The sequence below is a fragment of the Eretmochelys imbricata genome, chromosome 28, assembly GCF_965152235.1.
Source record: "Eretmochelys imbricata isolate rEreImb1 chromosome 28, rEreImb1.hap1, whole genome shotgun sequence".
Lineage (NCBI taxonomy): Eukaryota > Metazoa > Chordata > Testudines > Cheloniidae > Eretmochelys > Eretmochelys imbricata.
Genome location: NC_135599.1, coordinates 6050891 through 6103752, shown reverse-complemented (window position 1 = coordinate 6103752; position 52862 = coordinate 6050891). Strand labels below are relative to the sequence as shown.

General features: G+C 50.1%; 1 protein-coding gene and 3 non-coding genes across 4 annotated transcripts; 2 read left to right on the top strand and 2 right to left on the bottom strand.

Moving 5' to 3' along the window:
- Positions 1 to 6180: 6180 nt before the first annotated feature.
- TRNAT-CGU (transfer RNA threonine (anticodon CGU)) lies at positions 6181 to 6254 on the bottom strand. The gene has a single exon. It is a non-coding gene; the product is annotated as a tRNA-Thr (tRNA).
- Positions 6255 to 11518: 5264 nt separating this feature from the next.
- Positions 11519 to 11592, top strand: TRNAT-UGU (transfer RNA threonine (anticodon UGU)). Its single transcript has one exon. It is a non-coding gene; the product is annotated as a tRNA-Thr (tRNA).
- Positions 11593 to 18993: 7401 nt separating this feature from the next.
- TRNAM-CAU (transfer RNA methionine (anticodon CAU)) lies at positions 18994 to 19065 on the bottom strand. The gene has a single exon. It is a non-coding gene; the product is annotated as a tRNA-Met (tRNA).
- Positions 19066 to 19880: 815 nt separating this feature from the next.
- On the top strand, positions 19881 to 40107 carry LOC144258257 (uncharacterized). Its single transcript, XM_077806682.1, has 8 exons — positions 19881 to 20207; positions 21680 to 21901; positions 22519 to 22541; positions 23855 to 23967; positions 24268 to 24300; positions 30418 to 30506; positions 31407 to 31533; positions 38339 to 40107. The coding sequence occupies exons 2-8, from the start codon at positions 21707 to 21709 to the stop codon at positions 39970 to 39972; spliced, it is 2214 nt and encodes a 737-aa protein (XP_077662808.1). The 5' UTR covers positions 19881 to 20207; positions 21680 to 21706; the 3' UTR covers positions 39973 to 40107.
- Positions 40108 to 52862: the final 12755 nt, after the last annotated feature.

Genomic DNA, 52862 nt, shown 5'->3' with positions numbered 1-52862 from the left:
CCAACTCCTTATGAGAGTAACAGTGACACTCAGCAAGGACTGGCATAGAGGTGCATTAATCTTGAGGTACTAAAGTTTTCCTTCTATCCATTCCCAGCCTGTGATTAAGAAACAGAGGTCGGGGCTCCCAGGTGCTGCACAGACCATGACTGAGATTGGGACCCCCTCTTGTGCTAGGTGCTGTACAAACCCTGGCCAACACTGGGACACATCTTGAGTTCCCCTCAATTTCCCTGAGCTTCTGCTGCCTAACTTCTTCTGAGTCAGCCTGAATTCCCTCTCAGCCTGGGACCAATCTCCCCAGTTCAAAGCCTTTGTCTTCTGGATGATCTTCCACATGCTGGGATGGGGGAGGTGAGAGGCCATGTGGTGGTGTCATCAACCCTTATTTATATTTTCTCTCCAGATGCTGGAAAGACCCTTGCTGGGATGTGGGGGTTAGGTAGCTCCCACTGTGTACCGTGCCCTCGCTGAGAAGTCTCTGGGAGAGTGGATTCTTCTTGATGGGCCACCCACACATGTCTCGTTGGTCCTGATGTCGGCTGCTGCTTTGTTGATACTGAAAAGCCAGCTGCGGGCCTTTCCCACTCACCCCATATTTCAGTAACGAACAGATAGCAGAACTTTGTAACTTCACATACAATGATAGTACATACAACCCAACAGGAGAGTAATGTTCAATGGACCAAGACTTTTTAAGCAATACCTAACAAGTCAGGCTTTGTACAAAGCATTTCATAATCATAGCGCAGCTGTGAATATGGGGGTCCAGGGTGCTACTTTGAGGTCCAGAGTGTCACACACTTCCAAAGCCTTTTTCTGCTAGCAGGGGCCTCTCTGTGCACAGAGCTCCTAATAGCTGCATGCCTGCAGACAGTGGAGAGCTCTGTTTTGGCAGCTCTTTCTCAGTGATCATGGGCAGTGGTTCTTGCAAGGCCTCTAGAGAGTGATCTTTCAGAAGAGCTGACTGAAAAGCCTTTCTTGGAACCAGGAGCTCCTGGCTTGGCCTGCCAGTTTTTCCTTGCTGAGCTGACTGTATCTGCCGGGCTCCCTTTTTGGTATCTCTTTCTTCTGAACAGAAAAGACCTTCCTGGGAAATACTTGAAATGCGTGTTCAAGGCAAAGAGAGCCTTCCTTGTGGCTAAGTCTTGGAATGCAGCAAATGACAAGTCTGGAGCTGATAAAAAGCTTACTTCAGAGTAACAGCCGTGTTAGTCTGTATTCGCAAAAAGAAAAGGAGTGCCACAAGTACTCCTTTTCTTTTTAAAAAGCTTACTGTTACTCAGAGTCGAGCTGAGGTTGCTGCGACCACGATGCAGCATACTAACCACTATACAATCATAGAATCATAGAAGATCAGGGTTGGAAGGGCCCTCAGGAGGTCATCTAGTCCAACCCCCTGCTCAAAGCAGGGCCAATCCCCAACTAAATCATCCCAGCCAGGGCTTTGTCAAGCCTGACCTTAAAAATATCTAAGGAAGGAGATTCCACCACCTCCCTCGGCAACGCATTCCAGTGTTTCACCACCCTCCTAGTGAAAAAGTTTTTCCTAATATCCAACCGAAACCTCCCCCACTGCAACTTGAGACCATTACTCCTTGTTCTGTCATCTGCCACCACTGAGAACAGTCTAGATCCATGGCTGATAGCATGAAAAGAATCATAGAATCATAGAAGATCAGGGTTGGAAGGGACCTCAGGAGGGTCCTCAGTCCCACCCCCTGCTCAAAGGAAGAGTTCTCTCACCTCAGCTGTGCCTTTCTGTGTGCAGAGAGCCAGACAGCTTGATGTCGGCAGGTCTTGCAAGAAACGATTTTGAATTTGGACATGTTGTCTAGGAGCATCAAGAGGAGCAGTTGCCAAGGACTTTCAGAGGCCAGTGCCATGGCTAAGCTGGCTAATGCACCTGTCTAGTAAACAGATCCTGGGTTCAACTCTCAGTGGTGCCTTTAGTGTATGTCTTTTGTCTTCTCTGCTCATCGTTTCCAATCTTTTTCTAGGAAATAGAAGAGACCTGTGTCATCAATCCAAGTTATTGCTTCTTAAGGAGAAGGCTTCTTTGCAGAGGAGCATTGGAAAGAATCAAATCACCCACCTGGAGTTGATGAAACTGCTATTGCGTTGGCAAGCAGGTTGCCTCAGCATTAATTGCTGTGGTATGAGAGCCTGTGTCTTTTTTCTTTTTTTCTTTGTTGTTAATTAAAATATTGGATCCAGTAGAAAACACCACTATACAAAGCAAAATGAAACCACAGACAGAAATGCCATTGAAAAAACAAAAGAAGGAAGAATGCAATTGCTAACAATACACACTTTCTGGGCCAAACCTGTGTATTGTAGAAGATCAGGGTTGGAAGGGACCTCAGGAGATATCTAGTCCAACCCCCTGCTCAAAGCAAGGCCAATCCCCAATTTTTGCCCCAGATCCCTAAATGGCCCCTTCAAGGATGGAACTCACAACCCTTGGTTTAAGCAGACTAATGCTCAAACCACTGAGCTATCCCTCCCCCCCCGAGTCCTCATTAAAGGCCGCGGGCAGCCATTCAACAGCCACATAAATCTGGGTAGCCACTACTGCGGGGAGCTGCCTTCATCACTGAAGATGCTCCTGAGAGCAGCTCTGCCAAAGATGATCCGATGTTAAGGCGTTGATTAGGTGCTGTGTGCCCTGTGACACCCGCCCACTATACGGCAGCCCCTGCTGAGGCCACCCTTGCTGCACCTGCAGCTGGTTCTGCTGGTGCCCTGCGGCTTGCCCTCATTCGTCCAGGAACAAACCTAAGGCTAGCTGTAAATAATGCTGTCCAACCAAGTCTGGCAGAAGCCATCATGTAGCCAGAAGTCCCCATGCCTGCTGGGTAAAAAAACAAGCCACCAGAAAGTGATCCATACTCTCAAGTCTCCAGGAAATTTTTGGAGAGTGTTGGGGACAACTTCCTGGTGCAACGACTGGAGGAACCAACCAGGGGATGTTCTCCTCTTGACCTGCTGCTTACAAACAGGGAAGAATTGGTAGGGGAAGTAGAAGTGGATGGCAACCTGGGCAGCAGTGACCATGAGATGGTTGAGTTCAGGAGCCTCAAAAAAGGAAGAAAGAAGAGTAGCAAAATATGGAAACTGGACTTCAGAAAATCAGACTTTGACCCCCTTAAGGAACTGATGGGCAGGATCCCCTGGGAGGCTAATATGAGGAGGAAAGGAGTACAGGAAAGCTGTCTGTACTTTAAAGAATCCTTATTGAGGGTGCAGGAACAAACCATCCCGATGTGCAGAAAGAATAGCAAATATGGCAGGCGACCAGCTTGGCTTAACAGTGAATTCTTCGGGGAGCTTAAACACAAAAAGGAAGCTTACAAGAAGTGAAAACTTGGACAGATGACTAGGGAGGAATATAAAAATATTGCTCGAGCATGCAGAGGTGTAATCAGGAAGGCCAAAACACAACTGGAGTTGCAGCTAGCAAGGGATGTGAAGGGTAACAAGAAGGATTTCTACAGGTATGTTAGCAACAAGAAAAAGGTCAGGGAAAGTGTGGGACCCTTCCTGAATGGGGGAGGCAACCTAGTGACAGAGGATGTGGAAAAAGCTGAAGGACTCAATGCTTTTTTTGCCTCTGTCTTCACAGACACGGTCAGCTCCCAGACAGGTGCACTGGGCAACACAGTATGGGGAGGAGGTGAGCAGCTCTCAGTGGAGAAAGCACAGGTTAAGGACTATTTAGAAAAGCTGGACATGCATAAGCCCATGGGTCCAGATCTAAGGCATCCGAGGGTGCTGAGGGAGTTGGCGGATGTGATTGCAGAGCCATTGGCCATTATCTTGGAAAACTCGTGGTGATCGGGGTAGGTCCCGGATGACCGGAAAAAGGAAAATATAGTGCCCTTCATTAAAAAGGGCAAGAAGGAGAACCCGGGGAACTACAGAACAGTCAGCCTCACCTCAGTCCCTGGAAAAATCATGGAGCAGGTCCTTAAGGAAACCATTTGAAGCACTTGGAAGAGAGGAAGGTGATCAGGAACAGTCAACCACTTACTCCTGTGCACCAGCTTGCCTTCTTTTTCTCATGAGCCTGGCTAGCTCAGTTGGTGGAGCCTCAGGCTTTTAAACTGAGGTCCAGGGTTCAAGGCCCTGGTCAGGTGACGAACTATACGCCTAGATATCTGTCTCTTTGACGTTACTTTTCCTCTTCAGGATTTTGCCTTTCCTAAGAAGGGCCTTTTTGTTGTGTGATTGAAGGGGCAACTTCCTGACATCCCCTCTGTCCTCGCAGGCTGGAGGAATAAAGGCCTGTGGACATATAGCATGTTCCTCCTTTGCACACACATACAAACACAAAATATCTCTAAGGAATTAGAATCACCTGCTGCCTTCCCCTGTCCTGCTGAAACCCTAAACGAGGATGCTCTTCATCCCAAACCCACGTCCCCTCTATTCCCAGTGCCCCTCAATCCCAACCCACGGTTTCCCTCCTTCCCTCCAGCAGCATTTGCTTCAGACCCCCTCAGGAAGCTTTTCTTGCAAGGTTTCGTGTGTGTGTCTGCATGTGGCTTTTACAGTATGTTGGAAATGTTTATATTAAATATGTAAGTAGGGTCGGAATGAGCGCTCCCCTGACATCTAATGATGAGCTGTGGAAGAGGACTTCTGAAGCTGATCTTGTTTGCATGCACAGAGACAACCTGCCTAGGTGCTCAGCATGATGGGATTGCTTGCCGAAATGATCACTTTGGGCTGGTGTTGGATTCCCAGTCTCCTTGTTATTGGGGCAGGAGTGATAAAGCGTTGTTGTCCTTGTTGTGTGAATCGAGGGCAGCAGAACTGTACTTGGCAGGCCCCAATTGAGGGACTCACCCTCAACTGAATAGCACTTGCTAGGCAGGGGACATGGGTTCCAAAGCCAGGCAGATTGAGGAATAGAGTTGAGAGGCATGGGTAATCAATCACAATCAAATACTAAAATTTAGGTGTTTGACCAACTTTGGGACCGGGTGGCTGTGGAGGGATGAGTGAGTCCCTAGACAACCTAGTGAGTATGGTGCCTTCTTATTTTCCTCCTTTTTCCACCCAGGATGGGGGGTGAACTCTACAGATGCACCGCTGGGTGTGTACTGACTAAGGACAACAACTGTGAGTGGGATGCAGGGAGGGGATGGCTCATGTTAAAGGACTTTTGGTTGCTGGACTTAAGAACCTGAGGGAGAGGGGCACTGCCCAGCTTATTTGGGGGTGGGTCTTTTGCTGCTGGTTTATGTTTGTGTTGTGGCTGCTGATGTGACTTCTACTGACCCTAGGCTCACATTGCAATGTAGACATACCCTGAGAGCGCATCGATCCTGTGATAAAAGCCCTGCAGCCCGGCTGTCCTGGATCGTCTGACATGGACTTCTGGGGCTCACATTTTGGGACTAAAAATTGCAGTGTAGACATTTGGGCTCAGAGACCCTCACCCCTTGTGGGATATCAGAGGCTGGGCACAAGCTGAAGTGTCTACACTGTAATTTCATAACCCTGCACCACAAGCCCCACAAACCTGAATCAGCTGAGCCAGGGTTTGAGAAGAGTGACTTGGGTATGTTAGCGGCGGTGTAGACACAATGCTTGGCTGTGTCCACACTGCAATGAAACACCCAGGGCGGTCCCGTGCCAGCTCAGGCTCCCGGAGCTTGGGTTGGGGGGTGGTAAGTTTCCAGTGTGGACATCTCGGCTCAGGCTCAGTACCGGGCTCTGGGACCCCACAAGCTTGGGAGGGAGTTTCGCAAGCGAAAAAGGTAAAAGGGCAGTGGAGTATTACCCTGGACTCACTGGCAGTTCTCCATTGGTCTGTCTGCTTTGGGGCAGGGACAATAACACGTCCTGCTGCATTCCTTATTTCAAAGGCTGGCTTATGATTTTCATTCTCGACTCGTGCGCACACAGATTCTGGCAGCCACAATTAGACATTTGGTGTGAGAGCTCAAACCTGTCCCTGTCCCAGAGGGAGGCGGGTCATCTGCAAGGGGGCTGAAACACAGACCTACCAGCTCTTAACACCCAAACTTTCAATAACTCTCTTATCAGTGCCTGTGAGTGTAATTTAAACCATAGGAAAAAGCCATTCTCGGCTAGACCAAAGACCCATCTAGCTCTGGTTCTTGTCTTCTGACAGCAGCCAGTACCAGGTGCCCCAAAAGCCACTCAACAAGGCACCACAGGGAGTCGAACCCAGGATCTCCTGTTTACGAAACAGGTGCTTTAGCCAGCTAAGCCATGGTGCCTGCCCGTCCCTGACTCCCTGCCAGACCCACCTGGGCCTGACAAGCTTTGCTTGTGTTTGACTTCCGCAAAGCAGGGGAGCAGGTGAAGTTTTCCTTGCAAGCTGGGGGTGTGTGAATCCTTGGCCAGGTCCGCATGACAAAGTTCTTTCAGCATCATTCTGTTGCTCAGGCGTGTGAAAAGCACACGACGCTCCCTCGGTCGGCAGCTTTTGGCTGGTGCATACACTGCGATGCCACGTCTGGTGAGAGAACGGCCCTGTTTTGGCGACAGAATAAAACCACCTCGACGAGAGGCCTAGAGCTTTTTGCAGTGCACTTAAAGCAACAACGGGTCAGTGTAGACGCTGCCGGTCATTAGATCACCATTACTGACCTCCGCCGGTATCCCACAATGCCCGCCCTGAACCCGCCTGCCCTGCCTTCCTGCTGCAGAGGCTGGGCCCCCCTCCCGTTTCGTCGCTCCGGGAAGCTCTGACGGCTGAGCCGGCAGCTCTGCTCCGGCAGCCAGGAGCAAATCGCTGCCGTGGGACGCTGCCCCCTCCCGCACTGCGACCACGGAGCAGGGCCGACGGAAGCTTCCTCACAGGGGCCGGGGGGGCCACCCGCATCCAAACTGCGGCACCCCCATGATGCCCCTTTCCCCAAGGACCCGCACTCATGCCACCCCTTCTCCCTCAGGCCCCAACCTTACACCGCTCCTTCCCCCCGAGTCCCCGCCCCAGGCCGTGCCCCTGAGGCCACATCCACAGAACGCCTCTTCCCCCCAAGGCTGCACCTTGTCCCCCCCCGTCGTTCGTCCTTACGGCTGGTAAACCGTGGTGGGGCCGTGGCCCTCTACCCCCCCGTTCCCGTGCCCCCACACAGAGCCAGGCAGGCGGCAGCAGGTGTGTGTGAGTGTGTGTCTGTGACAGAGACGGCTGGGCTGGGCTGAGCCAGCGAGGGAAGCAGGGGCCGAGGTCGGGGTTGTCCCCCTCCCCCTGCCTCCGTAGTGGGGTGTCCCCCTCCCCCTGCCTCAGGACTGCCGGCTTCCAGCGGCCGTCCGCACGTAGAGGCAGCGTGCCGACACACTCCCCGAAGACACACCCGGTCTCTGCTCACCCTGCGGCTGGAAAGCAGCTGGCAATCGAGTCGGATGCCCGTGGGACAGTGGGCGAGAGCAACCTGCCTCGCGCCATGCGGCACCGGCCCACGAGCCACCGCCAGCCCTTCCCAAAGCTCCCCGCGGCCAGTCGCCCAGTGCGAAGGCGACCCACAGTGCACGGCTCTCTGGGGCGAGGCAAGAGCTGCTAGCCTGGATGCGCTCCGCTGGCACAGGGAGGATTTAATTAACAGACTGCAACTCGAGCCACGTAACTCAGTAGCGGAGACGTAGCCTGAGAGCGAGACAAGACCGAGCTCCGTTGGCCCGAAGGGCGCTCGGGCACTGAAACAGAAGAGCCACAAGTTCCTCTGCCGTTGACAGGGTTTGAACCTGGGCAGGGAGACCCCCAAGGGATTTCTAGCCCATCACCATAACCGCCTGGCCACCGCTTCCTGGCTGATGCAGGTTTCTCACGACTCTCTAGTGCTGTTCTCACTGAGTGATCGTTTGGGGTGGGGGGAGAGAAAACCTTTTGAAGTGATAAACACCCATTTTTTCATGGTCTGTGTGTATAAAAACATCTTCTGTATTTTCCACAGTATGCATCCGATGAAGTGAGCTGTAGCTCACGAAAGCTCATGCTCAAATAAATTGGTTAGTCTCTAAGGTGCCACCAGTCCTCCTTTTCTTTTTGCGTTTCCAATTGCTTCCTCAGACCAGCGTCCACAACACACTCACTGCTGTGCGGTTGTGTAAGTGTGTCCAGGGCAGAACAGCGAGAATTTCTGCCCGTTTCCCTTCTGGCTGGAGCATGAGGAGAGTGTGTTTGTGGTTAATGACGTTGCTGTAGATTGTTGTCCATTTCCTGCCTCGATAATTCAGACAGTCCCTTTCCCCGTCATATCCCCGGTCCATCAGTGATGGCAATAGCAGGGGGCAGGTTTTCTGTGGGGCACAGAGCTTTGCCAGGGAGTTGGTGGCTCCTTTCTTTCCTCACCCTGGAGGAAACTCAGCTTTTTATTCCATCCTTGATGTTTCATGGAATAACAACAGCGGCATGAAGAAAGAAGTGGGCAGGGCGGGTCTCAGGGGAGAGCCAGGGAGGTGCGGGCGGTGGGCAGGGCGGGTCTCAGATGAGGGCCAGGGAGGTGTGGGCGGTGGGCAGGGCGGGTCTCAGGGGAGGGTCAGGGAGGTGTGGGCGGTGGGCAGGGCGGGTCTCAGGGGAGGGTCAGGGAGGTGCGGGAGGTGGGCAGGGCGGGTCTCAGGGGAAGGTCAGGGAGGTGCGGGTGGTGGGCAGGGCGGGTCTCAGATGAGGGCCAGGGAGGTGCGGGCGGTAGGCAGGGCGGGTCTCAGATGAGGGCCAGGGAGGTGTGGGCGGTGGGCAGGGCGGGTCTCAGGGGAGAACCAGGGAGGTGCGGGCGGTGGGCAGGGCGGGTCTCAGGGGAGGGTCAGGGAGGTGCGGGTGGTGGGCAGGGCGGGTCTCAGGGGAGGACCAGGGAGGTGCGGGCGGTGGGCAGGGTGGGTCTCAGGGGAAGGTCAGGGAGGTGCGGGCGGTGGGCAGGGCGGGTCTCAGGGGACGGTCAGGGAGGTGTGGGCGGTGGGCAGGGCGGGTCTCAGGGGAGAGCCAGGGAGGTGGAGGCGGTGTGCAGGGCGGGTCTCAGGGGAGGACCAGGGAGGTGCGGGCGGTGGGCAGGGCGGGTCTCAGGGGAGGGAGCAGAGAGGTGTGGGAGGTGGGCAGGGCGGGTCTCGGGGAGGGTCAGGGAGGTGCGGGAGGTGGGCAGGGCGGGTCTCAGGGGAGGGCCAGGGAGGTGCGGGCGGTGGGCAGGGCGGGTCTCAGGGGAGGGTCAGGGAGGTGCGGGCGGTGGGCAGGGCGGGTCTCAGGGGAGGGCCAGGGAGGTGCGGGCGGTGGGCAGGGCGGGTCTCAGGGGAGGGTCAGGGAGGTGCGGGCGGTGGGCAGGGCGGGTCTCAGGGGAGGGTCAGGGAGGTGCGGGCGGTGGGCAGGGCGGGTCTCAGGGAAGGGTCAGGGAGGTGCGGGAAGTGGGCAGGGCGGGTCTCAGGGGAGGGCCAGGGAGGTGCGGGAGGTGGGCAGGGCGGGTCTCAGGGGAGGACCAGGGAGGTGCGGGCGGTGGGCAGGGCGGGTCTCAGGGGAGGACCAGGGAGGTGCGGGAGGTGGGCAGGGCGGGTCTCAGGGGAGGGTCAGGGAGGTGCGGGCGGTGGGTAGGGAGGTCTCAGTGGATGGTCAGGGAGGTGTGGGCGGTGGGTAGGGCGGGTCTCAGGGGAGGGTCAGGGAGGTGCGGGCGGTGGGCAGGGCGGGTCTCAGGGGAGGGTCAGGGAGGTGCGGGCGGTGGGCAGGGCGGGTCTCAGGGGAGGGTCAGGGAGGTGCGGGCGGTGGGCAGGGCGGGTCTCAGGGGAGGGTCAGGGAGGTGCGGGCGGTGGGCAGGGCGGGTCTCAGGGGAGGGCCAGGGAGGTGCGGGCGGTGGGCAGGGCGGGTCTCAGGGGAGGGCCAGGGAGGTGCGGGCGGTGGGCAGGGCGGGTCTCAGGGAAGGGTCAGGGAGGTGCGGGAAGTGGGCAGGGCGGGTCTCAGGGGAGGGCCAGGGAGGTGCGGGAGGTGGGCAGGGCGGGTCTCAGGGGAGGGCCAGGGAGGTGCGGGAGGTGGGCAGGGCGGGTCTCAGGGGAGGGTCAGGGAGGTGCGGGCGGTGGGTAGGGCAGGTCTCAGTGGACGGTCAGGGAGGTGTGGGCGGTGGGTAGGGCAGGTCTCAGGGGAGGGTCAGGGAGGTGCGGGCGGTGGGCAGGGCAGGTCGCGGGGGGGGACAGAGAAGTGTGAACAGTGGGCAGACCTTGGGGTAGGGGGCGGAGAGGAATGAGCGGCAGGCGAGGAGGCCTCAGGGGAGGAGAAGAGCGAGGGAAAGGTGGACCAGCCGGCCTCAGCGAAAGAAGCAGAGCGGGGGTGGGAAGTGGCCAAATGGGAGTGAGGGCGGAGCAGAGGTGGGGCCTCAGAGGGAGGAGAGTGAGCCATGCGGGGTGCCGTGCGGGGGGGCAGCCCCACGGTCCCGGCACCAATGGCCCCCCGCTTCTAGGGAGCTTCCACTGCTCACGCCCAGCCTCCCCAAAGGCAAGAGTCACGGGCCACCTCTTCTCTGGGTCTTCACTAGCCAAGCAGCACCCAAGCCGTGTTGATGGGAGAAGCCCTCCTGCCCCTGGGTTAGGTTGATATAACTGCATTGCTCGGGAGGGGGAGGGAGGGGTAAATTTTTACACTCCTGACCCGGCGTCCCCGGGCGATGCTCTGGACCTGCTCCCCGCGAAGCCAGGCAGGACTCTGGGGCAGTCTCCTCTCGGGGAGCAGCCTGTCTGCAGGACACACAGCTCCCCCGGCTCCACCTTCCTGGGTCTGACCTCGGAGCATCCAGCCTCCTCTGCCTCTCCGTGCGCTTCCCACAGCGAGTCCGCCCAGGCGGGTCCTGGGGGGGGCAGAGGGTCCTGCCCCCCAACTCCGCAGTCAGACGGGACTCTCAGCCAGCCAGTAACACAGAAGGTTTATTAGACGACAGGAACATGGTCTAACACAGAGCTTGTAGGTGCAGAGAACAGGACCCCTCAGCTGGGTCCATTTTGGGGGCAGTGAGCCAGACAACCCCGTCTGCCCTTCACTCCATGTCTCCAACCATCCCCAAACTGAAACTCCCTCCAGCCCCTCCTCCCCTGGGCTTTGTCCCTTTCCCCGGCCAGGAGATCACCGGATTCCTTTGTTCTCCAACCCTTTAGCTCTCACCTTGCAGGGGGGAAGGGCCCAGGCCATCAGTGGCCAGGAAACAGGGTGTTGGCCATTCTCTGTGTCCAGACTCCTGCACACACCTGCCCTCTAGGGCTCTGTAATGATCATACACCCTCACCCCACCCCCTAGAGACTTAAGGACTGCCTAGGGGAAACTGAGGCACCCCCACACTATTCAGAGGAAACATTAAGAACAGTCCCACTTCGTCACAACTCCTAAGTATTGTACCTACACTGACTTAATTTTGTAGCGTAGACCTGTCTAAAGAATCACACACACACCTTGGGAGCAAAACTTCACCTGCTCCATTGTTTTACAGAATCCAAACACAAGCAACGCTTGTCCGGCCGTGGTGGGGATGGGCAGGGAGTCAGGTGTGGGCAGACACCATACGTTAGCCAGAGACGGGCACCATGGCTTAGCTGGCTAAAGCACCTGTCTTGTAAACAGGAGATCCTGGGTTCAATTCCCAGTGGTGCCTTGTTGAGTGGCTTTTGGGGAACCTGGTATTGGCTGCTGTCAGAAGACAAGATACAGAGATAGGTGGACCTTTGGTCTAGCCCAGTGATGCTGGTTTTGCTGTTTAAATTACACGCACAGGCACTGATGATAGAGTGACTGAAAGTTTGGGTGTGAAGGGCTGATAGGTCAGTGGTGCAGTCCCCTCACAGATGACCCCCTCCCTCTGGGACAGGGGCAGGTCCGAGCTCTCACACCAAGTGGCTCATTGGGGCTGCCAGAATCTGTGGGCGGCTCATTCAGTTTACGCCGAGGGTTGAGTCCTGCTTTGTGCACCGTGTCCGAGAATGAAAATCCTAAACCTCCCTTTGAAATAACGAATGCAGCAGGACGTGTTTTTTGTCACTGCCCCGAAGCAGACAGACAAATGGAGAAATGTCATTGGGTCCAGGGGAATACTTCACTGCGGTTTTACCATTTCCACTTGCTAAACTCCCTCGCAACCTTCTGGGCTCCTAGAGCAGGGTCCTGAGCCTGAGCCGAGACATGTACCCTGCTACTTTACAGCCCAAGCCGCTGTCCTGGATTAATGTGATATCTGCACCCCAGTTTTGAGCCCCACAGCTTGAGCTCCAGGAGCCCACGTCAGCTGACCCAGGCCAGCCCTGCTGCCATCTTTATCCCGGGAGAGAGGGACTCTACGGGGACATCTCCATTGCAATGTCAGCCCAGGGGTGGCAGGCTGTGCTCAAAGCAGCACCCTGGAAGCCCCATAGTCACCACTCTCATAGAATTAAGGTACGATTTGTACAGAGTCGGCCTGGTGAGCTATCATTGTAAAAGTCGTGATCTGTTGAAGGCTAATACCTGGGTGGATGGTGTGTGCTAGGCTTGTCTGGGAAGTGGAGGAGTTTTGCTCTGGGTGCGTTTTTAATACGAAGTGTAAGGAGGGTCTGAATGACCTCCCCCCTCACATCTAGTGATGAGCTGGGGGAAAGACTTCAGGAACAGACCGTGTTTACATAGACAGGCCTCCTCTGCCTAGGTATGAATCATAGAATCATAGAATCAGAGAATATCAGGGTTGGAAGGGACCCCTGGAGGTCATCTAGTCCAACCCCCTGCTTGAAGCAGGACCAATTCCCAGTTAAATCATCCCAGCCAGGGCTTTGTCAAGCCTGACCTTAAAAACCTCTAAGGAAGGAGATTCCACCACCTCCCTAGGTAACGCATTCCAGTGTTTCACCACCCTCTTAGTGAAAAAGTTTTTCCTAATATCCAATCTAAACCTCCCCCACTGCAACTTGAGACCATTACTCCTCGTTCTGTCATCTGCTACCATTGAGAACAGTCTAGAGCCATCCTCTTTGGAACCCCCTTTCAGGTAGTTGAAAGCAGCTATCAAATCCCCCCTCATTCTTCTCTTCCGCAGACTAAACATCCCCAGTTCCCTCAGCCTCTCCTCATAAGTCATGTGTTCCAGACCCCTCATCATTTTTGTTGCCCTTCGCTGGACTCTCTCCAATTTATCCACATCCTTCTTGTAGTGTGGGGCCCAAAACTGGACACAGTACTCCAGATGAGGCCTCACCAATGTCGAATAGAGGGGAACGATCACGTCCCTCGATCTGCTCGCTATGCCCCTACTTATACATCCCAAAATGCCATTGGCCTTCTTGGCAACAAGGGCACACTGTTGACTCATATCCAGCTTCTCGTCCACTGTCACCCCTAGGTCCTTTTCCGCAGAACTGCTGCCTAGCCATTCGGTCCCTAGTCTGTAGCTGTGCATTGGATTCTTCTGTCCTAAGTGCAGGACCCCCTTATTGAACCTCATCAGATTTCTTTTGGCCCAATCCTCCAATTTGTCTAGGTCCTTCTGTATCCTATCCCTCCCCTCCAGCGTATCTACCACTCCTCCCAGTTTAGTATCATCCGCAAATTTGCTGAGAGTGCAATCCACACCATCCTCCAGATCATTTATGAAGATATTGAACAAAACCGGCCCCAGGACCGACCCTTGCAGGATGCAGCAAGTATCCTTTGTACAAAACAAACAAACAAAATATAAAGGTAATTCTTCGGTTTTCCTGCAGTCAGGCAAAAAAATGTAAAAAGAAAGGGGCATTTTTAAGCAATCATCTGTCCCCACCCAGGGGCTGGGGAATGCTTATTTTGTTTTTCAGACACTTTCTGGGCAAGCTGGCACCAGTGGAAGAAAACCCAGAACGCCGTGGGTCCCCTGTCGCAACAAAACATTGTGTTCTGTGTTTGTCTTGTTGTTCCTGTTATTTTGGTGGATATTGTAAATTCTTCAGGCGTGACACCCCCTTTTAATTGGGCATGTCATGCTGCCCCTTTCGGGGCCAAGGGAAAATGTACCCTAATTCAACCTCTTCCACCCTCTACTCCGCCACCTCCCTCCAAATTGCCTCTGACACCCCCATCCCCACGGTGGCCTACCCCCATCCAGAGACCTGTGGTTCTTAATGCAACTGGTTTGCAAATGACTATCGCTCTGTTCCCCACTGACTGGTCTCTCAGTACAAGATTTCCTAACCGTTCTCAGTTTACCAAAGTAGGTGAAAGAATGTTCCTATGGGTAATTTCAAACTCATTTGAATTGGATGGAGGGGAATTAAACAAGAACATCCGAAAACATCGAGCCCTCACAAATTACCTCTGGGAAGGCTGAAACTCACTGCAGGAAGCTGACTCAGTGTCTCGAATCCAACGCTTGGAACGTGCCCTGGGGCTGCTGGATGGGGGGGATTATAACAGGGGTTTGCATTTAGCTCAACCAACCTTTTGTTGGGAAATGTTATTCTAAGCCTCGATCAGGGTTGGATGAGACATCAGAAGGTCATCTAGCCAAAACCCCGCTCAAAGCAGGACCAACCCCAACTAAATCATCCCAGCCAGGGCTTTGTCAAGCCGGGCCTTATAAACCTCTGAGGATGGAGATTCCACCACCACCCTAGGGAACCCATTCCAGTCTTCACCATCCTCCTAGGGAAATAGTGTTTCCTAATATCCAACCTACACCTCCCCGACTGCAACTTGAGACCATTACTCCTTGTTCTGTCATCTGCTACCACTGAGAACAGCCGAGCTCCATCCTCTTTGGAACCCCCTTTCAGGTAGTTGAAAGCAGCTATCAAATCCCCCCTCACTCTTCTCTTCTGCAGACTAAATGAGCCCCGTTCCCTCAGCCTCTCCTCATAAGTCATGTGCCCCAGCCCCCTGATCACTTTTGTTGCCCTCTGCTGGTCTCTCTCCAATTTGTCCACATCCTTTCTGTAGTGGGAGGGTGGAGCGAAAACTGGATGCAATACCCCAGATGTGGCCTCATCAGTGTCGAATAGAGGGGAATAATCACTTCCCTCGATCTGCTGGCAATGCTCCTCCTAATGCAGCCCAATATGCCGTTAGCCTTCCTGGCAAAAATAGCACACCGCTAACTCCTATCCAGCTTCTCATCCAGTGTAATCCCCAGGTCCTTTTCTGCAGAACTGCTGCTTAACCAGTCAGTCCCCAGCCTGGAGATGTGCATAGGATTCTTCCATCCTAAGTGCACGACTCTGCACTTGTCCTTGTTGAACCTCATTAGATTTATTTTGGCCCAATCCTCCAATTTGTCGAGGTCACTCTGGGCCCCCCTATCCCTACCCTCCAGCATTCAACCTCTCCCCACAGCTTAGTGTCATCTGCGAGCTTGCGGAGCATCCAGATCTTTAATAAAGATGTTGAACAAAACCGGTCCCAGGACTGACCCCTGGAGCACTCTGCTTGATACTGGCTGCCAGCTAGACATCGAGCCATTGATCAGTGCCCGTGGAGCCCGAGATGGTGGATATTGTAAATTCTTCAGGCATGACACCCCCTTTTTAATTGGGCATGGAAGCCACCAGGAAGTTGTCCCCAACACTCTCCGAAAACTTCCTAGAGACTTGAGACTATGTACCATTTTCTGGTGGCTTGTTTTTTTTACCCAACAGGTGTGGGAACTTCTGGCTACATGATGGCTTTTCCCAGACTTGGTTGGACCGGATTATTTACAGCTAGCCTTAGGTTTGTTCCTGGACAAATGAGGGCAAGCCACAGGGTGCCAGAAGAACCAGCTGCAGTTGAAGAAGGGTGCCCTCAGCAGGGGCTGCCATATAGTGGGCGGGTGTCAGAGGGCACACGGCACCTAATCAATGCCTTAGCATTGGATCATCTTTGGCAGAGCCGCTGCCAGGAGCATATTGAGTAACGAAGGCAATTCCCTGAAGCAGTAGTTAACAGGCTTTATGTGGCTGTTGAATGGCTGCCCGTGGTGGAAAAAAAGTGAGTCTGTAGCAGAGTGGAGGTGAGTATGGGCTTGGCTCTGGGATCAGGATGGGCCTTGATTCTCTCCTGCTGGTCTTTGTTTCTAGGTAAGAAGGGGTTTTCCACGAGCAACTGGGAGCAGCTCAGTTTTGTGTTCAGGCACTGTATCATGTCCTTCAGGTTTCTTGTAAGCACACAGGGCCCTTAACGAGGACTCAGTACTGAGAATTGGCCCAGAAAGTGTGCATTACTAGCAATCGCTGTCTCGTTGGAGTCTGGTTTCGGAGTTTTTTTTGTTAAAGAATTGCCGCTTTTAGGTCTGTAATCGAGTGACCAGAGAGACTGAAGTGTTCTCCGACTGGTTTTTGAATGTTATAACAGGCTCCAACGAGAGACAGCTGAATTGGAATTAATTTGCAAACTGGATCCAATTAACTTAGGCTTGAATAGAGACTGGGAGTGGAAGGGTCATTACACAAAGTAAAACGATTTCCCCATGTTTATCCCCCCTCCATCCCTCACTGTTCCTCAGATGTTCTTGTCAACTGCTGGAAATGGCCCACGTTGATTATCACTACAAATTTCCCCCCCCGCCCCCCAGCTCTCCTGCTGGTAATCGCTCACCTTAAGTGATCGCTCTGGTTACAGTGTGTATGGTAACACCCATTGTTTCATGTTCTCTGTGTATATAAAATCTCCCCACTGTATTTTCCACTGAATGCATCCGATGAAGTGGGCTGTAGCTCACGGAAGTTTATGCTCAAATAAATTGGTTCGTCTCTAAGGTGCCAGAAGTCCTCCTGTTCTTTTTGCGAATACAGACTAACACGGCTGCGACTCTGAAACCTGTCAGTATTAAACAGTAACTATTTTAAAAACCCTTTTCTGCTTATACCAATAATTCAATCAAAGTGCGTTTTAGGCTTAATATAAAAGTGGGGAGAAAAGGTCAATCCATTGTAAAGAGTAGATTAAAGACTAAATTAAGCATTTAAAATAATGTTAAATATAACAAATGTGTTTTGACTTTATAAGGGGGGGCGCACTCGGAGGCTTGCTTTGTGAACAGGGTCACCAATTTAAAAAGTTTGAGAACCACTGGGTTACACAGGGAAAGGGGAGAGAGAGACACTGAAAAGGGACTGCAGGGGAAATACCTGGGGAGAGAGGTTGTCAGCTCCCAAATCTGCCCCGCTCCATGTACTGCCCCAGCCCTGGGCTGATCATCCCAGTGCTGTGGGCCTGGATCTCCAAAGCCCAGGACATCACAAATCCCCCTCTCTGCCAAGGGCAGAGGCGATTCCTTCAGGCCAGGCCCCTTCCTCACTGAATAATTGCACACATTTGTTGGTGCTCCTCTCCCCTGCCCCTGTGCCGAGCACCAATTCTGCCACTGTAAAGCTGCGGCCAACGGGAGCTGCAGGGGTGGGGCCTGTGGGTGCCCGGAGACCCTCCGCCCCCCCCGGCCACTTTGGAGCTGCTGCCAGATGGGGGTGTGGGTCACTTTCAGGAGCCACCTAAGATAAGTGCCACACCCCAACCCTCTGCCCCAGCCCAGATCCCTCACCCCACCCACACCCAAATTCCCTCCCAGAGCCTGCCAGTGTCCCCCCCCCGCCCCCCAACCCCCTGCCCCAGCCCAGAGCCCACAACTCCCTCCCAGAGCCCACCCCCCCTCCTGCACCCAAACTCCCTCCCAGAGCCTGCCAGTGTCCCGTCGCCCCCCCAACGGCCTGCCCCAGCCCAGACCCCACACCTCCTGGATCCAAACTCCCTCCCAGAGCCTGCCAGTGTCCCCCGTGCCCCCAACCCCCTGCCCCAGCCCAGAGCCCACAACTCCCTCCCAGAGCCCAGCCCCCCTCCTGCACCCAAACTCCCTCCCAGAGCCTTAGGCAGAGCTGTGGGGGTGTGTCATAAATATAAAGGGAAGGGTAAACCCCTTTGAAATCCCTCCTGGCCAGGGGAAAGCTCCTCTCACCTGTAAAGGGTTAAGAAGCTAAAGGTAACCTCGCTGCCACCTGACCAAAATGACCAATGAGGGGACAAGATACTTTCAAAAGCTGGGAGGAGGGAGAGAAACAAAGGGTCTGTGGGTCTGTCTATAGTCTGTCTTGGCAGGGGATAGACCAGGAATGGAGTCTTAGAACTTTTAGTAAGTAATCTAGCTAGGTACGGGTTAGATTATGATTTCTTTAAATGGCTGAGAAAAGAATTGTGCTGAATAGAATAACTATTTCTGTCTGTGTATCTTTTTTGTAACTTAAGGTTTTGCCTAGAGGGATTCTCTATGTTTTGAATCTAATTACCCTGTAAGGTATCTACCATCCTGATTTTACAGGGGGGATTTCTTTATTTCTATTTACTTCTATTTTTTTTTTTAAAAGTCTTCTTGTAAGATAACTGAATGCTTTTTCATTGTTCTCAGATCCAAGGGTTTGGGTCTGTGGTCACCTATGCAAATTGGTGAGGCTTTTTATCCAACATTTCCCAGGAAAGGGGGGGTGCAAGTGTTGGGAGGATTGTTCATTGTTCTTAAGATCCAAGGGTCTGGGTCTGTAGTCACCTAGGCAAATTGGTGAGGCTTTTTACCAAACCTTGTCCAGGAAGTGGGGTGCAAGGTTTTGGGAAGTATTTTGGGGGGAAGGACGCGTCCAAACAGCTCTTCCCCAGTAACCAGTATTAGTTTGCTGGTGGTAGCGGCCAATCCAAGGGCGACGGGTAGAATATTTTGTACCTTGGGGAAGTTTTTGACCTAAGCTGGTAAAGATAAGCTTAGGAGGTTTTTCATGCAGGTCCCCACATCTGTACCCTAGAGTTCAGAGTGGGGGAGGAACCTTGACAGGGTGCAGGAGGGAAGGGAAGGGAGAGGGGAGGAACGGGGCAGGACTTGGACCCATTCTGGGCAGCACCAAAACTTATATAAACCTGGCCCCCCTGAGACAGAGCCAGTCCGTGCAGAGCTCTCTCCTGACAGGAGGGGACTCTGGGGGAGAGGGTGGCTGCTGGGGCTTTATTCCTGCCGTTCAGGGCCGGGGAAGGGTCACACAGGCAGGGAGAGGAGGAATAAAGGGAGGCTGAACGTGTCCAGGGCAGTCGGCAATAAAAGCCCAGCTAGCAGAGGATGGTTTCGATCCATCGACCTCTGGGTTATGGGCCCAGCACGCTTCCGCTGCGCCACTCTGCTGCCCCGGGAGCTCCCCACGGCGGGGCAGGGGAGAGCTGTGGCCAGGGGATTTAGGCGCTTTCCAGGAAGGGGCTTGTACACGGTGCCCAGTCTCCAAAGCCGAACTCAGAGGAGATCTCTGCATATCCCCAGCTGGGAAAACCAGCCCCCTTCCCCTTGCTTTTCTCCTGAGAGGATCCAGCCGGTCTCCTGCCCCCCAGGCTGTGTGTGTGTGTTTGGGGGGGGGGGGGGTTCCCCGATCCCCGAGTGTCCCAAACGCCCTGCGAGGGGCCCGCTGGGGCAGGGCCAGGCCCGGGGAGGAGCCGCCCCTTCCTGCCCCCCCAGCCCGGGGAGCCTTTGTGTGTTTGCAGCGGGGCCATGGCCGGGGCCGGGAGCGCAGCGCGGAGGCTGCTCCAGGCCGGCGGCCCGCGGGGCAGCGCGGTGGGGCCGCGGGGCAGGGCCCGGGTGGGCGGCGGGGGCCGGGGACACGCGTGGGGCGGACGCGCTCCTGCCGCGGGGGGCGAGTGTCCCGGGCCGGAGCCACGGAGCCCGGGAGGGGCTCGGAGCCCAGGCTCGGCCGGGAGCCGGGGATGGGGGAGCTGGGGGGGGGGGGTCAGAGCCGGAGCTGGGGGGGTCAGAGCCGGAGCTGGGGGGGGAGCGGCTGGTGCTGGGGATTCTTGGAGCTGGGAGTTTGGGGCGAGTCGATTTACGGGGGGGGGGCTCAGAGCTGGCGATTGGGGGGATGTTTGCGGGGGGGGGGGGCGGGCTCCATGTTCAGATCTGGCCCTGCGGGAGCATTGGGGGTTGGAGCTGGGACTGTCTGAAGTTGGCTGCTTGGGATGTGAGCGAGGTCCCCCCCCCCCCCCGGGGGACGTGGGACGCTGGGGGTCGGGCTGCACCCAGCCGGGGGCCCTGCGTTTCCTCGGGAAAAGCTGGTCCCTGTTTCACCGTCTCCTCTCAGTCTGAGTCTCCCCCCCCGCCCCCCGACTCTGTACAGGAGTCTGCAGGGCAGGAGGGGGCCCTGAAATCTGACAGCCGTTTGTAGCAGTTTCCTCTCCTCTCCCCCCATCTTCCAGGAGCCCCCCCGAGAGCGTCGGGCCCCTCCGGGCAAAGAGAGAGAAGCAGCCGAAGCCGAGGAGCAGCGGCAAAGCCAGGAGCTGCTGGTAGGTGCCCAGGGCCCAGGTTCGCCAGGGATCCCGGTGCCCCGAGTGACGGCGAATGCAGGGCCCGGCCTGCCAGCCTCAGCCAGGGACCCGTCCCCACCGGAGCCCAGGGTCCGACACGGGGGGTGGCATGGTGCCCGTAGGGTGCGGGAGGCCGCTGGGCAGGAGCGGGTCAGTCTGTGTGAGCCCAGAGCCCTGCCCACGGGCTGTCTGCCCGTCACAGTGACCGGGGAGCCTTTCCCGCACCTGGGGGATGGGGAGGAAATGCGGGCTGCGGAGATGGAGGATTTGGTTTGGTGCAAGTTGATGAGGTTCTGGGGGGAAGTGTCCCTCCTGTTGGTGATGTACAGCTCGCCCCGGCCCTTATCCCTCCTCTCTTCCTGGGATAAATGAACTTCCCACCCCCCACCGCAAGAGATCTTGTGTTCTGGTAAATAACTCTGTCACCCGCCCCAAGGTGCATTTATGATTCTCCCCAGTTACCGAGCAGATGAATGTCAGTGCAGATAAATGCAAAGTAACACACATTGGAAAAAGTCATATCAATTATGCACAGAAAATGACGGGGTCTAAATTAGCTGTTGCCACTCAAGAAAGAGATCTTCGCATCACGGTGGACAGTTCTCTGGAAACATCCATTCAAGGTGCGGCGTCGGTCAAAAAAGCGAACAGACCATTGGGAATTGTGAAGAAAGGGAGAGATAATAAGACAGAAAACATCCGATTGCCTCTCTATAAATCCATGATCTCCTGCCGACAAAAATCTTCCATCCCACATGAGCAGCAGCTGTCTGTGGGAGAGTGCTCCTGCCGACAACGTGCTGTTCACCCCAGCACTTTTCGTGGGTCAAAATTTGTCACTGGGGTGTGTGTTTTTTAACACCCCTGAATGACAAGTTTTGCCGATGAAGTGCCGGGGAGACAAAGCCTGAGGCTGTTCAGCTTGGAAAAGAGACAACTAAGTGGGGGGGATAGGATAGAGGTCTATAAAATCATGACTGGTGTGGCAAAAGTAAAGAAGGACGTGTTATTTACTCCTTCCTATAACACACGCACTAGGGGTCACCCCGTGAAATGAATAGGCAGCAGGTTTAAAACAAACAAGAGGAAGTATTTTTTCACACACTGCACAGTCAACCTGGGGAACTCCTTGCCAGAGGATGTTGAAGGCCAGGACAATAACAGGGTTCAAAAAAGACCTAAATAAGTTCATAGAGGATAGGTCCATCAGTGGCTATTAGCCAGGATGGGCAGGGATGGTGTCCCTAGCTTCTGTTTGCCAGAAGCTGGAAATGGGTGACAGGGGATGGATCACTTGATTTTGAGCTGTTCTGTTCATTTTTCTTGGGCACTTGGCCTTGGCCACTGTGGAAGACAGGACACTGGGCTAGATGGTCCTTTGGTCTGACCCAGTATGTCCGGTCTTATGTTCTGTGTTCCCCTGTTACTGAGCCGCGCTCTCCCTGTTGCAGAGCTGGACGGCAGCCGAGAGGCAGAAGATGGTCTGGGAGTGGCAGGAGCTGCGAGGGTTTCTGGCGGAGCAGGAGCAGCGGCTGCTGTCCCGGCTGGAAGAGCTAGAGAGAGCCATTGTCCAGAGTAGGGATGCGGGCGTCTGCCGCCTGTCCCAGGAGATTTCCCTGCTTGGGGAGCGGGGAGGAGAGAAGGGGCAGCCGCCGCTGAGCCCACCCCTGCAGGTCAGGCTGTCGTTGCAATGATCACACGCAGCGTTCCTATAGGAGCGTCTCCACCCCAGACCCCAAAGCACTTTACAAAGGGGGGTCGGGGGCATTATCCCTATAGGACAAAGGGGGAAACTGAGGCACAGGGAGGGACAGAGCCATGGACAAGATCACAAAGTGAGTCTGGCAGCTGCGCCAGGGATGGGTCCTGGGAGTCCTGGATGCTGCAGCCCCAAAGCCTTCTCTCCTGGAAATGTCTGTCTGCATTTTCACTTGGAGGATGAAATCCCCTCCCCCACCATGCTGAGCCCCAGGCCTAAGGCCCCACTCACAGCAGGTTAATGGGTTCAGTGGGGCCAGGGGCCTTCTGGGTCTCTCAGCACTGGAGGAATTGGGTTCTCAATGCAGAGAAATATCTTCTGCCTGCAAAGTGCCTGGGGAGAAGGTTTCCTCACTGGTGACCTGCCAGCAATAGGGGAAAGTCGCTGGTAGGGGGTGGCAGCTGCTCTGGGAATGTCAACCTGAAATTCCCCTCGTACCCGAGGCTTCAGTGGTGACTCCCCTGCAGAGCAGGAGGCCTCCCCACCCAGGGACATGCCCCCTGACTGCCTCCTCTTTCTCTCCCTCTTTAGGGTGCTGGGAGCACTGGGGGCAGGTAAGTCCTGGGCTCCACTTTGCTCCCCGTCATGGGCCGTTAGGGTTGATAACTGCACTGAATAGGAAGCTGCCCCCTGCCCTTGGAGCATGTGATTCTGCCTCCCCCAGTGGCTGACTCAGGGAGGAGAAGAGCCGTTCACGGTCTGATCGCTCAGGAGGTCACAGCAGGGCTGCTAGACACAGGGCCGATGGGCCCGACCTGGCCTGTCTCCCGGCCGCATCCCGTGTTCTGAGGGTGCAGAAACTCAGCTTTTGAATTTTTTAAAGTGAATTGCTGGCCCCCCGCATCTCCGCAGAGTAAAGGGAGACAGCGTTGCCTTGCTGGGGCTGCCGGAAACCGTAGCTCAGAGAGCGTGAACTCTCCTGTCCCCTGTTAATGTCATCGGGGTGTCAAGTGAAGGGAGGACACTTTGATGTCAACATTCAGCGTTCCCTGGCTGATCACCTGAGCAGGTGGAAAGGGGAAGGGGAGGGAGTGAAGCCTTCGTGGGGTGGAAATTGGTGGTTGCTGTAGGGAGGGAAGAACAGAGGAGAGACACAAGGACAAGGAAGCAAGAGGGAAATGGAGAAAGGAGGGGAAGAACTATCGGGGGCCCTACAGGGGAGTCCAGGAAGGGGTCTGTTTTCCCCCTGAGTGACACTGAGTGTGACAGACAAAGACTTAGCAAAATACTAAGAATTAAAATTGTATTTCCTATATGAAGGGCAGATTCTCACCTTGTCCTTTGCACGGGGGTGTCCCATGGAGAGCAGTGGGTGTTCTGCTGTGAATGGAGCAGGGCACAGAGTCCTAAACTGACGCCCTGGCCCACTGACCATAACGGACAGTGCAATATGACCCTCTCTGCCAAATGAGCTGGATGCCCCAGGGTTACTGCTTCAACTGAAGGGCTTGGGGGGGTTGGCATTAAAGGGCCCAGATTCACTCCCTGGTGGAGATCTGAGCTCCGTCTGTGGCCACTGTCAGCATGTAGAACCTGCCCAGGCTTCGATCTTTTTCTCCTCCCCTTCCACATAATCCCAGTGCTGGTGCCCCTTACTGCAGTAAACCAGCAGTGGGAGGTGGCTCAGCACCCCACAGAACCAGAGCGTCCCGGAGAAAGCTCCTGAAGAATGTTTCCGTTCCTTGCTCTGGTGTCTCCCCACTTCCCATCTCTCTGGAGAGCCCAGGGTTGAGGGCGGGTGACTCACCGTGACAATGACCATCTCGGGCTACAAAGCTCAGATTCAGGTTTCCTGGAGTTTGGGGGTTGTTGGGCTCAGGGTCTGGGGATCAGGCCTATTTCTCACCGCTCCTCCTTTCCCCGGCAGGGAGGACGGGGCATTTCGGAAGCCGGAGCCGGGGTTTGCGGAGCTGGAGAGGAGACTCACTGATTTCTCTCTGAAAAGTGCCGTCCTGCAGGAGGGGCTGCTGGGATTCAAAGGTGAGTGGGAGTCTGGGGGTGGTGTATCCTCTGGTTAGAGCGACCCTGGCCCTGGGGAGGAGTCGGGGACTCTCAGGATGTCACTGACCCCAGGCTCCATCTCACAGCCCCAGCTCCACGAGTCGCCCTTCCCCATGGGAGTCGCCCTGTGGGGCTGGCTCTCCCCAGTGGCTGCATTATCAGCCTCAGATCTCTGTCACCATCTCATAGTTAATAGCAGTTACATTAATAACTTATGGGAACCTCCCCAGGAAAGCGAGGGCCTGAATTCTCTCCTCTCTCTTCCTCTCCTTCCCCTAGAGATGCTGCGACTGGAGCTGGGAAGTGACACGGGTACGTGTCTGTCTCTGACGGGTCATGGGCAGATTTCAGACCAATAACCCTTTTATAGAATCAGAGAATATTAGGGTTGGAAGGGCCCTCAGGAGGTCATCTAGTCCAACCCCCTGCTCAAAGCAGGACCGATCCCTGACTAAATCATCCCAGCCAGGGCTTTGTCAAGCCTGACCTTAAAAACTTCTAGGGAAGGAGATTCCACCACCTCCCTAGGTAACGCATTCCAGTGCTTCAGCACCCTCAGAGTGAAAAAGTTTTTCCTAATATCCAACCTAAATCTCTCCCACTGCAACTTGAGACCATTACTCCTCATTCTGTCATCTGGTACCACTGAGAACAGTCTAGATCCACCCTCTTCGGAACCCCCTTTCAGTTAGTTGAAAGCAGCTATCAAATCCCCCCTCATTCTTCTCTTCTGCAGACTAAACAATCCCAGTTCCCTCAGCCTCTCCTCATAAGTCATGTGTTCTAGACCCCTCATAATTTTTGTTGCCCTCCATTGGACTCTTTCCAATTTTTCCACATCCTTCTTGTAGTGTGGGGCCCCACACTGGACACGGTACTCCAGATGAGGCCTCACCAGTGTCGAATAGAGGGGAACGATCACGTCCCTCGATCTGCTGGCAATGCCCCTACTTATACATCCCAAAATGCCATTGGCCTTCTTGGCAACAAGGGCACACTGCTGACTCATATCCAGCTTCTCGTCCACTGTAACCCCTAGGTCCTTCTCTGCAGAACTACTGCCAAGCCATTTGGTCCCCAGCCTGTAGCGGTGCATTGGGTTCTTCCGTCCTAAGTGCAGGACTCTGCACTTGTCCTTGTTGAACCTCATCAGATTTCTTTTGGCCCAATCCTCCAATTTGTCTAGGTCCCTCTGTATCCTATCCCTTCCCTCCAGCGTATCTACCACTCCTCCCAGTTTAGTGTCCTCTGCAAACTTACTAGGGTGCAATCCACACCATCCTCCAGATCATTTATGAAGATATTGAACAAAACCGGCCCCAGGATCGACCCTTGGGGCACTCCACTTGATACCGGCTGCCAACCAGACATGGAGCCATTGATCACTACCCGTTGAGCCCGACAATCTAGCCAGCTTTCCGTCCACCTTATAGTCCATTCGTCCAGCCCATACTTCTTTAACTTGCTGGCAAGAATACTGTGGGAGACTGTGTCAAAAGCTTTGCTAAAGTCAGGGAACAACATGTCCACTGCTTTCCCCTCATCCACAGAGCCAGTTATTTCGTCCTAGAAGGCAATTAGATTAGTCAGGCATGACTTTCCCTTGGTGAATCCATGCTGACTGTTCCTGATCACTTTCCTCTCCTCTAAGTGCTTCAGAATTGATTCCTTGAGGACCTGCTCCATGATTTTTCCAGGGACTGAGGTGAGGCTGACTGGCCTGTAGTTCCCAGGATCCTCCTTCTTCCCTTTTTTAAAGATGGGCACTACATTAGCCTTTTTCCAGTCGTCCGGGACCTCCCCCGATGGCCATGAGTTTTCAAAGATAATGGCCAATGGCTCTGCAATCACGTCCGCCAAGTCCTTTAGCACTCTCAGATGCAACGCATCCGGCCCCATGGACTTGTGCTCGTCCAGCTTTTCTAAATAGTCCCGAACCACTTCTTTCTCCACAGAGGGCTGGCCATCTCCTCCCCATGCTGTGCTGTCCAGTGCAGCAGTCTGGGAGCTGACCTTGTTTGTGAAGACAGAGGCAAAAAAAGCATTGAGTACATTAGCTTTTTCCACATCCTCTGTCACTAGGTTGCCTCCCGCATTCAGTAAGGGGCCCACACTTTCCTTGACATTCTTCTTGTTGCTAACATACCTGAAGAAACCCTTCTTGTTACTCTTAACATGTCTTGCTAGCTGCAACTCCAGGTGTGATTTGGCCTTCCTGATTTCACTCCGGCAAGCCCGAGCAATATTTTCATACTCATCCCTGGTCATTTGTCCAATCTTCCACTTCTTGTAAGCTTCTTTTTTGTATTTAAGAGCAGCAAGGATTTCACTGTTAAGCCAAGCCGGTCGCCTGCCATATTTACTATTCTTTCTACACATCGGGATGGTTTGTCTCTGTAACCTCAATAAGGATTCTTTAAAATACAGCCAGCTCTCCTGGACTCCTTTCCCCCTCATGTTGTTCTCCCAGGGGATCTTTCCCATCAGTTCCCTGAGGGAGTCACAGTCTGCTTTTCTGAAGTCGAGGATCCTTATTCTGCTGCTCTCCTTTCTTCCTTGTGTCAGGTTCCTGAACGCGACCATCTCATGGTCACTGCCACCCAGGTTCCCATCCACTTTAGCTTCCCCTACTAATTCTTCCCGGTTTGTGAGCAGCAGGTCAAGAAGAGCTCTGCCCCTAGTTTGTTCCTCCAGAACTTGCACCAGGAAATTGTCCTCTACACTTTCCAAAAACTTCCTGGATTGTCTGTGCACCGCTGTATTGCTCTCCCAGCAGATATCAGGGTGATTGAAGTCTCCCATGAGAACCAGGGCGTGCCACCTTGTAGCTTCTGCGAGTTGCCGGAAGAAACCCTCGTCCATCTCATCCCCCTGGTCCGGTGGTCTATAGGAGACTCCCACCACAACATCACTCTTGTTGCTCACGCTTCTAAACTTAATCCAGAGACTCTCAGGTTTTTCTGCAGTTTCATACTTGAGCTCTGAGCAGTCATACTGCTCCCTTACATACAGCGCAACTCCCCCACCTTTTCTGGCCTCCCTGTCCTTCCTGAACAGTTTATAGCCATCCATGACAGTACTCCAGTCATGTGAGTTATCCCACCAAGTCTCTGTTATTCCAATCACATCATAATTCCTTGACTGTGCCAGGACTTCCAGTTCTCCCTGCTTGTTTCCCAGGCTTTGTGCATTTGTATATAGGCACTTGAGGTAACGTGCTGATCGCCCCTCGTTCTCAGTATGAGGCAGGAGCCCTCCCCTCTCACACGCTCCAGCTCGTGCTTCCTCCCGGTATCCCGCTTCCCCACTTACCTCAGGGCTTTGGTCTCCTTCCCACGGTGAACCTAGTTTAAAGCCCTCCTCACTAGGTTAGCCAGCCTGCTTGCGAAGATGCTCTTCCCTCTCTTCGTTAGGTGGAGCCCGTCTCTGCCTAGCATTCCTCCTTCTTGGAACACCATCTGAATGGTCAAAGAATCCAAAGCCTTCTCTCCGACACCACCTGCGTAGCCATTCGCTTTTAGTGACGGGGGATTGCAGCCTCCAGCCCTTGGAAGCTGTGGAACAATGTGAAGCGATGTTACTTTGTTCTTGCACCACTGTATTTTCAGCAGACTTGTCTCTTAAATATTTTAGCTCATCAATGTCACTTAAGCATTTAAAGTTTTTGCAAGATTTTTTCGTCCTCTAATTTTTTGTTGCTTTTACTTTTTTAAGTATTGCATTGTTTACTAATTAATTTAATTTTAGTCATTTCATTTTGGCATTTTTAATTGCGGTCATATTAAGTGTTTGGTCATTAAGTTTACATAGTCTGATTTAAAAGTTTTTTTTGTTTGTTTTTAAGACCGCTAAGATTTTGACAACTTTTCCTGGTTTTGAATGTCTGCTTGAGACTTTTTTTACAAAATACAAAGGCTGAGCTCTTTTTGAACATGTATTTGAAAGTTTCCTGGAATGATTTTATACATTTAAGATAGACTCTTAATTTTCCCCCCAATACATTCCTGTTCACCCCTGGGATAATTAATTTCTGGGGAACATCTTCAGCAGAGCTAGAATTATTGAAAGGCGTTGCACCAGAGAGTAAAGGCACGGAGGCAGTGGCCTGCGGGGAACAGAGTATGTTTCATTACTAATCCTGCTCTTTTGAGGGGTCCTTTTAGAAAATAATTTAACTTACAAGCATTTAGAGACTTTAAGAAAGTCACTACTCACTGGAGCAATGGGTCTCTTTGGAATATATTTTAACTGACAAGCCCTTACAGCCTTTGTGAGAAAGGAACAGGATATAACAGAATTTAAAAAATGAAAATTAAGAATCGTGGATCATCAGTTTGCTGCTTCTGACTTGGGTTGAGGAACCTTGGAGGAGTTGTGATGAGAGACAAACTTGCCAAGTTGGTAGATGATTTTCTTTCTTCCCTCTCCCCCATTTTTAAATCCATATCCCTAAGGCCAAATTTGGCATAGGTAACTTTGTTCCTACATTTTCTTGTTCTCCAAGCATGTTCTTAGTACTGTCCTGGAACGATATCATTAGCCCCCTTTTGTTTGGACTCATTTAATTTTCTGCATTTGGTCTTCTTGCACCTGTGCATCACATTCATGGCTGAAAATAATTTAACGTAATTTTCATCAACTTGTTGCTTTTGGGTATTGTAAGATCTTCTGAACTTTCATATTCTTTTCACAGTGAAGTAAGGAAGAGAGTTCAAAACGTGGGTGTTATTGGAATTAACAGTTGCCAGGGTTGGTCCATATATGCCATAGCACTTGGCTCATTCATGCTTTGTCTGGGTACAATGTAGCCCTCTCTCTCCAGTCGTAGTCAATGACGATACAAAATAAAGATCTAGGCTTGTGTTTCTCGGCTGGTGGTTTGTGACCCCCGGGGGCTCAGGAAAGGCAGGCAGGAGGCTGTGATATGTTGAGCATTTCATTATGATCCAAAGCAAAGAAAATCTCATTCCCCCTCTCCTGCACTCCCTTGTTCATTATGGTTAAGTATTCTCTGTCAGCCTCTTGAAATATACAAGTTATACAGAGACTCGGCGTGGATGCATGTTTTATTCTTACTTTTTTAGTAAATGTTCAGGGGTCAGAAAAAAATTGTTCATAGAATATCAGGGTGGGAAGGGACCTCTGGGAGTCATCTAGTCCAACCCCCTGCTCAAAGCAGGACCAATCCCCAATTTTTGCTCCAGATCCCAAATGGCCCCCTCAAGGATTAAACTCACAACCCTGGGTTTAGCAGGCCAATGCTCAAGCCACTGAGCTATCCCTCCCCCAAAACTTGCAGTAAGTGGTACTCGCTTACTTATTTCAGCTGGGAAATTAGGCAGTTTTTGCAGCTGTGCACAGTAACCCTTTCATTACCTGTATGACAGCCAGTGAGACTGAAACCCCTTGGGTGGTTAGTAGAGACGGGGAGGAGGCAGAAAGTTTGGATCCAAACTGGCATTCAGTGCTATCCGCAATTGCAGGAGATCCTTGGTCACTAAGTCTCCTGGGCAGAGGAAGGGGACGGGGGAAAGACAAGACAGAAAATGAAGGAGAAATAAGTGGGAGGTGGGAAGGTCACAAGCTCCCAAACGTGCCCACATCCAGTCAAAGTCTAAGGCCAGAAGGGACCATTGGAACATCTGGTCTGACCTCCTGTCTACCACTGGCCACCAACACCACCCAGCCCCCACCCCTGCACTAAACACAACAGCTGGAGTGAGACCAAAGTCTTGCAGCCCACGGGAGCCTAGAGTGTTATATGCCCCAGGCAGAGAACAGGAGGGACTGAGATGCACCAGTGCCCCAGACCCCTGCAGTGGCAGGGAAATGTTAAGTGAGATGTTTCCAGGTAATCCTAGTGAGTGACCCACACCCCACGCTGCAGAGGAAGCTGAAACCCCCCCAGGTCACTGACAACCTGACTCGTCTTCTTCTCTGGCTGTTCCTGAATCTTCAGAGGAAGGAGATTAAAAAAAACCCTCTCAAAATACATTACGGGGCAAAGTGCCTTCCAGACCCCTGGCAGTGGTGGCTGAGACTCTGAAGCGTGAGCGTGAGGAATGTCATGCATAAAATAGAAGTGAGCCCCACTTAATGGTCCACTCTTTGTGTCTATTGACAATGCCTTCCAGCTGAATATCACCAGCAAAATTCCTTTCATTTCCTGCACCAGCACTGGGCAGACTTTGTCCTGTCCCTGCCTGGTCCCCACCATTGCGGGAGTTGCTCTCAGGGTTTTAAAACTAGGGCAGTGGATTTAGTGCTGGTGGGAGGGGTTGGGTCTGGGCTGTGATAACGTGATGGAATGTTTTCCCAGCATGCGAGTCAGAAACATCTTGTGCAGGGAAAGGGCCGGGGCAAATCACGATGTGACAGGAACTAGAGGCCCTTCTGAAATCTTCCCTGTCCCCCTTCTCACCCTGACAGGTGGCAGAGTAATCCGCACCTTTGGCTCCAGATTGTCCCAGCCTCTCACAGGACGGGGAAGGGAACTGGCTGTCGTGCAGCCAGTCCAGGTAGGGATTATTGCGGGGTTGCTAGTGGGTTCCCGCTGGAGGGAGAGGGGCAGGAAATACCGAGGGCCTGGGATCTTTGGAGGAGTTTAGTCTGGAGGTGGGATGGGGGCAGGAAATACCCAGGGTGGAGAAAGAGAGGGGGACAAGGCATGTGACAAACTTGCTGGGAATTGTTGACCCCACGTCCTGGATTCCGGGAACAGACGTAGGGGTTTGGGGGAGGAAATTACCCTATTTGTAGAATGGGGTTGGCGGGGAGAACACTGGACAGTGCTGGGAAAATGGATCAGATTCCCAGTGGAAGAACATAAACCTACCCGCCAGAGGCTGCTATGAGATATGAAGCGGGGGGGGGGAAGGGTTACTCACCAGTGGGGCGTAGAGTAGATAACCCCTCCCCTTCCTTTCAGCTGCTGGCAATGGGAAGCATGTTGGGATTCCTATTGCGGAGCCAACCCTGGAGCCTACTGGGGGCCCCATCCCCTGTATCAGCCTCTGGCTTGTAGGTGTGTGATGAATGAGAAGATGACCTTAGAATCATAGAATATCAGGGTTGGAAGGGACCTCAGGAGATCATCTAGTCCAACCCCCTGCTCCAATCAGGACCAATCCCCAATTTTTGCCCCAGATCCCTAAATGGCCCCCTTAAGGATTGAACTCACAATCCTGGGTTTAGCAGGCCAATGCTCAAACCACTTCCCCCTCTGTCTGCTGCGAGGGACTAGGGGATCTCTATCTCCCCTCCTGTTTTGCCTCCTGGCGGCTCTGAGCAGGGTGGGGTGGGACTCTGTTGACTGTCAGCCTCCCAGAGCTTCCATTTGATTGGCTTCTCTTCCTCCATAAATAGTGGGGCTGTGTGTGGGGCAGCAGGTCCTGAGTGTGGGGCTCTGGCTCTTTCAGGGGCCGGTGACCTTCGAGGAGGTGGCTGTGTATTTCACCAGGGAAGAGTGGGCTCTGCTGGACCCCCGTCAAAGAGCCCTCTGCAGAGACGTCATGCAGGAGAACTACGAGAATGTGACCTCGCTGGGTAAGGGTTCCTGTGCCCTTGGTTATTAGAAGGGGAAATGCCGAGTTAAGGTTCACACCAGCCCCACAATGCCACCTCTACTCTGCCCTATCTCAGCAACAGCCCATTAAGTGCATTGAAATGGGGCAGACTGGGTCCCTCAGGGTTCACATGCGCCTCCCTTCATATCATGGTCACAGCTCTGCCAAGCTACTCCAACTACTCCCTCCACCATCCAGTTACGCCTACAGCTGACCCAGTGCACACAGCTGGGGGGCATGCGGATAAATGCTGGGATTCCCTCCTGTGAACACAACACAAACAAGGGCATGTTCTTAGTCCTTCATATCTATTGTAGAATCATAGATTTTATGGTCAGAAAGGGCTATTAGGACATCTAGTCTGACCGCCTATATAACACAGGTCATAAAATTTCCTCGAGTTACTGCTGTACTGAACTGAATATGCTGTGTTGGACTAAATCCTCCCCCAGAAAGGCATCCACTCTGACTTGAAGACTTCAAGAAATGGAGAAACCTCCACTTCCTTTGTTAGTTTGTTAACCTTTGCACCAGCCATACTGAGCCACTCCCAGTGGCTAGCGCCAGCTGCAGGGCTAGGGGCAGAGTTAAGGTTACATTTTAGGGTTGGTGTGTATATTAACTCTTCCTTTTCTGGTTTTCAGAGGTTTAAGTTTAGCCACCACACACCTAGTGGAAAGGCATGCAGCAGAACTGGGCAACCTGTGCTCCATATTTATATAGTTTGGGGGCTTTTGATGTCCTCATTTTTTTAATAGACTTTTTCGGCACTCTGTTTCTGCATGAGAGATTTTGCCGGCATAATTCTATCAATTAAGGATGTGGTTTTTTTGCATCCTAACAAACAGAGCTATGCTGACAAAACTTTGCAGCTCAGAAGAGGCCAGAGTCTGCAAGTGGATTTTAAAACACTTTAAAATATTGCTCTCAGCCCTGAAATTTTGGAATCCGGGGGAAATGTCGAAGAGGAACTCCTGCAGAATGCAAGCAAAATGCACAATACACATAGTCTGAGAATTAACAGTGGTACGGCTCTGACTCAGATGAATTGGTGTAGCTCAGAGGCAGTGGCCACAGCATGTCCTCTTCACCCCACCAACCAATGACTGAGAGCAGTGTGAGGTTACTATTCAGGAGTTCTTGTGGAGGAGGGGAGAGGAGAGCAGGGAGCAGTGGGAAGAGAGAAGATGATGGGGGAACTAGTGCTTGTTTGGTGCCAGAAGCTAGGGAGGGCTGAGTGTAGTGGGAGGAAGGGGATAGGTATGTGGAAGATTAGACTAGAGGGAATCAGGGAGGGATGGAAGGGAAGAGGAGGTGAGGAATCAGAGGCAGAATCTCCTGGGAACAGGTAGTGTGGTGGGTCGGGGGAGTGGGAGACTGGGAATGGAGAAAAGGGGGTGGAGGTCCCAGCAGTGGTGCTGTTGGAGGGGGAGGATTGGGTAGGAGATCTGGGATACGTGGAAGTGGAGCAGACTGAGGATAGTGGGAAGGGTATGGGGAGTGGTTGCTCCAAGGAGCAGGAAGGATCTGGTGGCAGTGGGAAGGGAAGGTTTCAGGGAGGCAGATATTTGGGGCCCTCCGCTGAGAATGCTTTTGCCAAAGTCTCTAATGCCCTCTCCCTAAGCAAAGCTCAGAATCAGCACTCCATCCTTATTCTTCTTGACCCGTCAGCCGCCTTTAATACCACTGACCATGGTCGTCTTCTTGACATCTTGTCTTTTTCCTGGCTCTTCTCCTACCTCTGTAACCACTCTTCAGCGTGTATTTAAGAAGATCCTCCTCACCCCCCACACACACTCTGGTTTTCTGTGGGGGTTCTACAGGGCTCAGTCCTTGGTCACTTCCTCTTCCTCTGCACTTTGTCTCTGGGAAATCTCACCCATAAACACAAATTCAGCTTCTGTCCCTATGCTGATCAATCACAGATCTACCACTCTACTCCAGCCCTGTCTCCTTCTGTCCAAACTGAAATCTCAGCCTCCCTCTGATGACTCCTTGTGGATAGCTAGCCATCAACTCAAGCTCAACATCTCAAATGTCTAGAACAGAGCTCTTAATCCCCCAAGCTAGCCCTCCCGCCATCTCCTTTCTTGCTGTTCACCCCAGAATTAGCTGATGAAATCTCAGAGCGTCTGGCAAAATTTGCAAACTCAGATGACAAGATAAGTTCCAGAAGATTGGAGAAGGGTTAACATAGTGCCCATCTTTACAAAGGGGGAAAAGGCGAAGCTGGGGAACTATAGACTACTCAGCCTGACCTCAATACCAGGGAAGCTACTAGAGCAATGAATAAAATATTCAGTTTGTGAATACCTGGAGGACGAAGGGCAATCGAGAGGAGCCAGCATGGATTTACTAAGAACATAGTGTGACAAACCAGCTTGATCATCTTCTTTGATAGGGTAACTGGTTTGGTGGCTAAAATAGACCTGGACTTCAAAAAGGCTTTTGACACGATCCCATGAGTAAGCTGGAGAAATGTGGGTTTAACGGAACTACCATTAAGTGACTATATAATTGGATACACAACCGCAAACAAAGAGTAACTATGAATGGAATGATGTCAGATTGGAGGGATTTCTCAAGTGGGGTGTCACAGGGATCTGTTTTGGGTCCACTGTTATTTAACATCTTCATTAATGACCTGGATGTAGGAGTAGAGAGCATACTGATCAAATTTGCAGATGACACAAAGCTAGGGGGGTTATCAACACTTTGGAGGATAGAGCATCTTGATAAATTTGCAAACTGGGCTATAGACCACAAAATGAAATTCAACAAAGACAAGGGTAAGGTGCTACTCTTAGGGAAGTAAAACCCAATGCACAAATACAGGTTGGGGAATAACTGGCATGGCAGCAGCACTGCTGAGAAGGATCTGATAGTTGTGGTGGATCACAACCTCAACACGAAGTCAACAGTGTGATGATAATGCAAAAAAAGGAAATGCATTAACAGAAGCATAGCATGCAAATCACAGATGGTGACGGTAATGCTCTTCTCAGCACTGATTTGGCCTCAGGGGGACTCCTGTGTCCAGTTTTGGTCACAAGTGACTAGATAGGATGTAGAGAAACTGGAAAGAATCCAGAGGCAAGTGACAAAGATGATCAAAGGGATGGAACACAAGCCAGTGAGCAAAGGCTGATGTAACTGGGTGTGTTTAGTTTGGAAAAAAAAGAGTTGAAGGGGTTGGGGGGTTATAGTCGTTTTCAAATACTCAAAAGGCTGTGTAAATGTGTGTGGCCATCCCTCCTGGTCTATCCCTGAGGGAGGCCATGCCACCTCACGGTCATGCTCCTAGCACTGCAATCAATTAAGGGGGGATTATCAGTCTTCAAAGCTCAGACCACTTGATCCAGGCTGAGCAATAGTGAGTCTGTGGTGCCCGGCCCTCAGGCAGGACTGGGCACCAACAGTCCATGCTCTGGCCTGCAATCAGGGCAGAGCTGCAAAGTCTCCAAGCCCAGGCCCTCAGTCAGGGTGGGACAGCAAACAATTAGGGGCTTTGCCCAAGGCGAGCAGCAAACAGGCTAGGGCTCAGGTAAGGGCAAGCACCAAACAGCCTGGCATCCTAGCTCGGTGGATGGTAGACCAACACAGGCCTCCTGGCTGAAGATGGGGAGGCTACCACCCAACTGGCTGGGTGGCAGGAGGTAGGGAGACCCTGGCCCACCTGACTCCACGGGGTCCTAGCCCAGGGATCTAACAGTGGCAGTGTAGTTTGCCACTGGATCAGCGAGGATCCACCCGCAACACACTGACTTAGTGTGAGGCCAACACTCAATCAGACGATGGTCTAGTTTCCCTGGGCTACTTCCTACAATCCCCAGGGTTTTGGTACCTCTGGCCTGCATTTCCCTGGGATCAGTGGTCTTTGGCAACCCCATCAGCTTGTCGGCACCTCAAGTGGCCGGTGACCCTGGTTGGTCTGGCCATTCCACTGGCGGCAGTCCAAGCAGCTCCTCGGTGTCCCACTCTGGCAGTGGGTGATAAGCGTCTGTCTTCCTCAGCAGCTCCAGCCCAACTGAACTACAAGTCCCCCCTTTTCTAGTTCCGCTTCCTGTCCTGCCCCTCAGCTTCCGGAGGGGTGGACGTGGCTTTCCTGGCTCTGTAGCCCAAGGGGCAGGTTGTGGTCCCTGCTGGTCTTCCTCGCTACGGGCTGCCGTACAAAGAATGGAGAACAGTTCATCTCTCTTGCCACGGAGGGAGGACAAAAGGCAGTGGGTTCAAACCACAGGACAGCAGATTTAGATTAGATTTCAGGAAAAACTTCCTAACTGGAAGAACAGTAGGAGCAGACGCCTAGGGAGGTGGTGGAAGTTTATTCACTGGAGGTTTTGAAAAGGAGGCTGGAGCCATCTGGTGATTTAGACTCAGCAAATCCTGCACCTTGGCAGGGGGTTAGACTAGTTGACCTTTGTGGTTCCTTTTAACTCTGTGGTTATAAGGGGAACAGGAGTTAGCCCTTTGAAAAAGCTAAAGCTAGCATGTCGCCCATTAAGGGTATGTCTGCACTGCATCTGGAGGCTGCCTCCCAGCCAGAGTCCATGCTGACTCCCTACAAATAAGGGTGGAGGCCCTAACATCAAAGCAATGTCTCCACAGCCATTTTTAATGCACTAGTGTGAGACCCAGCCTGGAAGGTGGCTGACTTCCTGATGCACGGTAGACATACCCTAAAGAGGGTGGTCCCAAGGGATACTGTATGAAGTTTGGGTCATCTAACTTCCTGTAAATCCATGACCCAGCCGCCTCCCTTGGCACCCTGTCACCGTGCCTTAGGGGTCAGAATTGAGGATGCCAAATTCAGGACAAACTGCTGAGAAATAGGGCAAACACAAAACAAAACTGGTGGTTATTCTTTTATAAAATAGACCAAACCAGCCACAAAAGTAAACTCCTGTTTCACCACACTGGCTAACAAGAAAACATAAAGGCAGTTTTCACAGGCATTCCAGTTCTTATAACACCACCAAAAACACTGGATTCAGATATGAGTATTTAATAGAACCAATGTCATTAAATAATAGGTTCTTCTGATCCCAAAGGGCTAGCCACTCCCAGGTCAATATACAACTTAGATCTTACCCAAAACTCATGCTGGTGCCAACCCTTTAGTATCTAAAATCTAAAGGTTTATTCATAAAAAGAAAGAAAGGTGAGAGTTAAAATTGGCTAAGGGAATCAATTACGTACTGTAATGGCAAAGTTCTTGGTTCAGGCTTATCGCAGTGATGGAATGAACTGCTGGCTTAAGTCAAGTCTCTGGAACACATCCACAGCTTGGATGGGTCATTCAGTCCTTTGTTCAGAGCTTCAGTGTGTAGCAAAGTTCCTCCAGAGGTAAAAAGCAGGATTGAAGACAAAATGGAGGTGTTTCCAGGGCCTTTTATAGCTTTTGCCATGTGGAGGGCATCCCATTGTTCTTACTGTGGAAAATTAGAACAACAAGATGGAGTTTGAGGTCACATGGGCAAGTCACGTGTTCATGCCCATTTTCCCCCAGTCATTGCAGGAAGCCATTACCTAGATTCCAGACAGCACATTTACATGACAGTCCACTCAGTGTAGATGGGCTTCTCCCATGGTCCATTGTCAACCCAGTGTTTCTTGATGAACCACTTAGTTTGATCAGTCCCTCCAAGACGTGCTAGCTAGCTACCTTGTAGGCGTTACCCTGTTATGCTTATAAGAAACGCACAGGATCATTTTCAGGGGAAAAGGCAATATGCTGTGTTTACTGAAGATACAACATTTAGTATACGCATTCAATCACACACCACACACACACACATTGTCCCGCCAGTTGATGCTATAGTTACCAGTCCAGAGTCCGGATCAACCTACTGGCCAGCTAGGTTGATCATGGGTAGGAGAAGCTGGGTTACGTCGGTCGTCACATGGTGCTCTGGGGAAATCTTGGCAGGGTGAAGCCAAAGTTTCATGGCAAGGCCCCCTGTTTATATAGTGATTTTCCTTCATTAGGACCAATGAGTTTTGCACCATGATGCTGTAATCAATTATTGTTTGATGAGTTCTTGTTTTCTTAAATTGTCCTTCTCATCCTTTATCTTGTTCTTTCATCAAGTCCCTCAGGGAGCTATCCCATGCTCGTTTAGTTCACAGCTGTCTTGTCCTCATTGATAGGTTCCTGTCTCATCTTTTGAGTCATCCATCTGCCCTCCTTTGACATTTCAATAGGGGCGTGCTGCAGCCTCCCGGCGCCCTTGCGTCTGTCTCTCATACCTCTCTCGTACATCTGGTTCAGCGATGGCCTTCACACTTATCTCTTAACACACACATTTCTCATTCACACACAAAACAGAATTAATTTACATACAACATTTTGAACAGGAACATCAAATTCCAATACAAAAGAAAACAATCATGGCATTCGTTTGCTTATTTTAAAATGCTAAACCTACAACAAATTGGTGACCCGCAAAGGTCTGTTACTGCCTTGAAATCAGTCCAGACACAGATTCTGGCTGATGGATCTCCACTCGTTGACCCATTGGGCCATTCCTTTCTGTTATTCAAAAAGGGTGGCTGGCAGGATATGATCAAATCATACACCAATGCATTTAATACATACTACATTCTTATTCTTTATCCTTCATTCTAAATTCTATAAAATACCAACATAAAATCCTACTACTCCATTTGGGGGAAGAGTTTGGGGGAGTTCAGTTTCTGATTTTTATTTGACCTCTCTCAAGCACTTGTTTTGGTTTGGCCTTCCCCTTTCCGTCCCTGTTTTGAGGTTTCTGTCTCTATCACAGCTGGTGATGCAATGGTGTGTGAGAAAGAAGAGCAGAATTCTCAGCAGGAAGATGCTGAGCAAGTGGATAAACACAGAGTATTATCGCAAAGATCGGAAAGGAATGAGTCCAGGAGTCATGAGCAGGGAAAATCCTGTGAGAATCAGCCCAGACCAGAAAAAGAGCAGGGAAACCAACCAGGAGAGAAAGTGGATAAATGTATTTCCTGTTGGGGAACTCAGAAGGACCTGAAGGAAACCACAACACAGCAGGAAATCCTCAGGAGAAAGAGAAAAAATACATGCACTGAGTGCGGGGAAAGCTTCCATGACTTTTCAGCCCATATAAAGCATCAGAGAATCCAGACAGGTGAGAAACCCTGTGAATGCAGTGAGTGTGGGAATATCTTCAATTGCAGCTCAAACCTTATTACCCATAAGAGAATCCACACAGGGGAGAGGCCCTTTGAATGCCGTGACTGTGGAAAATGCTTCACTAAGAGCTCAGCCCTTTCTGAACATCAGAGAATCCACACAGGGGAGAGGCCCTATAAATGTTGTGAGTGTGGAAAATGCTTTACTAGTAGCTCAGCCCTTTCTGTTCATCAGAGAATCCACACAGTTGAGAGGCCCTGTGAATGCCGTGAGTGTGGGAAACGCTTCACTAACACCTCAGCCCTTTCTGACCATCAGAGAATCCACACAGGGGAGAGGCCCTATGAATGCTGTGAGTGTGGGAAACGCTTCACTAAGAACTCAAACCTTTCTGAACATCAAAGAATCCACAGAGGGGAGAGGCCCTATGAGTGCAGTGAGTGCGGGAAAGCCTTCAATCGCACCTCAAAACTTATTACCCATCAGAGAATCCACACAGGAGAGAGGCCCTATAAATGTTGTGAGTGTGGGAAATGCTTCACTAACACCTCAGCCCTTTCTGAACATCAGAGAATCCACACAGGGGAGAGGCCTTATGAATGCCGTGAGTGTGGAAAATGCTTCACTAAGAGCTCATCCCTTTCTGAACATCAGAAAAACCACACAGGGGAGAGGCCCTATGAATGCCGTGAGTGCGGGAAAACCTTCAATCGCACCTCAAACCTTGTTAGCCATCAGAGAATCCACACAGGGGAGAGGCCCTATAAATGCCATGAGTGTGGGAAATGCTTCATTAAGAGCTCAACCCTTTCCGAACATCAGAGAATCCACACAGGGGAGAGGCCCTATGAATGCCGTGAGTGTGGGAAATGCTTCATTCACACCTCAGCTCTTTCTGAACATCAGAGAATCCACACAGGGGAGAGGCCCTATCAATGCCGTGAGTGTGGGAAATGCTTCACTAAGAGCTCAACCCTTTCCGAACATCAGAAAATCCACACAGGGGAGAGGCCCTATGAATGCCGTGAGTGTGGGAAATGCTTCATTCACACCTCAGCCCTTTCTAAACATCAGAGAATCCACACTGGGGAGAGGCCCTATGAATGCCGTGAGTGTGGGAAACGCTTCATTTACACCTCAGCCCTTTCTAAACATCAGAGAATCCACACTGGGGAGAGGCCCTATGAATGCCGTGAGTGTGGGAAAACCTTCTCTTGGTACTCAGCCCATGCTAGGCATCAGAGAATCTGCAAGGGGGATCAACACCGTAAAATCCTCTAGGGCTGTCATAAATATAAAGGGAAGGGTAAACCCCTTTGAAATCTCTCCTGGCCAGGGGAAAGCTCCTCTCACCTGTAAAGGGTTAAGAAGCTAAAGGTAACCTCGCTGGCACCTGACCAAAATGACCAATGAGGAGACAAGATACTTTCAAAAGCTGGGAGGAGGGAGAGAAACAAAGGGTCTGTGTCTGTCTATATGCTGGTCTTTGCCGGGGATAGACCAGGAATGGAGTCTTAGAACTTTTAGTAAGTAATCTAGCTAGGTATGTGTTAGATTATGATTTCTTTAAATGGCTGAGAAAAGAATTGTGCTGAATAGAATAACTATTTCTGTCTGTGTATCTTTTTTGTAACTTAAGGTTTTGCCTAGAGGGGTTCTCTATGTTTTTGAATCTAATTACCCTGTAAGATATCTACCATCCTGATTTTACAGGGGGGATTTCTTTATTTCTATTTACTTCTATTTTTTATTAAAAGTCTTCTTGTAAAAACCTGAATGCTTTTTCATTGTTCTCAGATCCAAGGGTTTGGGTCTGTGGTCACCCATGCAAATTGGTGAGGCTTTTTATCCAACATTTCCCAGGAAAGGGGGGGTGCAAGTGTTGGGAGGATTGTTCATTGTTCTTAAGATCCAAGGGTCTGGGTCTGTAGTCACCTAGGCAAATTGGTGAGGCTTTTTACCAAACCTTGTCCAGGAAGTGGGGTGCAGGGTTTTGGGAAGTATTTTGGGGGGAAAGACGCGTCCAAACAGCTCTTGCCCAGTAACCAGTATTAGTTTGGTGGTGGTAGCGGCCAGTCCAAGGACAACGGGGGGAATATTTTGTACCTTGGGGAAGTTTTGACCTAAGCTGGTAAAGGTAAGCTTAGGAGGTTTTTTCATGCAGGTCCCCACATCTGTACTCTAGAGTTCAGAGTGGGGGAGGAACCTTGACAAGGGCTATCCGTACTTCCTTTTCTTGAATATTTTTCCTGATTCCCAAATAGTATCTTTTAAGCTCTTTGAACTGTTTGCAGCACCATTATCCCTCAGCTTGTCCAGAGGAGTGGTCCATTTTTGCCTTTTGCAGTTCGCCCTGTTTTGAGGTTGACACATAGGTTCTTTCTATCGACTCAGTTGTTCCATGAGTAATTCGAGTATGTACTTCCTACCAGGGAAACAGGAAGCATCACATTTATACCATTCCTCCTATTCCAGTTATTGTTAGAGTCACCAATGATACAAATTGTATCATTGTCAGTTGTTCTCACATTGCTCTGGGTTGTGCTGAAGAGCAGTTATATTGGGAACTTTTCAGAATATATTTAAATGAAGAGGAGCAGGGGCAGGGGGAAAAGTGTCATTTCAGCCTCTGTGACACTGCAAGGAGATGGAGTGACTCAGAGATTCCCTCCTTCCCCATCACTGCAGAACTGTTACCTTTTGTCTGAGCCATGCAGAGTGTATCTTCATCACATTCTATCCCTCCACTTCTCAAGGTGTCATGTGATGAAGTGTTCTCAGTTGTCTGTGCTTGGAGATGATGCTTTGACTTCTTTAATTCTATATCAGAGTCGCTATGACTGGAGATGAAAGTGTCAAAAACCTGGAAGGGGAATTCAGATGGATCCCAAAGACACTGTGATCATTTGGAGTTTAAATCCCAGGCTCCATCTATTGGTAAAGCTTCTTCTGGCAAGGTGGCTGTCCGTCCGTCCCCCCCCCCCCCCCCATGGGGGATGCTAGGATACTAAAAATTTTGTAAATAACATAACAGACTATTGAGACAGTGTTGAGTGAGGTATGTTTGAATGGATCAGAGGATAATGTGATGGGAGACTCTCTTGTCCTGATTCTGAATAATCAAATGTAACCTGCTCTGGAATTTCACTTGACACTTTCATTGTCATGTATTCTATCTCTCTGTGATGTGGGTTTCTATCTTTCCTGAAGGCTGTTTGGTCACCCAATTAGATATTAGTTCAGTTTGATAGGCTATAGCTCAGATTTATTGGAGAATTTAAGACAAATGACCATTTGCTAACGTTATCATTTCTCACTTCAGCCTTGCTTTTTCCCCATCCCTCCATGATGACATGGAGAAAGTTCAAGTGCAGTTCTGTCAACAGGAGAGAACTCTCCAATTTACTGGACATGCTAACAAAGAAAAAATGGTGATTTAAAATCTCCGCTCGGAAATGGTGAACAACAGCAGAACCCCAACTAACAGAAGGAAGTGCATATGATCACAGAGTAGTTCAATTGTTTAAGGCAATATTGTCTCAGATGATCTGGGGAAAAAATTCCATGGTAAGTGATTTTGAACTAGGCAAAATGCCCTTTTATTTGGTTCCCAAAGCATGTGTAACCCAGGCCCTACAGAAGATCTCTCCTGGCTAATTCTGTGGCATAGGGATTGGTCCTCTTCATGATGCAGATGTTGAGGAAATAGAAGTGGGGTTGTTGTTGAATTTATCCTTTGTAGGTGCTAAAAATATTTATAAAATGAAAGCAATGTGGGAAATCTAATAGCTTTAGAAAAATAGCAATTTTTGAATAGAAACTCCAGCTCTGGTAACTAACAGAGATTCTGATCCAGCCCTGTATCCAATCCCATGCCTGGAACTGTGCCACCAAATTAAAGAAAAGCTGTGTATGGTTTGGGAAGCCATTCCTCATGAACACTACTGAGATTTTGAATGGTTGTGTAAGGGATTCTACTTCAGAGAAGTGTAAATTTACCCTACCCAAGGCCAAGGATTTGGAAAGAACTGGGGTTGAAAGTGTACACACTCAGTTCTTTGTTTCCACTCCAGTAAAGGAAGCTATGGTGACCAATGATCCAAGGAAAATTGTTTGTACAACTCTACTTCCTAGTTCAGGGTCACTGATTACAGTTCCAGAGGATACCAAGGTTAGACTGAGAACAATCCTCCTTCACCATTTGGATCCAAAGAGAGAGTGCTTCATAGGACATTCCTTCCCTGTAGATCCCAAACTGGGTGCCTGATTGGGTAACAAGGACATTCGGGCTGTAGAAACGATGGTAACCAATGAGGCAACAAATGCGTCAGCCTCGGATTTCAGACTTCCATATACACGCATGTTAAGTCCTGATTCTCTGGTTTTGTGTCTGACACGATGGCTACACAATAAAGCTGATGTTGGCGCAGCTGCCCCAATGTAGCTGCACTGGTGTAGCATGCTATTACAGATGCAGTAAGCCAATGGGAGAGATCTCTCCCGTCGGACTTCATTAGTCCAGCCCCCTCAAGCGGCGGTGGCTATGTTGTCAGGAGAAGCTCTCCTGCTGATGTAGGACATATACACAGGGGGTTAGGGCTGTGTCACTACATTGCTCATGTCAAGGATGAATCCCCACTCTGAGTGCAGGAAGTGGGGGCCCGCGAGGATTCTAAAAATGAATACGGGTCACTCCAGGCTTGTATTAAACTCCCAAGGTTACAGCTTTTCTCTGACTTTGGCTTGGTAAATGCTACCAACACCCAAATGCAAGAAAAAAAAAATCCAAAAAACAAACAAAAAAAAACCAGCCAAACAAAAAGAACCACCACCACCCTTGGACCCAGGAAGGAGCACTTGGGAGTTCCTCCCTGTGGGGTACCCTCAAGCCCTTTCACCACCACCCCTTCCGGGGAAGAGCTAATCAAACATCATGCACAAACCACTTATGACACCAAAAATGCAATCCTGTTCTTAAAAAAGGTAAATTTTATTAAAAACAAAAGGACTCTTTACTGAGAAGAATAGACAGGCCTGGAACCAGAATAGAATAGAAGGGTGTGCTGTCTTCCAGGTGCTAAGATATGGGATGTAGACTTGAGGTTGAAAAGGATCCTAAAGGGAGCAGGAAAGAATCCCCTAATTATCCTTCATGTGGGAACAAATGATACGGCTAGATTCTTGCTGGAAAGTATTAAGGGAGACTATGCTGGGCTGGGGAAGACGCTTAAGGAAATGGAGGCTCAGGTAATCTTTAGTGGGATTCTGCCTGTTCCTAGAGAAGAGCAACAAAGGTGTGACAAGAATATGACTATCAACAGATGGCTATAAGTGGTGCTATAAGGAGGGCTTTGGGATGTATGGCCACTGGGAGGCCTTCATGGACAGAGGACAGTTCTCTCGGGATGAACTTCATCTTAGTAGGGAAGGAAATAGAGGCTGGCACAACTGATTAAGAGAGCTTTAAACTAGGAATTTGGGGGAGATGGTTGGGAGATGTCCAGGTAATCTCCACGCCGGATTTTAGCATTGAGAGGGAAGAAAATGAAGTAAGAGAGGATACAGCCGTGGGTAGGATATAAGGAGGAAGGGCAGTGTGGATACCAGTCTAATAGGTCGTACTGGCTGTAGAATGATCGTGCCGAATTGGGTACAGAATGTGAGTGAGGCCAAACAGCAAAAATTAATATGTGTTTACACCAGTGTGAGGAGCCTAGGTAAGAAAATGGAGGAACTAGAGCGACTGGTGTAGGAAATGAAACCAGATATTCTAAGGATAACAGAAACATGGTGGAATAGTAGTCATGACTGGACTACAGATATTGAGGGGTATATGTTGTTTAGGAAAGACCGAAATGAAGGTAAAGGTGGTGGAGTAGCATTGCGTATCAATGATGAGGTAGAATGTAAAGAAATAAGAAGCGATAGAATGGATAAGACAGAGTCTGTCTGGGCAAAAATTACATTGGGGAAGAAAACTATTAGAGCCTCCCCTGGGATAGTGCTTGGGATGTGCCGGGATCTAATCTGGATATGGATAGAGCCCTTTTTAATGTTTTTAATGAAGTAAATACTTATGGAAACTGCGTGATCATGGGAGACGTTAACTTCCCAGATATAGCCTGGAGGACAAGTGCTAGGAATAATAATCGGGCTCAGATTTTCCTAGATGCGATAGCTGATGGATTCCTTCATCAAGTAGTTGCTGAACCTACTAGAGGGGATGCCATTTTAGATTTGGTTTTGGTGAGTAGTGAGGACCTCATAGAAGAAATGGTTGTCGGGGACAATCTTGGTTCGAGAGATCATGAGCTAATTCAGTTCAAACTGAACGGAAGGATTAACAAAAATAAATCTGCAACTAGGGTTTTTAATTTCAAAAGGGCTGACTTTCAAAAATGAAGGAAATTAGTTAGGCAAGTGGATTGGACTGAAGAATTTATGGATCTAAAGGCAGAGGAGGCCTGGGATTACTTTAAATCAAAGCTGCAGAAGCTATGGGAAGCCTGCATCCCAAGAAAGGGGAAAAAATTCATAGGCAGGAGTTGTAGACCAAGCTGGATGAGCAAGCATCTCAGAGAGGTGATTAAGAAAAAGCAGAAAGCCTACAGGGAGTGGAAAATGGGAGGGATCAGCAAGGAAAGCTACCTTATTGAGGTCAGAACATGTAGGGATAAAGTGAGACAGGCTAAAAGTCAAGTAGAGTTGGACCTTGCAAAGGGAATTAAAACCAATAGTAAAAGGTTCTATAGCCATATAAATAAGAAGAAAACCAAGAAAGAAGAAGTGGGACCGCTAAACACTGAGGATTGAGTGGATAATTGAGTGGTTAAGGATAATCTAGGAATGGCCCAATATCTAATAAGGCTAAAGAGGATCTTAGGGATAATGGTAGCATAACAATTGGGAATGAGGATATTGAGGTAGATATTACCATATCTGAGGTAGAAGCGAAACTCAAACAGCTTAATGGGACTAAATCGGGGGGCCCAGATACTCTTCCTCCAAGAATATTAAAGGAATTGGCACCCGAAATTGCAAGCCCATTAGCAAGAATTTTTACTGAATCTGTAAACTCAGGGGTTGTAGTGTATGATTGGAGAATTGCTAACATAGTTCCTATTTTTAAGAAAGGGAAAAAAAGTGATCCGGGTAACTACAGGCCTGTTAGTTGGACATCTGTAGTATGCAAGGTCTTGGAAAAAATTTTGAAGGAGAAAGTAGTTAAGGACACTGAAGTCAATGGTAAATGGGACAAAATACAACATGGTTTTACAGAAGGTAGATCGTGGCAAACGAACCCGATCTTCTTCTTTGAGAAAGTAACAGATTTTTTAGACAAAGGAAACGCAGTGGATCTAATTTACCTCCATTTCAAGAAGGCGTTTGATACCGTGCCACATGAGGAATTATTAGTTAAATTGGAAAAGATGGGGATCAATATGAAAATTGAAAGGTGGATAAGGAATTGGTTAAAGGGGAGACTACAATGGGTCTTACTGAAAGGTGAACTGTCAGGCTGGAGGGAGGTTACTAGTGGAGTTCCTCAAGGATCAGTTTTGGGACCAATCTTATTTAATCTTTTTATTACTGACCTTGGCACAAAAAGTGGGAGTGTGCTAATAAAGTTTGCAGATGATACAAAGCTGGGAGGTATTGCCAATACGGAGAAGGACCAGGATATCCTACAGGAGGATCTGGATGACCTTGTAAACTGGAGTAATAGTAATAGAATGAGAACTTGTGGCACCTTAGAGACTAACCAGTTTATTTGAGCATAAGCCTTCGTGAGCTACAGCTCACTTCATCGGATGCATACCGTGGAAAGTGTAGAAGATCTTTTTATATACACACAAAGTATGAAAAAATACCTCATCCCACCCCACTCTCCTGCTGGTAATAGCTTATCTAAGGTGATCACTCTCCTTACAATGTGTATGATAATCAAGTTGGGCCATTTCCAGCACAAATCCAGGTTTTCCCACCCTTGTGCTGGATATGGCCCTACTTGATTATCATACACATTGTAAGGAGATTGATCACTTTAGATAAGCTATTACCAGCAGGAGAGTGGGGTGGGAGGATGTATTTTTTCATGCTTTGTGTGTATATAAAAAGATCTTCTACACTTTCCACAGTATGCATCCGATGAAGTGAGCTGTAGATCACAAAAGCTTATGCTCAAATAAATTGGTTAGTCTCTAAGGTGCCACAAGAACTCCTTTTCTTTTTGTGAATACAGACTAATACGGCTGTTACTCTGAAACCAGTAATAGAATGAAATTTAATGGTGAGAAGTGTAAGGTGACGCATTTAGGGATTAATAACAAGAATTTTAGTTATAAGCTGGGGACTCATCAATTAGAAGTAACGGAGAAGGAGAAGGACCTTGGAGTATTGGTTGATCATAGGATGACTATGAGCCGCCAATGTGATATGGCCGTGAAAAAAACTAATTGCGGTCTTGGGATGCATCAGGCGAGGTATTTCCAGTGGAGATAAGGAGGTTTTAGTACCGTTCTCCAAGGCACTGGTGAGACCTCCCCTGGAATACTGTGTGCAGTTCTGGTCTCCCATGTTTAAGAGGGATGAATTCAAACTGGAACAGGTACAGAGAAGGGCTACTAGGATGATCCGAGGAATGGAAAACTTGTCTTATGAAAGGAGACTCAAGGAGCTTGGCTTGTTTAGCCTAACCAAAAAAAGGCTGAGAGGAGATTACTATCTATAAATATATCAGAGGGATAAATACCGGAGAGGGAGAGGAATTATTTCAGCTCAGTACCAATGTAGACATGAGAACAAATGGATATAAACTGGTCATTGGGAAGTTTAGACTTGAAATTAGATGAAGGTTTCTAACCATCAGAGGAGTGAAGTTTTGGAATAGCCTTCCAAGGGAAGCAGTGGGGGCAAAAGACCTATCTGGCTTTAAGATTATGGAGGAGATGGTATGATGGGATAACATGATTTTGGTAATTAATTGATCTTTAAATATTCATGGTAAATAGGCCTAATGGCCTGTGATGGGATGTTAGTTGGGGTGGGATCTGAGTTACCCAGGAAAGAATTTTCTGTATTACCAGGCTGGTGATTCTTGCCCAGATGCTCAGGGTTTAGCTGATAGCCATATTTGGGGTTGGGAAGGAATTTTCCTCCAGGGCAGATTGGAAGAGGTCCTGGAGGTTTTTCGCCCTCCTCTGTAGCATGGGGCATGGGTCACTTTCTGGAGGATTCTCTGCTCCTTGAAGTCTTTAAACGATGATTTGAGGACTTCAATAGCTCAGACATAGGTGAGAGGTTTTTCGCAGGAGTGGGTGGGTGAGATTCTATGGCCTGTGTTGTGCAGGAGGTCGGACTAGATGATCATAATGGTCCTTTCTGACCTTAATATCTATGAATCTGGAATTTAGGCTTTTTGCTAGATCTTAAAAGAAACAATTACAAAAATTTAGCACCCCAAATAGCTTTCGTGGGGGTTCAGCTTAAAAGTTACAAGCAAACTGTCATAAATATAAAGGGAAGGGTAAACCTCTTTAAAATCCCTCCTGGCCAGAGGAAAAATCCTCTCACCTGTAAAGGGTTAAGAAGCTAAAGGTAACCTCGCTGCCACCTGACCAAAATGACCAATGAGGAGACAAGATACTTTCAAAAGCTGAGAGGAGGGAGAAAAACAAAGGGTCTGTGTCTGTGCGTGTGATGCTTTTGCCTGGGACAGAACAGGAATGGAGTCTTAGAACTTTTAGTAGCTAGGTATGCGTTAGATTATGATTTCTTTAAATGGCTGAGAAAAGAGCTGTGCTGAATAGAATGACTATCCCTGACTGTGTGTCTTTTTTGTAACTTAAGGTTTTGCCTAGAGGGATTCTCTATGTTTTGAATCTAATTACCCTGTAAGGTATCTACCATCCTGATTTTACAGAGGTGATTCCTTTACTTCTATTAAAAGTCTTCTTGTAAGAAAACTGAATGCTTTTTCATTGTTTTAAGATCTAAGGGATTGGGTCTGTGGTCACCTAGGCAAATTGGTGAGGATTTTTACCAAACCTTTCCCAGGAAGTGGGGTGCAAGGGTTGGGAGGATTTTGGGGGGTAAGATGTGTCCAAACTACGTTTCCCAGTAAACCCAGATAAAGTTTGGTGGTGGCAGTGGAAATCCAGGGGCAAAGGATAAAATTAATTTCTACCTTGGGGAAGTTTTAACCTAAGCTGGTAAAAGTAAGTTTAGGCGGTTTTCATGCAGGTCCCCACATCTGTACCCTAGAGTTCAGAGTGGGGAAGGAACCTTGACATGGTGGCAGAGTGGTAGGATTCACCTGAAATCCTTTTGAGATCAATTTGAGATTTTTTGAATGAGAAAAACAGATTTTAAAAAGGATTTTTTTTTCCTTTGGGGCTGCTGGAAAGGAGGTCACTCTGAAAGCAGCTAGTTTTTTCTCTGCTTTGGAGCCAGAACAGAGACACAAGGGGATTATCTTTGTGAATTGCAGGTTTTCTTTGCCTGGAGGGCAGAGTAATTAATCTCCTGCAGGGAAATTCACAGTCTTCACAAATCTGAGGGGTTTTTTTTCCCTAAAAGTAAATAGGGGGGTGTTCTACCCATTTGCCTGGAGACAAAAGTGGCAGAGGGTTTTTTTTTAGGATTTTGATTTTTTTTTTTTATAACAAGGAGCACAGGTTTGAAAAGGAATTTTTTTTCCTTTGAGCTGCTGGTAAGCAGGTTTCCAAGTAGTTGGAGGTTTTTTGTTTTGATTTGGGGCCAGAGAAGAGATGAAGGGAATTGTCTTTTTCTGTAGGCTGACAATCACTATCAGAGAATAGGTATCCTATTCCAGCACAGCAAAATTTTACAGCCAAGATTTGTTTGTTTCTTTCTAAACCTCGGGTGTAAAGTCAGTTAAAAACACAGAGGTTAGGATGACAGAATCCATGGCTCAACAAAAGCTGGAATTAGCCAGATTTCAGGCTGAGGAAAAAGAAAAGGAACCTGAAAGACAGATAGAACTCATGCGGCTGGAGAAGGGGGTACAGGAGGGAAATGGAGGCAAGGAAGCATGTGGAGGAGGAGAAGGAAAAAGAGAGGCAGCATGTGGAGGAGGAGAAGGAAAAAGAGAGGAATCATGAACTGGAGATGGAGAAAGTAAAGGCTCAGCAGAATATACCAACAAACCCTAGCAATCCTTCTCCAGGTACAACTTCCCATCCCAGAAAGTTCCCCACCTACAAGGCAGGCGATGATCCTGAGGCCTTCTTAGAAAACTTCAAAAGGGCCTGCCTTGGGTACAGCATCTCTACCGACCAATACATGGTAGAGCTGAGGCCGCAGCTCAGTGGACCCTTAGCTGAAGTGGCGGCTGAAATGCCTAAAGAACACATGAACGAGTATGAACTGTTTGAATCCAAGGCGAGAGTCAGAATGGGGATAACACCTGAGCATTCTCGTCGGAGGTTCAGAGCCGTAAGGTGGAAGCCAGACGTGTCATTTACCAGACATGCCTACCACATTGTGAAACATTGGGATGCCTGGATTTCAGGAGCAAGTGTTGAAGCTCCATTGAATTTGCCCTTCCTAATGCAAATGGAACAATTCTTAGAGGGTGTTCCTGAGGAAATAGAAAGATACATCCTAGATGGGAAACCCAAAACTGTAATCGAGGCAGGAGAGATTGGAGCCAGATGGGTAGAGGTGGCAGAGGAGAAGAAAACTGGTCGCAGTTGGAGCAGAGACCAGAAGAGACAACCCCAGACCACACCCTATTACCGGGGGCCGCCCAAGGCCCCACCTACCTCCCAAAGAACCCTCCAGACATCTTATCATCCCACCACCCCCTTCTCCAGCAACCCACCTCACCCCAGTGACCTGTCTGCTAGACGATGTTTTAAATGTAACGAGCTGGGGCATGTAAAGGCCAGCTGCCCCAAGAACCTTAACAGATTACAGTTCATTGCACCTGTCATAAATATAAAGGGAAGGGTAAACCCCTTTGAAATCCCTCCTGGCCAGGGGAAAGCTCCTCTCACCTATAAAGGGTTAAGAAGCTAAAGGTAACCTCGCTGCCACCTGACCAAAATGACCAATGAGGAGACAAGATACTTTCAAAAGCTGGGAGGAGGGAGAGAAACAAAGGGTCTGTGGGTCTGTCTATATTCTGTCTTGGCCAGGGATAGACCAGGAATGGAGTCTTAGACCTTTTAGTAAGTAATCTAGCTAGGTATGTGTTAGATTATGATTTCTTTAAATGGCTGAGAAAAGAATTGTGCTGAATAGAATAACTATTTCTGTCTGTGTATCTTTTTTGTAACTTAAGGTTTTGCCTAGAGGGGTTCTCTATGTTTTGAATCTAATTACCCTGTAAGGTATCTATCATCCTGATTTTACAGGGGGGATTTCTTTATTTCTTTTTACTTCTATTTTTATTAAAAGTCTTCTTGTAAGAAAACTGAATGCTTTTTCATTGTTCTCAGATCCAAGGGTTTGGGTCTGTGGTCACCTATGCAAATTGGTGAGGCTTTTTATCCAACATTTCTCAGGAAAGGGGGGGTGCAAGTGTTGGGAGGATTGTTCATTGTTCTTAAGATCCAAGGGTCTGGGTCTGTAGTCACCTAGGCAAATTGGTGAGGCTTTTTACCAAACCTTGTCCAGGAAGTGGGGTGCAAGGTTTTGGGAAGTATTTTGGGGGGAAAGACGTGTCCAAACAGCTCTTCCCCAGTAACCAGTATTAGTTTGCTGGTGGTAGCAGCCAATCCAAGGACAAAGGGTGGAGTATTTTGTACCTTGGGGAAGTTTTGACCTAAGCTGGTAAAGATAAGCTTAGGAGGTTTTTCATGCAGGTCCCCACATGCAGGGACACTGGAGCACAAGTGTTAGCTATCCATGCTTCCTTAGTTGACCCCAATTTAATCAACCCAGAGATCCAAGTGATGATTCAACCCTTCAAGTCCAACTCTTTCAATTTGCCTACAACCAAGTTGCCTGTCCAGTACCAGGGCTGGTCAGGATCATGGACGTTTGCAGTCTATGATGACTATCCCATCCCCATGCTGTTGGGGGAAGACTTGGCCAGTCACGTGAAGCGGGCCAAGAGGGTGGGAATGGTCACCCACAGCCAGGCTAAACAAGCAGTGAGGCCTAGCTCTGTTCCGGAAACTTCAATCAGGACCCGGTCAGAGGTGATGGACCCGGACCCCAGGCCAATGTCTGCAACAGCAGTAGTGGATCCAGTCCCAGAGACCCCAACGGAACTAGTCCCAGAACCGGAACCAGCGGAACAACCAGCACCAGACCCATTGCCAGCACTGAATCCAGTACTTGCAACCTCAACACCAGAGGGCCCCACCAAACCTGAACTGGCAGCAGCCCATAACCCTACGCAAGATGCTCAGCCGGAGCCTGAACCCCAACATAGTGTCCCAGCAGAGAGCGGTTCACAGTCAACGGAAACAGCCCCATCCCCTACATCGCTTCCAGAGGGACCAAACATAGGTCCACAATCCAATGAGGAACTGATGTCTCCAGCATCAACGGAACCATTCCAGACCAAACAGGAAGCAGATGAAAGCCTCCAGAGAGCTTGGACGGCGGCACGGAGCAACCCACCGCCTCTCAGCTCTTCTAATCGATCCAGGTTTGTTGTAGAAAGAGGACTTCTATACCAGGAAGCTCTTTCTGGTGGAAACCAGGAAGACTGGAATCCTCAGAGACAGTTGGTAGTTCCAACTAAATACCGGGCCAAGCTCTTGAGCTTAGCCCACGATCACCCTAGTGGCCATGCTGGGATGAACAGGAGCAAAGTCTGTTTTGGGGGGGTCGTTCCACTGGGAGGGAATGGGCAAGGATGTTTCTACCTATGTCCGGTCTTGTGAAGTATGCCAAAGAGTGGGAAAACCCCAAGAGCAGGTCAAAGCCCCTCTCCAGCCGCTCCCTATCATTGAAGTTCCATTTCAGCGAGTAGCTGTGGATATTCTGGGTCCTTTTCCGAAAAAGACACCCAGAGGAAAGCAGTACATACTGACTTTCATGGATTTTGCCACCCGATGGCCGGAAGCAGTAGCTCTAAGCAACACCCGGGCTAAAAGTGTGTGCCAGGCACTAGTAGACATTTTTGCCAGCGTAGGTTGGCCCTCCGACATCCTCACAGATGCAGGGACTAATTTTCTGGCAGGAACTATGGA

Coding starts and splice junctions, on each gene's coding strand:
- LOC144258257 (XM_077806682.1), top strand. CDS start 21,707: ATGGTCTGGGAGTGGCAGGAGCTGCGAGGGTTTCTGGCGGAGCAGGAG. Junction 24,301..30,417: donor GGAGCTGGGAAGTGACACGG/GTACGTGTCTGT, acceptor TCACCCTGACAG/GTGGCAGAGTAATCCGCACC. Junction 31,534..38,338: donor CGAGAATGTGACCTCGCTGG/GTAAGGGTTCCT, acceptor TCTCTATCACAG/CTGGTGATGCAATGGTGTGT.